Source organism: Urocampus carinirostris, chromosome 10 (assembly GCF_059441175.1).
Source record: "Urocampus carinirostris isolate Australia breed hairy pipefish chromosome 10, RoL_Ucar_1.0, whole genome shotgun sequence".
Lineage (NCBI taxonomy): Eukaryota > Metazoa > Chordata > Actinopteri > Syngnathiformes > Syngnathidae > Urocampus > Urocampus carinirostris.
The window spans coordinates 28,069,904-28,141,992 of record NC_142358.1 but is presented as its reverse complement, the minus strand read 5'-3'; the positions used below and the strand labels follow the sequence as shown (position 1 = coordinate 28,141,992).

The 72,089-nt window shown below is 39.5% G+C and overlaps 1 protein-coding gene, 1 non-coding gene and 2 pseudogenes across 2 annotated transcripts in view; 2 read left to right on the top strand and 2 right to left on the bottom strand.

Moving 5' to 3' along the window:
• Positions 1-2,192, bottom strand: part of LOC148358591 (uncharacterized) — a 24,142-nt gene extending 21,950 nt beyond the window's left edge. The window contains exons 1-2 of the mRNA XM_088346165.1: positions 2,051-2,192; positions 826-947 (exon numbers count right to left, since the gene is read on the bottom strand). Coding sequence (XP_088202291.1) covers positions 826-947; positions 2,051-2,192 — 264 coding nt within the window. The remainder of the gene's footprint in view (positions 1-825; positions 948-2,050) is intronic.
• Positions 2,193-18,390: 16,198 nt separating this feature from the next.
• Positions 18,391-48,836, bottom strand: LOC148358590 (uncharacterized; annotated as a pseudogene).
• Positions 48,837-53,608: 4,772 nt separating this feature from the next.
• On the top strand, positions 53,609-53,742 carry LOC148358589 (U2 spliceosomal RNA; annotated as a pseudogene).
• A 1,269-nt stretch (positions 53,743-55,011) lies between these two features.
• Positions 55,012-55,200, top strand: LOC148358588 (U2 spliceosomal RNA). Its single transcript, XR_015851919.1, has one exon. It is a non-coding gene; the product is annotated as a U2 spliceosomal RNA (small nuclear RNA).
• The last annotated feature ends 16,889 nt before the right edge of the window (positions 55,201-72,089 follow it).

Sequence of the window (72,089 nt, the reverse complement as noted above, 5' to 3'; positions counted from 1 at the left end):
AGTACTGAGACTTCCCTTTTAAATATTTAAAATGATGTGAGGTATAATATGGATTTTAATCAACTTAATGTTCTGGTGTAACTGGATCTCAGGGCTGCCTATGACACAGTCGATAACCACGTTTTATTAAATAGACGAGAAAACCTGGTAGGTAGCTCTTGTACTCTTTAGAACTGGTTTTATTCCTACCTCACAGACTGACATTTCTTAGTAAGTGTGGAAGCATGTTCCTCCAGAACACATAAAGTTGAATGTGGGTTTCCCCAAATGTTCAGTTTAAGGCTTGTTGGGCGCCACCAGGTTGTACTTGCCCAAGACAGACCTAGAAAATATTACCCCCTTTGAACCTAGTGGTCAATGGATCAATATCACCTACCCGCCCACTGGACATCAGGTCCAAGGGGAACCTTGATATTTTTAAAAAGAGGCTCAAGACCCATTCTGTAGATATGGCTTTTAATTGATCATTTTTATTAAGTTTTATTTGATGTAACATACTTTACTTTTTATTTCACATTTTTCATTTTTTTTCTGCAGTTGTTTTTTCATTTTTATTTATATAATTTCATTGTTTCATAATTTGAGGGGTAGAATGGGGTAAATGGGGCTCGGGGGCACACACAGGTAGGGTGTGGCTCAATGGCTAACAATCCTGAGGCCATCTGCTGCCATCCCTAACAGTGTGGATAAGCCTCCCTCGGGTCCCTTTCCTCACATGGTTAGTCTAAACCTTGACAATATCATAATTTATTACCAATTACCAATTATTTTGCTTTTAATAACAAGCTATAAACTCTTGAAATACAAGAATGTGGTGAATGTTACCTGAAGATGGTGAGGGTCTCTGCCCTGGGCTATGCGGATGTTTCGAAGCAAATCTTTAACAGGCATTTTAACGCGCACTCCGAGGTAGACCTTCTTGCTGTCTTCATCGCAGTGTTTCAGATCTAAATTGATGAGGGAAGAATGGTTTCAGAACACATCAAAACAAACACATTAAATCTATGTAAAGGAAGAAACGACTCTATTATCTGCACTATAAGGTGACTACTGGGCACATGATATTGAGACTACAGTAAAAGCTACCTTTTTTGTGTATAACTGTCGGGCTATCATTGATAACCGATGGGCTCTTTAAACACTTGCAACAGTGCAACAATTGATCGGTCGGTGTCACTTATAGAAATTGCGAAATAATGTGAGGGCGCCGACATTTTACCACTAAACTACCAGTGGTATAGAAGATATCATGAAAAGGCATTAGAGCCTATGCCAGGATCACACTATTTTTACTCTGTGCCGGAAACACTGATTTGCATAGTGCATTTTGTTCTTCATTCTGATAAGTGAAACAGTCTCTCCACTTCTTCACCTGCGCCTCAATAAGAGCGTGGACAATATTTTGTCGACAGACTTTCTGTTTTGGTCTTTCGCTCCTTGTTATAAATGTCGGAGAATGTCCAAAAACGAAGCAAGTCTCCAGGTCATTTCTATCAAAAGTTATGATCAATGCAAATCAAATGCTCTTTCTGGCCACAAGAGCAAAGTAAATGCGACGTCCAGCGTGCAAACTGAGTCAGTACCAGGAAATATACATTCGCATTTCGCAACGTGATGTTTCCATCTAGAAATATGGCACAAACTTTAAACCCTGGTGTTGCACAAGCGGAGACTGGGTTCGATTCTTGTTGCATACAATATATTGTGATTTGGGCCAGTGATAATTATGAATTTGTGGCTCTGGTACTATAACGCGAAGCACCACACATTCATGCTACTATATTCTGTTTTATATAAGGAGCACTGGGTTATAAGGCGCACTTTCAAGTTACTGGCCAATTTAGGGTCTCTAGGTGCGCCTTATAGTTCGTAAAATACAGTAAATCAAATGCTCAAATGCTACATCTATTAGCATCTCTGTTACGATGTACTCTATATGTTAGTTGTGTCTGGAGGGTGTTAAAACTGGAAAAATTGTTGTGCCTTGGGACTCATAAAACCCAGTCATGAAAAACTTCAATTGTTTGGAAAACGATCCAAGTGAGCGTACCTGTTTTCCAGTCGCTCAACCCGGAGGCAGGCGCATCCGAGTCGGCGGTGTTCCCCTGCGGCTCAAGAACTGGAGGAATTCCGCTGTTTGGTCTTCCGTGCTCAAGCTCCTTGCCCTCCAGTGGTTTGTAACATCCTCTCATCTTGATGAACTTGAGAATAAAATGTCAACAATCATACACCATGCGTTAGGAATCTAAGTAAAATATACTCTTTCCTTCAAATACATACATAAACTCCGAGAGCGTAGACGTTATTAGTCTACTTCTGGCAATCCAACTCTTCTTGACATGACAGTTAGTTCACGAGTACTTCAGGTAATCTGGTAATCTGACACCAACCCCGCCCACCCATCACGCAGGTTAGGCACGCGTTTACGTAAACCAACCACAAAATGTTCAAATTATTTCCACTTATACAACAAACAAGTCTCAGACATGTAGGACAGCATTCAAATGAAAACATCAGCAAACATTAACAATAAAACATTTCTTTGTTACATTTTTGATTCAATTTAATGACAACAGATATGACTCAGTCTGTTTATTTGTCTGTCTGTCATCGTTTTAGCTACGATTAAAATGGCACATACTGTACACCGAACAAGAAAATAATGTAAACTCCAATTTACTAACTTCTAATCCTATGGTTCTTCACTTGTCTGACTTCAGGAACCACCATCCTACCCAAATGACAAGCTGCGACCCAAATCAAGAAAACATGTGCACTTCTCAAATGTATGGAATAAAATGATAATGCAGTTTAAACAGAGATAGTACAATATATTCCCTTTTTTTTCTAAGAAAAAACAAAAATTTCTTCAAGTACCCTACATATTACCCCACATTGTTTATAGGCAACCCCCTAAAACAGCTTTAAAATAGACGCATACTAAAAGAAAGCCATACCCCAAACAATAATACTACATATGACTAAACCGTGATACTATAAAAACACAGTATTTTTAAACCATTTACTTACCTTACCGCTGTGCTTCAATGGCAGAAACACCATTTTTATATTTTGCAATTGTTTTCTTCTTTGACTCAATCATTGTTGTCACTGTTTTCTACTTTTTTCACCCTGATCACTGGCTTACTCTGGACATATTATGGGACGAAGAAGGAAATAAAACAAACCAAATGACATTAAAATGAGATGTGGTCCCTCTCAAACACTATCGGGATGGCGCAGATTGACTGGACAGGAAGAAGAGATGGAGCAGGTGATTATCGCCATCTACTGTTAAGGATTGTAATCGACCCTCAGTTTTTTTTATTCTTCTCAGCATTATTTTACCAAAGTAAAGACCTGCGGCCCACTGAAAATGGGTCTGAGACCCATTTTTGAGTCCCGACCCATCAGTTTCTCATTACCTAGCTGAATAAAAAAATATATATACTAGGTTAATGTAGGAAGGTGATGTGAGACTCACGTCTTGTGAGGCACAGTCAGATAAATAAATGAGCCTACTTTACAGCATATTCATCATTTGACTAACAACATTTAACATGTAAAAAAAAATTAATTTTTCTATAATAATATACATATCGTAGCGTAGTAAAATTATTCTTTAAAATGTTGTTTTCTTAACCTTTACTTTGAAATGGAGTCCATGTCATTTTTAGACAAAAAGGCTCATAGTCAAGTCAAGTCAAATTTATTTACATAGCCCTTAATCACAAAAATTTCTCAAAGGACTGCACAGGATTACAATGATACAATTACCTGATCTTAGGCCAACATGCGGGCAAGGAACAACTCAAAACCTCAGCGTGAGGAAAAAGAGAAACCTTGAGAAGGGACCTCACAAGTCGTATCCCCCTTTCAGGATGACCAGGGTGAATTACATTTAGACTTACAGTACACAAACATAGTAATCACTAGGTGACATGTTGAAAATTTGTCCGGAAAGTGCATGACAGCAGCGACGCCCCCAGCCCTTAAACTAGTCCAGAAAGTCTATGACGGCCACGACGCAGCTTCCCATCTCTGCCAGCTGGTCCATGCAGGCGTTCACATGCTTCAGGTCAAACGCTGGGCCGCTGACTCATGTACAATGCCTTTCTCCTTTGTATCACCACTAGGCAGGCAGTCGGAAAAAGACAGGACAATACAGAACAGATATGACTCAGTCTGTTTATTTGTGGGCATCAATCATAAGCTTTGGAATAGAAGTGTGTCTTAAGCCTTGATTTAAAAACTTCCATTGTGGTTGCAGATCTTATCTCCGGAGGCAGGACATTCCATAGCACTGGGGCCCGGATGGAGAACGCTCTCAAGCCTGCAGACTTCTTGGCTCCCGGAGTCACCAGTAGACCGGCATTTTCCGAGCACAGACTCCGTGCAGGAACATACAATATAATACTGTTAAGAAATCCTTTAAAGACACAAAACACAATTGTGAAGTTGAGAAATAATTGTAGCATTGATCAAACAAACCATTTGATATGCTTAAAATGTTACATTTCTATGTTGATAGGTGAGGCACAGCCTCTCGTGCCTCCCCTGCCTGTACCTCAGTGGTTTAATGCTACCTAATAGCGTGTGGGAGTCTGTATCGTTTACAGAACTACTAAGACTATACTCTTAATGGTATATGTGGTCAAAAACACTACAAACTTTGTCTATCAAATGCAACCATAACCCAAATAAGTAGTTCAAGGGACAGTGTGTAGTATATAGCACCGCCATGTGGTAGACAAACGTTATTAATTAAAAGAACACTAATTATTTGAATGATAAAAATACATTAACTATTAAATAACCATGCATTTTAGGTGAATACATTTGCATTTATTTCTCATAACATAAGCGAACTAGAGGGAGCTGGCACGATTGCCAGCCACCTTGCTGCTACGGGTACCTGCCACACCAAAAACCCTTCAAAAGGCTGGGAAAACAATTGTAGGAAAAATGGTGAGATTTGGTCACTTTGAGTCTACATAGTTTGTAGTCTTCCTTGTTCATTGTAACACTTGTTTAAGTCGCAGTACAAAACACAGCGACAACTAATGGTCAAATAACACACACCGTTGCTTTAAGTGAGGCTTCAACACACAACTAGATATTTTGAAATTAAAATCCTTCCATTATGAACAACAAATTGCAATTTTCATATGAATTACATCATTTTATTTTTGTAAAGTTGTGCAATACAATAAATCAACAAATCCCGGGTTTTGTTTTGTGCCCAAGGCAAGCATAAGAACCCAGTCGGAACAACTGTTGCCGAATAATATTTATCTGCTACCAAGGCTGTTTCCCCAAATTGTCTGATGTGGGTTTATTGCGATGAATTTTAGATTCCTCCTCAAAACATGTTATAAAGTGCACCCAAGACTCTAATAGTCTAATGGTTTAATTTTCCAAAATTGTGGATAATTACCTTTAATTAATGTGGTTCCACCTATGTTCGGGGCAGCTCTTACACACACCCGTCTCAAAAAGGTTTGTTTTGTTTTCTTCCCCCTAGTCTAGGCACCGGCTTATGTCATCTGAAGACCACAAACTAAAGGTAAGATCTTGGGCCCAGGTCCGAACCCGGCCCGGAAATCAGGTCAGGCTTCTCTGTTTCTCTTTCTCTCTCCCTGGTTATTTTTTTTCTCCTTTGTGGAAAATCCACAAAGCATGCATTTACTCTTATTCAAGTAATTCTTAAGATATAGAAATTGCTTACCATACTTACAGTTTAACTCCAAATCGCTAAAACCATACACATTTTCATCCTTTGTATTTGGGTAAAAGATGCGCAGCTTCCTCCTTCCACCTCCCTTATGTCATTTCTGATTATTACCAAAAGCTTACAAGCTTTACAAACGTTCTCTCTCCTTTTTTGCAAAATCTTTCACTATTTGCAGCTTGTAATCTGCATAATTTGATTTTCTTTTCTGGGACATTTTGTCCAGTTTCACTTTCGTTCCCTACACATCGCCGAGATGCACAATTTGGCGCCAAACTGAATCATTTAGACGCTGCACACAAGATTTGAGGGACTCCTCTCCAAGTAAACCCGAAGCTATGTAGTTCAGTCGAAACGCACAGTTCTGTCCTGTAGTATGCACGGCCTAAATAAAGCTTCATGTTTACTTTGGCGGCAAATTAAAGCTTTAAGTTTATTTTGGGCTCGTTTATCAAATGGAGTTAATCCGGCGGGTTTGGGCGGGTTCGCGTTAATATACCCGCAACTCAGGTCAGGGGTCGGGATGAATTTTTCAGGCCCGATCCTTTTGTTGTTTTCTTATTCAAAATCCATGCAAATAATCAAAGAACCATATACAGAGACCTCTAACTACTTTGCGCTTTGGTTATCGCTGGTAACTTCCTTCGTAGGTTTGGAATTTAACAATTTTGTCTTTATTGTCATTGACATAAAATGTATCATGCATTGTGTTCTGATGGACTGCAGAGAGCAAGTGTTTATTAGGGTGTGACTGTGTGCGTGACTAATAGGCTGGTGTATGATGTCAGTCAAACAGCCGAGGTGGGCATGCACAATCCATGGATACAACAAACTGGGAAGGCTGCCGGCCGCTAGCTTTGAGCTCATTACATTAAATAGAAATGCATCAGGTAAAGTGGACTCCGAGGAAAGTCAGAAGAGCGCAAGGGAATGGTGATCACCTGCAGGTGTTCTGTGGAGAGGCAACTCGGGCGGCGACGGGGAGAAGGCAAGAATAATGCTGCTGGCCCGGCCTACTGCTCTGGCAAAGCTAAAAGTTTTCTTAAGCCACCGCTGCAGAACCTGTATCTTGCCAACGCCAGGTCCATTAGCCATGATACGGATGACCTGGAGCTTCAACTCTTCGGTAACTACTACTTTCCAGACGGTTTTATTTCAATGATCGCGTAGATCTAGTGCAATTTGCGGACACCTGATGCTAGCGTGCAGCTAGGCGGACACTCTCTAAATTGTTTTCCTACACTAAAAGGAGAAGCCCTCCATTTTTGTTTTACTTTTGTAAAATTACAATAAAAACAATCATTCACCTGCAATTATGTGTTTTGTGTGATTATATGTTGTTCTGTTATTTTGTCACAATCATATACTCTCAGTCGGTAATGACTTAATCCCGAGGTAAATCATACACTTTTACGAAGGTGCAGTCCTTTTAGCAGATTTTCATTTTTCGTGAGTGGTTCTGGTTCCCATTGCAGAGTACTCTTAGGGTCTGATGCGCCTCCTGGCACCAGGGGGCGCCGAGCAGGTTTGGAACTGGGTACAGGTGTGTCCCTTATGGTAACCCTTTGCAAGGATTTTTTGGACAGCACATGTCGTCGGGCCTTTTTCACCTGGTTTATTTAAGGACATTTTGTTACTAGTTTAGTGCCTACTTGTTGGTTACTTTGTTCATTGCATTTACAATTTATGGTTGAACATTGTCAGTTTAAGTTTTGTTAGGATATTTTGTTGTTTTGTGTACCTTCTTTTATACCATTCCTCTTTTGAGCACTCCTGCATCTCAGTTCTTGCTTCCCCTTGGGTCCATTACCCCCAAAATATTGTAATTTATTTTTTATTAATTATCAATACTTCAAAAAGCCGTAGCAATAACATTTCAGGGATTTTTGTTGACTTTCTGGTTATTCCCCAGTGCTGAAACCACCATGCCACCTTTCAGAAAACAAGTCATGTTTTTCATTGTCCGCAAATATGTTCTTAAGAACTGTCGATGAATTGGAATCTAACAGGTTCCTCTTCGCCAAGAAGAGTTTAATAATAATAGGCGTGAGATTCAAAATTTAATTATCTGGGAGAATGTAGGGATTATTGTGAATTACCGAGGAGCTGCATATATAAGGATGACTTGACTCGAGTGGACAATTGCTCATAATAAAAAGGGCGATCACGTAAAATAAAATATATATATATTCACTTATTTGATTTGTGGAATAATTGCTAGGTGCAACCAGACGAGTGTAAACAAGAGCTGACAATAACATTTGCTATGTAGCAGAGATCCAAGCTAGGCAGGATATCAACACGTAATTACTTTATTGAGGTCATTAATACCACACAGCATTTTTACGTCTTACTGGAAACTGTTTGGGCAGATCGATCAAAATATATATATATATATATCATTGATACTAAGCTAGTACTTGGATCGGATTGAAACCGTGTTTCCATTACAACTATCACTACGATAGGCTTGGTAGTGGATCATGAAGTTATGCATACATTATGAGTGTCATGAACCGGAACAGGAGGAGGACCCAGATGCGTAACGTTTCTCACACAAGCTTTATTTTATGAGAAATGGGGCAGTCATGCACTTTAACACAAATGCCTGTGATTCGGCGATTGCTGTTCGGAAAAAGAAAGGCAGAGGTCTGGTGTGGATCAACAGGAAGCAAGAGACCGACGAGATTGATTCCAGTTACAAGAGCAGGAGTCCGAGATCACACAGGACGAGATGGATGGGGACGATACACTGGAGAATGGAGTCCGATAACAAGCAGGACAAGATAGACGGGAACAATACCAGACAGGATACATAAGCAGGAAACGATATCACACAGGACAAGATAGACGGGGATGATACCCGATACCGGAGATTTTAGCAAGGTAACAGACAGGGCAAGACAGACTTGATCGATACCAGACACTGAAGACTGGAGTCCGATAACAAGCAGGACGAGATAGACGGGAACGATACCAGACAGGATACATAAGCAAGATACCGGAGAGAGTCAAAACACATGTCTTTCAAATCCAGAGGTTCGTTTAAGGACTGACCGAAGGTGAGTGAGAGCAGTGAGCTTAAATAGGAGGAAAGCCAATCAGTCAACGAGCCGCAACTGGCGCCAAACGGGCAGGGCCAATTGGAATGATTTGTGTTCACAGTTTATTCACACGACTGATTTTTTTTAGAACATTGTGCAATAAAAGGCATTCCTGTTGACATTAATGTACAGTATTTGAGTTTTCGTTATATTGCTGCTTTTTTGTTCGGTTCTCTTGAATTTTGATTTGAAAAAGTTCATGTAGTAGAACTATCTTTTTTTGCAGATTGTAAAAAGTTTTTCATATGGTATGGTTCACACTTTTTCGGCTTCGTTATCAAAATAGTATTAAAGTTGTCCCGTTGACACAGTTATACTTGTGTATTGAACTGTATCGACTTTTGTTCTGAAGCAGTTGTAATAGAAATGTTTATATTTATTTGTATACTGTTAAAGATTTCACTTTAGTTATTTAGTAAAACAATTAACAACGAATAATCTGTTGCTGTAACGGGAATTCCGTCTTTTTTTATAAAACGGGCACTTTCGGCTACCACGCGGCTCTTCAGTTTTTTTTGCTTATTCCACATATTACCAGTTATGATATAACATTATGCGCACAGTAACTTAAAAAGCAGAACAATTCATCAATTTTTTTTTTAACAGAAACAAAAGAAGGAAAATGTTGAATGGGAAAATGAGAAAAAGAGAGAACATAGACAAAAATGAAAGCGTGAAAGATGAGTAAAGAAAGAAAAAGAGAAAGAGAAAAGAGGAAACAAGTATAAAGCTAAGGGGAAAATAAACAGAAGAAATAAAAGCAAGAAGGAAGTGGTAAAAATGAAAAAGAAGGGGAAAAAGAAAGAAAAAGAAGTGGAAAAAAAACAAAAAAGGAAGAAAAAAGGCAGAAAACAGAAGGGAAAAAAAGAAAAGATTAAGAAAACCAAAGAAAAATGACAGGTTTTGGGGGGTCTCTGATCCAGTACAATATTACTAATACTATTGTTGTATTATGAGCAAAATGAATTAATACCTTTTTATTTTTTTAAATCTATTGTTTTACTAAATAATAATATGATTGATTATCAAACCATTCAGTACACTTTGAACCTTTTCATAGTAAAGAACTTTAAAGTCAGGCAACTAGAATCACTGCACCATACAATCTCAACTCAAAATATTTGACTTTTCAGTGCAAAAACCAATAAACAACAAAACAAAATAACACATCATACCTGAAAAACACATAACACATAAATTAGAAAAGTAAGAGGTGAAACAGCATCTGGAGGGGGCAGCTTTCTAATTTTTTAAAGACAAAAGTCTGTTGTAAGCTGTTCTTTAATATGCTGTTGGTTATGATTAACATGAATCTGTGCTTTTGGGGGTAATAATAGTTTTTCGCACACCCCTTCACCCCCTCATGCATTTGATATGCCCCCCAGACACGTGTCTGGTCACCAGGCTTGGGTAGGGTTACTTTAACTTGATTACTTTCAATTACTTTTGGATTACTCCAATACTAAATATGCTAATAAAAGACAAAAGAAACTAAATATGAATAAAGTTATGACTCACAACATGGTAAGCTTTCTCTCCTGGCTTTGATCAATTTGATCTCCAGCAAAACTAATATAAAATGCGACAGAAACCAAATATGTCCAATAGCAACTCGGGCAATTGGTATTGATCTCTTTGGCCTCTGGCCTCCTATCATTTCACGCCAGACTGCTGCCTACCGTGCATGACTCCCCATTTCCCATGAAATAAAAGGCTTGTGTGAGGAACGTCACGCGTTTGGGTCCTGATCTGGTTCTGGTTCATGACAGATTGATACTCCTTTCTTTAAGGTGTGTAGGACTGATTTGGACCCCTTATTTTATTGATGATAAACATTATTTTGTATCACATTTTTCAACACATATTTTTCCATTGGGCACAACTTGTTGCTAGATAAACAACTATGCTTAATAGAAAAAAACAAAATGTAGATATAGGGCTTCCTGTTATTATTTGTCACGAGGCGTGGTGGGGGGAAGGGAGTGACCAGACAGGAGGCAGGAGGCAGGAAGGGAGAACTCAATTGCGTAACGATCCAAAAGTTTTATTTAACAAAATAAAAGTTGTCCAAAACTCTGGGACATGACGAAACAAACAGTTGATTCTTCCAACTCAACTAAAACAGGACAAGGCATAACAGACCGGGAGTGTGTATATGTAATGAGCCCGCACCCGCAAAGCCCACAATCCAGCCTTAAATAGCAGACACTCGATTAGTTGAACTGCTTCAGCTGGGCCCAGGGGGCGGGGCAGACCGGTCGCCAAGGCGACCATGACAATTATTATATACAATATATTTTTACCATGAATATTGTAATTATGACTGTGTTTTACAAAGTTTTAACAAAGCAAAATATTATTTTATATTTTTCTCTTCTCATTCTTTTGATACAAATTTGCCAGTTTGTAGTGTATCTTTATTTATTATTCAAGCATTCTTTTCATAAATATTTGCCATTTTTATGTAAAGTGTATTTCTATCTATTATTTAAGCATTTTTTTGATAAAAAATTGCATTTTTTTTAATATACTGTATTTGTATATATTACTTAATCGTTTTTTAATATAGTGTATTTGTATTCATTATCTAAGTATTTGTGTCTTTTATTCGTGTGAAATATGTGTCTTGGCAAGTTTTTGGGTTGGGGGCAGGGGTGGGGATCCCGTGGCATGTTGGGCTCTTGGAGGTGGTCTTGCCCAGGGAGTAATTTCGTGTAGAACCGCCACAGGTCTTGGGCAAATAGAGCCTGGTGGCGCCCATCCAGACATCAAACATACCCAAGCTTAATTATGCCTTTGATAGAGTCCGATCATTCCAAAGGAACAAAAGGCATGTTACCTGATGTGCTCTTCAACCTGATTTCATGTTTTGGCATTTTCCACAGCGTCATTTCTTCTTCTCCTTTTGAAGTGAACCTTCAAGTTGTCAGGTGAAGCCTTTTTGTTCGAATTAAATCAGAGACAGTATGTCTCACATGTCAGCGTGTCCAAATTCAAGACAGAATGGGGTTGAAGAAATAGGGAGGGAACTTTATAGCAACATTTCTTTTAAAATAATGTACTGTCTTGTAATTATTTTGGAACATTTTCTCTGAATTATAGAGATAAATCCGTCGAAATGGATTCACCAGCTTACGTCGGTATGGCGCTCAACTGTTTCCAGGGCGGATCGATCCAAATATCAATAGTATCCATACTGATTGAGTACTCGGATCGAATCGATATTATTATCCTGGGATCAATTCTGTCTTACCATTTTAACTATCACTATGATAAATTTGCTAGTGGGTCTTAACATTCTACATCCAATTGTGTTTAAACTTTTTTTGCACTTCTTCCTTTTCAAAACAGTGTTTAGGAAGGTGTTTTAGTAGACTTTTTGACATTGTTTTACAGCAGTGGTGTGACCAGCAGAGTTGGGTAGGGTTACTTTAACTTGATTACTTTCAATTACTTTTGGATTACTCCAATACCAAAGATGCTAATAAAAGACAAAATAAACTAAATATGAATAAAATTACTAAATTTTGTGCAGGCTTGGGGAGTAACGGAATACATGGAACGGCAAAAATGATGTTGGCAAGCTGTTTGGATTTAATTTCATTTTGTTTCTGTCGCATTTTATGTTAGTTGTGCCGGATATCAAAGAGATCAAAGCCAGGAGAGAGAGCTTACCACGTGTTGTGAGTCATAATTTCACTCATATTTAGTTTTTCTTGCTTTGTTTCGTTTTGTTTTTATCGGTTCTGAAATAAAGTTGTATTCATTCATTTATTCTGTTACTGTATTCCTCGCATACACACCATCAATCAAACATGATATTGGAATAAGACAAACAGCATTTAATGCCAAAAACATAATATGGTCATTTATATTTGTGTTGGATAAATTACAATATAATACCATTGGTATTATACCAAAGGACTTTACTGCAAAGCCGAGGGTGAGAAATTTGGACAGTAATTTTTTGTTATTATTATTTTTCAATGACTTTTCGTCTATAGAATACAGAAATACATTTTTCAGGCATAAGCAATCACAAACATTGTTATCTGTGCCTGTGCCAGCCTTATTTTGAGGCCTCGGTACCCGGAATGGAGACCAATGCCGTTATCTACTGCTCTCTAGTGGTTCTTTTATCTCATCTCATCTCATCTCATTAGCCGTACCGCTTTTCCTCATTAGGGTCGCGGGGGGGCTGGAGCCCATCTCAGCCATCTCCGGGCAGTGGGCAGGGGACACCCTGAACTGGTTGCCAGCCAATCGCAGGGCACACAGGGACAGACAACTCATTCGCTCATTCACACCTAGGGACAATTTGGACCGACCAATTCACCTGAAATGCATGTTTTTGGAGTGTGGGAGGAAACCGGAGTGCCCGGAGGAAACCCACGCAAGCACGGGGAGAACATACAAACTCCGCACAGGAAGTCTGGAGCTGGATTTGAACCCACGACAGGCTCCCATGACATGAACTGTGCCGCACAAGCGCTAACCACTGCGCTACCGTGCTGCCCTTGGTTCTTTTATATATTTTAAAAAATGAGTATGTATCATATTCGTGTTATATCACCATCACATAATTTCATGCATATTTGAGCAAAAATACGAGATTTATTTTATTTAAAAAGAGTCCCTTTTTACGTTCTATCCACTAGGTTCAATATCTGGTGTCAGTGACAGTATAGCACTTATCAAAAGTGTTACAGTCAAGTCAAGTCCTTTTTATTTGTATAGCCCTTAAAAACAAGGAGTCTCAAATGGCTGCACAGACCACAGATTATTCCAAATTACAAACTATTATTACACGATCCCCTGATCTAAAACCTTCATGAGAGCAAGGAAAAACTAAAAAACCCTCAACATGAGGAAAATAAAGAAACCTTCGGAAGGGATCGTACATTTTATTCATCCTGGATCATTTGAAAGTCACACACTATACGAAAATAATTATAGTTGGAGTGTGGTATATAAGAAAAAAAACCAAATAAATACATCATAATTATATGCTATTTTGTTTTCCTGCTATATTGATTTGAAGGAAAGGAAGCGAGTAAGACAATAAAACCCAAACTTCCACCTCATGACAGACTTACATCAAACACAAATTCTGTAAAGTCTGAATTAATAATAATATAATTGTTTCGTCTTATGTTTTAATAGTATTTGTTCACGTGTTTAAAAAAAATCTAAAACTGTATGGCTTGTCACCCTGCTATTTTTAAACCATACCTACATTATTTTACGTTAAAATATATCAATAAAACATCGTAAATGCATCGTTTACTCGAAACCCAACAGTAGAAAAAAAATATGAGAAAAAATAAAATTAAAATATGAGAAATGTTCCTACTGAATTCACACGGAATATAAACAAAAACACTACACATAATAAGATCCCTTCTTTCTTTGGCAACGTAAGAAAAACGAACAATGTTAAGGGAAATCATCAGTTTTTAAAAAAAAATCTCGTTTTGACCTTCTTTGACCGTCAAAGGAGCATTTTTAAGGATGATATTAAAACATTATCGAAAAAGAAACATTGCTACAAAGCTCCAATTCATGTCTACTACGTACCAGATAGTTTAGTGCGACATTTTTCATTAAATTAATTCATCATCATAATTTAATTAAAATATGACATCGATACAAAAAATACGTTTTCTTTATGTCGTTCTAGAGCCATCTATTGGTGACAACGGTAATAACAATAATGTTGCATTTGGTTTAAAAAAAAATTCTGTGTTTTGCTTTAATTATGTTAATACGTTATCACAGCAAGAAAATGAACATGTCCACAAAAACAAAATCCAACATTGTATATATTTTTTCAAATATAGGGATATATACATGTAATTTCTGCTGTAAATATTAATAAACGAAAAATGATCAAATCTATATAAAATATAGCGAGTTGGTGTGTTCAAGAGTACAGACAAAAAACACAAACACACACAAAAAAATAGACAATACTGGACTTAATTACTAATGCCTCAAAAAATAATAATATTTGATTGTTTTGGAAATAATATGTAAATTGTAAATGGTTTGAATTTATAGAGCACTTTTCAAGTCACTGAATACCTCCCAAAGCGCTTTACACTGTACTTCACACTTACTCACTCACGCACACACTTACACACCGATAGCGGCGATGGCAAAGCAAGGCGCCTACCTGCTTATTCGTGGCATTAGGGGTTTAGTGTCTTGCCCAGGGAAACGTTTAACTCAGAGGAGCTGAGAATAGAACCTGCAACCTAAAATGATTAGTAGCAAGATGGCGGCCATTTATGTTAGCTTCATCAAGTTCTATCATACAAATACACATTTCTAAACTTGAAATGATGCGTTTGTTGGTTAATAATTGGATCAAAAAAGTTTTAATTAAACAAATATGAATTACACCAAAGATAGTGGTGGAAAAAAAAAGCAAATACTTTGAATGACTCCTCAAATTGTATGCTATTGTAATTATAATATATTATTATAATAAATATTTATAAAAAATAAATATAAATATTATAATATAATTATAATGTAATTATAATATTCTAAATCAAATCGAATACTAAATGTTGTCTAACCACTGTGAAAATAAAAATCCCTTTGAGTGTCAAACGCACACGGAAATTTTAAATTGGTACAAAAGTAGCCTAAAGTATCGAAAGTATCAAGTTTATTAATAAAAGTCGAAATTTCCAATCACTAAAAGCCGGCTTCAAATATTTTGATTTTATTTAAGGATTTTCTGTTCATATTTGAAGTTCCCCAAACGTCCAGTAGATGTCAGAACAGTGCAGTGAGAAAACATTAAAACTCAAGGAGGTTAGATATTTTTGTTTTTTTAATCCTTTGTAGCCTATTTGGGTGGACTATAAGAAGGTTTGGGGATTAATTAGTTTGACTAAAAGATTTTTTAAATTTTCATTTTGAATGCAGTATCACTTGCTGTGCTGGTATTAGATAAAGCAGGTGACTCCAAACGTGGTGCACGATGTAGTAATCTAGGAAAACCCGAGTATTCCGCAGACAGGTTTAGAAATCGGTTACCCAGGATGGGTGAAAGGGATTTTTCAGGAAATTTAAAGTTTTAGTGGTGGATTGAGCCTATTGTAACTCAACTTTTAATAATTACAACATGGTAAATTACAGTAACAACATAACAATATTGGGTCGTCAGGGCCTGCAAGGCCTTCTCTGCTAGCCTAAAAATCATGAATCACATATACCATGTGATGTCAATTATGTTTTGTCCATGAATACTTATCAAATAGTTCCAAAACATCTATCAGCTAGTTTACATTACTTTTCCCCTGGTTGCGCTACTTCCAGATATGTGTTTTTACAATAATGTTGTTTGAGGGGTCTTTAAAAAGTTGAAAGTTAAATATTTGTCTATCAAGAATGTGTTAACAACACCCAACTGAGTTTAAAGAGCCATATGTGTTATTTCCCACTGTGCCCTATCTGCTTTTATCTTTCTTAAGCAAAGCTGTTTGGGACGGGACAAATTAGGTTTGAGGAATGAGCGCTGCAAGGATGGAGCGGGCGTGCTAGAGAGTGATGCCACGCTTGTAACCCCAGGTTTAATTTAAACATTTCTATTTGTCAGTGTAACATGAAAACGGTGAAAGTAAGAAAGGCATGTTTCAAGAAGAGTCTAAACGCCAACCCAAACCTTAAGACAAAAAAATAGTTTATTTGAATAACCAAACCCGACCAGACCCGGCCGAAATTCCAGCTTAAATGTCAATCATTAAGTCGGGCCAAGCAGGTTTCTGTCTCGCGTGTTTTTTTTCCAGACATTTTTTCCCTTGGTGGAGGACCTACACAGCATGCACTTAATTTTACTCAAGTATTTTTTTTAGATAAAGAAAATGCTCACCATACGATCAGTCTAACTCAAAATCAATGAATCCCCAAAAAAATTCATCCTCGGTGATGGGGTTACAGCTTCCACTTCCCTCACGTCGGACCTCAGGAGGTAGAGTGCTCGTCTTGGAATCAAGAGATCGCAGTTCGCATACCCGGCTCCTCCGTGTTACATGTCGAAGTGTCCTTGGGTAAGACACTGAACCCCTAATACCCCCAATAAGCAGGTTAGCGCCTTACATGGCTGCACGGCCGCTATTGGGAAAAGTGAAGCACACTGTAAAGCGCTTTGGGAAGTCTTGACTTGAAAAGCGCTATATAAACCTCTAATTCTGATGTACCACTCCTGAAGGCCTATGTGTGCAATGCACAGCCTGCCACAGTAACATAATAACGTAATAGGTTTTCATTTTAAAAATGCTTATCAAACTGGTTGCCCCTCTGTGCTGATAGTAACAAAAAGTAGATTTCAGATTCAACAAGGTTGGCGACCCCTGAAACAGAGGAGTCATGCCCCCTGTTGGTGAAAAAAAAAACAATGTATGTATGAATTCCAATGTATGTGTTTGCAAATGAATGGGTGCGTTTGTTCAGCCTTACCAAATCCCTGTAGAAGCTGCATAAAGCAATTACACCTAGCAGAGTAATGACAAAAGTAATGAAATGGACATATTCAATAGTCTTTGGACTCAAAAAGAAAAACAAAGCAGACCAAAAAAATAATAGATAAAAACTACAACAAATGCCCTAATCTCTTGGTTGTTTCGGCCTTTTTCCTAAAGGGTAAACGGTTGAAACTTGTCTTGTCTTTGACATAAGTGTCACATGGATTTGGAAGATTTCAACAGATCTGGCCCTCCCCCTGCCATGACATCGGCCAGTTACTGACAGACAAGACGAGAACCTTTTGGCGAGTGCTTTGCATGTTCTGAAAATGTAGTCTGAGAAGGACACTAAATGAGGCACTTAAACGTGTTTCGGTTTGTGCTGAGTGAGCAAGTGTACTTTTTATAGCCTTTGCCTTCAACATCACCTTGAGATTGAGGTCATAGCCCCTGGATTGTCAGTGGTGCTCGAGATAAGGCTCAGTCAGGAAGTCGAATCCTGCATTCAGGAGAAGCAGAGTGTTGATTTATTCTGGTTGTGGAACTGTGAATCGGTTCAGATTATTGACAAAGTTCTTGATCAAATTATATGAGTTTTGAATAATTTGTGAACACACTCAACCCCTGCAGAAACTTAGGTAGGAAGCCCTGTGGGGTTGTTTGAGGTACTTGTTAGTATGATCTGGACTATCAAGTCCCGGTATGACTTAAATTAGTTTGTTTCACCAATGCCAATAACATATCGGACTAATTTTCATTGATAAAGTTCTCCCTTTGTCACCAGATTTCCCTTTTTGCAGGTGGAAAAAAATGCAGGACCAGAGGTAGGTATGATGGTATTTAATAACCATAACAAGGTAAAAAACGGCCAAACAATAAAATAAAACAACGATCCATACCAGAAAACAAAAAACAGACCATGCCTGGCATGAAACTAAAAGACAGAATGGAAATGAAAAACAATAAGACAACAGCCTTTGTTGTTGGCACAGTCCTTACATTTGGTTTTCTGAGTACAGTCAGGTACAAGTAATGAGAAACAGGTGTGTGGGCCATTTCGTCTGCCTGATGTCCTCTTTTAGATGACAGTGGTGTGCCAGATTCTTACATCCCAAAGGGCCAGATGCCAGACGGCCTGGAAAAAAAAGGTACAAAAGAAAAAACTTTCACAGAGGCTGTAGCACAGTTTCTGCAGGAGCAGGGGCTAGAAACAGCTAAGGGTCCTCCTCCTCTCTGGTGAGAAAGGGACCAGAAGTGGTGGAAGGACATCCTAACTACCAAGAAAGGGACAAGAAACGACCGAGGGACCCTTGCCGTGTTCGTTGAAAAAGTGACCAGAAGTGGCAAATGGACCTTTTCATCTGCATCAGGAAATTAACTAGAAGCAGCCAAGGGGACCTTTATCGTCACAATAAGTAAAGCGAACAGAAGGGAGTAGGGACGTTCTCCTAGCCATCACTAAAGCATGGTGGTGGTTGTGCGATGGTCTGGGGATGCTTTTCTGTTTCAGGACCAGGACAAGACAAGACAACTTGCTGTGCTTGACGGAATAATGAATTCTGGTGATTACCAGAAGATCATCAAGGAGAACGTCCGACCATCACTCCGTGCCCTCAAACTCAAGTGCTCTCAAATCATGCAGCAGGGCAAGGATATGAATCACACGAACCAGTCCACTTCTGAATGTCTCAAACAAAATGAAAGTTCTGGGGTGGCCAAGTCAAAGTCTGCATTTAAATCCAATTAAGATGCTGTGGTTTGACCATCAACAGGCAGTTCATACTAGAAAACCCTCCAATATGGCTGGTTTAAAACTTTTTGGCAAAGGAGAGTGGGCCAAAATTTCTCCACAGCGTTGTGAAATACTCACACTTAATAATGGTAAATGTATGATTTCAGTTTACACTGCCAAAGGTGGCCCAACTTTTTATTAGATTCAGAATTGGCCAATGCAAGCGTCTTTGCACATTGCTTTCAACGGGGATGTGGAGAAGCCACCATCAGCTGCTAGAGCTACTTCACCTGACCAGCTAGCAACAGCAAAGGACTGGAAAATGAAAATTGACCTGGAGAAGCAACATAAATTACCAGAATGAATTGCCATTGGAACACTGCGGCCTGACATGCTTTTTATCTCCAAGGCCTCCAGGCAGATTGTTCTCCTGGAACTCACTGTACCTTAAGAGGACCGTATTGAGTAGGCCAATGAGAAAAATACAGCAAAATATGCTAAGCTAGTGGAGGTGTGGCAGAGCGACAGGTGGGAAGCACAATGTGAGCCTATCGAGGTGGAATGCAGAGGGTTCACTGACCAGCCTCTCTGCAGGGCTTACAACATCTTGGGCATCACAGGGGTCAACAAGCGAAGAGCCTTTAAGGAGGTCAAAGAGGCAGGAGAGGTTGCTTCAAGGTGGCTAGGGTTAAGGAGAGGTGAACCTTAGGTGAGGTAACGCTACCTGGACACAAGTTAGTGTCTGATCAACCCCAGTTGGGTTGCCTGGGTGAGACTGTATGATGTTTGAAAGACCTGAAATATTCTGTAACCCCAGAAAACATCACTGATCTTGTGTCCAGGTTGCATGAGTCAATTTATGTTAAAATAACAAATTTACACATTTTAATGAAATGAAATGAAATGAAATGAAATGATCTGCATTTATATAGCGCTTTTCAAGTCAATGACTTCCCAAAGCGCTTTACATTGTGCTTCACATTTCCCAATAACGGCCGTGATCTGTGCAGCCATGTAAGGCGCTAACCTGCTTATTGGGGGTAATTGGGGGTTCAATGTCTTACCCAAGGACACTTCGACATGTAACACGGACAAGCCGGGATTCAAACTGGGATCCCTTAATCCTAAAACGATCGCTCTACCTCCTGAGCTACTGACATTTTGTAGTTCCTTGGGTTGTGTCTATGTCATATTAAAATTAGTTGGAAAATGTAAAACCTTTGTGTGTTATGAATGTGCAAAAAACACAGAATTCAGGAAACGGGCAAATCATTTTTCACGGCACTCTATGTCTCCGTTAATATGGTATATATTTCTAGGTATTTGTTTATCCATACATTTATTTCTACACATGGAGGATTGGTCCTCCATGGTCTAGCATAACTTTACAACCCCCAATATGAAATATTTGTGTTTTTTCTCATTTACACAGCTTAATTTATACCAAGTGTTCCCTCTAAGCTGCGCACGTGCGCAATTGCGTACTGCTCGCACATTCTCAGCTCACAAGAAAATCTAGCCAGCGCACAAAAACGAGGGCTCAAAATTACTAATTAAGAAGCGTCTTAAGTCAAAGTTACAGTGCATGAAGGTAAAAATGCACGGGTTCCCCTGACGTTGTGTCCTAAATGCGGTATTTTGAAGTCGAGTCGAAGTAGAACAAAGTTGAGTAAAGTTAGTAGAGTTTGTCGAGAACCGGCTTCTTCAGCTCGGCTTACTAAAAGGAACCGGCTCTTTCGGGTCCTAAACGGCTCTTCAGGTTATTTTTGCTTCTTTAATTCCAACATGACCAAATATTATGTAAAACTATGCACAGAATGACTTAAAAGAAGGGGGGAATAGAACAAAAAATAAAAAAATACCAAAATGAAAAAGTAGTGAAAAGCTGAGAAAAAAAGAAACAAAAGGAAGAGAAAAAAAGAAGGAAACATTTAGAAAAAAAAGCCAGAAAAAAAGAAAAGAAAGAAACGTAGGAAAAAGGTAAATAGAGAACAAAAAGAAAAAAGTAACAGCTCGGAAAAAATAAACACAATGAGATTTTTTTTAAAGGAATTTAAAACAATTTCGAAAAAAACACGGAAAAAAGAAGAAAAAGTTTGTGTTGCATTCAAATAATTTCCAATTATATCAAGTGAATCATGTTGCCAACATTGTACTTAAACTAAAAAATGTGATTAAGTACAGTTCTGTATCTTGCAACCGACTAAATAAGCCCCCAAAATGTTAATATTATGCGACAAAATATATCAGGAAAAAAAAAAGAAATGGATATCTTGTGAAAGAATTGTAAGAAAAAACGACGTTTGTAGGCCGTACAACCTTTGCAATAGTACATGAGTCAATTCATTCAAAAGAGAAAAATCATTTTGCATTGCCGGAAACTCAGCAAAATGTCACGTTTTGGACATGTTTGATAATTAATTATCTTGCCACACTTGGGATTATGGTTGCTCACTGTTGTTTCAAGCGTTGCTCACCGACTTTGTGTGAACGCTCAGACTCGTGGAAAATTAGAGGAAACATTGCTTATACCCACAAAAAAGTCGTCCGACTTCATCAAACCTATTAACTGAACCGAGCTCCGCATTCCAGTGCAACTTAATGCGTGTCCTGTATGTGTGTACGTAACCACAAAGAAAGATAATGCAAGGGGTGGATACATGGGGCAGTGTACATAATCCAAGTGTGTATTTCGCAAGCTTGCCTTTCACTTTTTTGTGATCGTACATCAGAGGGACTTTCCTCTGACTCAGTTCAATGTGATTTGCCGTAATTCTTTTATAAAGTTGTGTACCAAGCCCAGACACACACCCAGGCCTGATAACACAAAGTCCCAGTTGGCAAGTCAAACAGCGCAGCTGCACGGAGAAAGTGACAGGAACTTATTATTTACACATCCAATATCATAACGTGTGTGTGTGTGTGTGTGTGCACAAGTGAGTACTTGATGTTTTCCGTAATTGTATGTGCACACTCGCCTGCAGTGATGTGTCATACGTGAACAAAACGGCACTGTGAGCCGGCTCTCTGAGGTGAACGGCAGAATCTGGCTCACCACCAATTTCCATTTTTTCTATGGATTCTTAGTTGCTAACTGTAAATTTGGTGATTATATAAAGGATTCAAATGGTCTTGTATTTCAACAATAATCTGTAGATATGAAATGTTTCCCATGTATTTCAGGGATCATGTGGTTCATGATTAGCTTTTCAAAAAAAATGTAGAGTTAGCCTAACCCTAACCCTAACCATAACCCTAACCCTAACTTCAATCAGATGTAGATTAGCACAACACATTTATAGCATCAGAAACAGCAGGGAAACTAACACACACTTAGTAGCCCACTTCATACACCATGGGCTACAGGCACTAGAAATATGGGGCCTACAAACAAACAGCAATTGGACGCAAGAAGAAAGACGCAAGGCAGAAAAACACTGGATAATACTGTAAAACTCAACACTCTCTTTCCAGATGGACTAAACAAACGCAGGTAAAACAAGAAAAGCTCCAGTTTCCTGAATGGCCAGTGCAAAAACTTACTTTCCCAAGGGCCTCAGATTTAGGGGACCTTGGGAAAGAAAGATTGCTTCCTAACCTAACCCTAACTCTAACCCCAACCCTAACCCTAACCCTAACCTTTGTATTTTACAGTTTATTTGTAGTCACACTGAAAACTACATATTTCTAATTCATATTTTGTTGTTTTTCAAGGATTCTGTTTTGCTTCACTTTATAGTTCTTTCTTCCCCCAAGCTCTTTTCTTTCTTTTGTTCCTTCTTTGTATCTTTATCCTAACTTTTCATTTCTTTTTTCTTCCTTTTGTCTTTATCTCTTGTTTTTTTCCTTTTGTTTTTTTTGTTTCTTTTTTTCCTTGCCTCTTACTCTTACTTTTTCTTCTTCTTTTCTTCTATTCTCTAATTTTTCCTTTTTTTTCTTTTTTTGTTTTCTTTTCTTGTTTCCTTTTTACTTTTGCCTTTTTTTGACTTTCTCCCCCCGCCATATTTTTCAAACTCATAATGTTACATAGTAGGGCAGCACGGCAGTGCAGTGGTTAGCGCGTGTGTGGCACAGTTCTAAGGTCATGGGTTAAAATCCAGCTACCAGCCTTCCTGTGTGGAGTTTGCATGTTCTCCCCGTGCTTGCGTGGGTTTCCTCCGGGCACTCCGGTTTCCTCCCACATTCCAAAAACATGCATTATCAGGTTAATTGGCCAGTTCAAATTGTCCCTAAGTGTGGTTGAGCGAGCGAATTGTCTGTCCCTATGTGCCCTGCGACTGGGTGGCAACCAGTTCAAGGTGTCCCCTGCCCACCCCGAGATAGCTGGGATTGGCTCCAGCACCCCCGCGACCCTACTGAGGATAAGCAGTGCAGATAATGGATGGATGCATGGATGTTACACAGTATTTGGTCATATATGGTTTAATGCAACAACAACAATCTGAAGAGCCGTATTAGAGCCAAAATAGATGCTCCTTTTATTGAGCTGAGTCAAAAGAGCCGGTTCACAAAAAATAATCACAATTCCCTTCACTACTTGCTTGGTCCCTGATTTTGACTTTTACATGACACACAAAACAATACCTGTACAATATTTTAACGTACATTTGATGAGATTTGTATTCTAATATTACATGCAATCGTGCAGTAGTACTGTTGTAAATGCTGGATGTCATTTTGAATAATTTTCATAAAAATTTAAGATGTCATTATCACTAACATCGATTCCTTGGATTTATAGATTGACATTCCCAAGGTCTCAAATATGTAATTTAAATGTTCTCCTTTTTTATATGTTTTTTCAATTTCTTGGGGTTAGTTGTTACTGTTCCACAGAGTAAGAATTAGCAGAAATAACAGGCTTCAACAGGACCCATCCTGAAATTTGAGACGATCCCAAAGCGCCAGCACTCGTGGCCCCCGGGCTTCTTGGAAGGCGTTATTTTTTGACTTTGTCATTTACGAGCCATTTTCCAGCAATTTCCTATGTGTTGAACACAGTCATGTCAGGATAATGGTGTCATATTGGGGATGTTCTTTGTGTTTCAGATCGACGGTTCCATGGTTATGACTGATCTTACTGGTAACTGCACGACAGCTGACTAGCAGTGTTGGGACTAACACATAACAAAGGAACGTGTTCCTTCCCTGTAACGAGTACTGCAACGTGTTATTAATCGAATTTTGTAATTCTATTACCAATACTGCATGGTGCACATTCAGTTACTACATATTGAATGAAGAACTCCCGAAACGCTCCACACTTACCCATCACACACTCACAAACCGATAGCAGCTTCAGCCATGCAAGGCATCTACCAGCTTATCATAGTCATCAGGGATTCCGTGTCTTGCCCAATATTATATGCCAATCATCATTTACTGCATATTTCACGTTTTCACCTACAGTATAACCCCTGTTCCGCAATGAGCTTTATCTGAAGGTTAGGTATGTACGTGTATCCTTACCTATAAAGTACAACTAAATACAGTTGTGATGGCGCCATTTTAAGCACAGAGTAGGAGAGTGCTGAATTCCTCCTCATGGAGATATTCTCCTCACCTCATACTTGCATCCGAAGTCAAATTCAAAAATATAAAATGAAAAACTGAAATCAAGGGGTTAGCTTACATGCGCATATTTGGTTATGTGTCGACAGCAGAAAAGAGTAGGCAGCGCATGGGGAGGGGGCGTGACTTACATAAAAAACTAAAAGGCGCAAATTTTGGTCTTTTTAGCTGTAAAATTACTTTTTTAATACACCATGCCTGGAAAAAATAATTAAAAAAATGTACCATGAAATAGAGAAGGAGCTCTTCAAGTAGTTTGAGGCCTAGAGACAAAATGGATATGGAGTGTCCGTTTGCAAGCTCCTAAGATTGCACAAGCCAACAAATACAAAGGGTTCAGTGCTTACACAGGGTGTCGCGTTCGATATTCAAAACCTCCAAAGTAAAAAACGTTATTTATTTATTTAATTTTATTATTTATCACTCAAGGGCAAACCCAGGTTACAGGTTCAAGTGTTTGTCCAGCAAATACAAGTACTGCATTTTACAAACTTAAAAAAAAAAAACTAAAATTCGCCGCACCTGACCATAAGCCGCGGGTGCCCACATTGAAACACGCGATATTCACAAAGAAAGACCTGAAAACTATAAAGCCGGCGTGACTCACTATTACGTCCTCTGGCCGCAAAAATGGCTTAGTTCCATAAAGAAAATCTATAAAATCCGACCGTGTAAAATATTTACTGCAAAACGCATGATAATACCGATAAATAAATAGGAATCCACCTGAACTATTTCTACCTCGTTGGACGTTGCTTCTTGTAACCCGTTCTTTTCGCCACATTATTTCCGTTTACAAATAGACAGACTCGTAAAATGATTCCCAATATGGTAGTTATCCCTCCCATTTCGATTGAGAACATTTCATGATGAGGGTCTGTTCATGCTAATTTGATTCATGCACAAAGCGCAAAGTTACAGTAAACTTGCGTCTTTTTCATGTATTCTACCTCTCTGACTCCTACCTTTACTTCTTCCTGATTTATTGCACAACTGTATAGACTAAGTAAACGGTCAACTTTACATCATACTTTTCAGCCATCATATGGACTTTATAGAAAAATGCATTTCTCTCCTGGTTCTGCGTTATAGAAACCATACAGGAAGCCACTAGGGAGCGCCAAAGGCCAGCATATGGCCCCAGAACAGGTTTAGCGGGTCAGGAAGTCCAACTTTGTTGGTGATAGAAAGCATCTTCCTCTGTTTAGCCAATCACAATGTAAAATACAATACATGATGAAAATCCATGAAGTAGGAAAACTGCAAGGAATTAACCGCAATACAGCAAGGGATTATTGCATATTTACTTTTCAAACGAGATATTAAAACATCAATGTAAAGTTTTTGTTCTTAACGTATATTATTTTTCAAAAATCATATTCCGTGCGGTCCAAATAGCAGCCAGATGCCTTAACTCAAGTATTTTCTGAAAATTAGCCATAAAAAGCTCTCGAACCAAATGCTGGGGTCTGATGAGACCAAGGGCAACTATTTTGGCTCAGATGGATCCAAGTATGTGTAAAGGTGAGGAGTTCAAAGCCAAGTGTTTCTTTACGGTAGTTAACTTATCTGGAAGAAGCATTGCCTTGCCTTAGGCTGCCGCTGATAGACTGACCAAGCAAGTCCCCAGACCTAAACCCTACTGGGCATGTGTGTTAGCCTCAAAGGGAATGTGGAGTAGCACAAAGCTTTGCTATTTTATTAGAGGAATAGACTACAGCTGCTACATGTGAAGCACTTGTAAACTCAAGCTATTCATGTTTAAAAAAACAACATCATTAAAAATCTATTTATTATATTTGAAACATATTTTGACTCTTAAGTGGGGATTGTTGCTCCATTCTTGATTTGCTGTTGAAACTTTTAGCACAATGCCTTTGAAAACAATTGTGTTATAATCTACTTCAAAGTAATGATGTTTATTTATTGTAATTTACCCTATTTTCCAGACTATAAGAAACACTTAAAAGCCCTAAACTTTTCAGACATTTTGAAAGTATTATATATAAAGAATTATATATTATAATTAGGTGTAAATGTAAATGGTCTGCATACATATTGCGGTTTTCGAGTAAATGAAGCATTCACACACACTCACAAACAGAAAGCAGTGTCAGCCATGCAAGGCATCTACCTGCTTATCAGGGGAATTAGGGATTCCATGTCTTGCCCAAGGACACTTTGACATATAACACAGAGGAGCTGGGAATCGAACCTGAGACCTTTTGATCCCAGGACAAGTGCTTTACTTCCTGAGTGACTGCCGAGGTGTCCCCTGTATAAAAAAAAACGTAGATGTAATTGGAAATGCATATTTACAATGAAATTACACTGCATTCAGTGACTGTTTTGCCTTTGAGAAACATATTGTGTAATCGTCCAGTGCCCTCTTGTGGTTGAAACGTTAACTGTTTGTTGCTAAAGGAAACAAAAGAAAAGCGCAGAACTTCCGAGCGATTTTTGTTAAAGGTAACGTTTTGTACAAAGTTATCTATTCTTGTTTGAACCGTTGCTCCATGATACTGCATGCGGAAATTGTTCTGCCTTTGCGAAACATAGAGTGGTCTATGAGTGTCCTCTTGTGGTTAACATGTTTATTGTTTCTTGCGAAAATTAACCCTAGTGATGAAACCAAAGGGCATCATGTTATCATAATTCAAATGCACTCACTTATTTTTATGTGGTTTTAATTCCCTGCGATTTCATGAAAATGATATCAAAAGACTCCACTTGCTCAATAAATAAATACAATAAAATAAATAAAAATAAAGACTCAATAAATCCCCTCAGACTGGGCACCAGAGGTTTCCTTGGAGGTTTTCCCTGGGGGGAAACTGACATTGTGAAAAAAGAGTTGAAACTCAGTTGTCAGTATTACACCTGGACACCTGGACACCTGGACACCTGGACAGCGAAGATGCTATCGTCTCATGTGCTGCGGCCCCCTTTTTTTAAGAATTTTAAAGATTTTTTTCCCAGACACTCAAGTATTTTGAATCCTTGGTTTGTTTAAAAAAATTGATTATTATTATAAAAGTCAATGACGGGCCATTCATTTCACAAGTAGGCCTTCAGTAGGCTGAATCAGTCCAACACTCTAATTATGTTATGGCTATTAAACATTTACTGCATTTACAGCTGTGATACATAAGAATATCAATAACAATCTCATAAAATTGCAATATTAGCCACATTTTACTTACCATAAATACTTTTTCCGTGCATATTGGCTTTCTCAAGATGTTCTTTTGAATCGAATTGAATTTGAATTGAATTGTCTTCATTGGCATTGTTTAGCAATGTAGAGAATGTTTCGACAAGATTAGACATGGGGCTCCAGGGTAAAATTGTTTTAAAGAGAAAAAAATGGATTAAAGATGATCAGGATAAAAGGCAGGAGTAAATATTTACAACGTCGGTTTCGCTTAGGTACTGGCTTAAGTTATAATAATAGTTCAATGTTTGTAAATAAAAAAGAATAGTCCATCGTAACAAGATCCAAGATGGCGGCGCCCTGTCCGGCTGCGGCTACATCAGCTCGCTACAGTTTTTTACACTTTGGTCATAAAACCCAGTCTTCGACTCAGTTTTGACGGCGAACAAAGTCAATTCAAACCGCAGATTAATATTCAATCGCAGTTTTTTGCTGGATATGCGATCATCCAGAAATCAAGCGCTCGGTGCTACGACCACTCGGGAGTGTTTACTTAGCTTCGGACTGCTACGTCAACAAGACCCAGCGGCCTACAAAGCAGAGAAGCAGAGTGGCAAGAGAGCGGTGTGACCGGAGGAGGAAGCGAGGTTGTCGGGCCGGGCTAACCGCTTGGCTAAAGGCTAAACCCTTCAAAACGCCTCTCCCATGCATTTTCCTCTCCAACGTTCGCTCTCTGGACAATAAACTGGACCATTTACAACTGGAACTAACATTGAACCGCGAGATGACGAACTGCTGCGCTATAATTCTGACGAAGACATGGTTAAACTTATCTATCCCGGCTGACGCTCAAGGAAACTGTGCGGGTCGGATGTATCGACATTTCTTTCTGTATACACGTTTACACGAATGACAATAAAGTATATCTGAATCTGAATGTGAATCTGAATAGTGCCACGAGGCTAATGCTAAGAGTCAAGCATGTCCTATCTTATTTGAGATGTATGTTTTATTTTATTCATGGCTAAAAATATCAATTTGACGGAGGCAGAAGCTCCCCTACCTACGACCATTTGGCTTACGAAAAACGGTAGATACGAACGCTTTTTTCGGGATGTCGAAAAATATCCAGATATTGCTGTAAGTGAGATTTTGTACTGTTTTTTCAGAGTAAAGGACATTACTGTTGTGCTTTTTTCCGCTGTGTGCCGCTGTAAGAGCTCACTCAGCATCCACCCTGAAGAAGAAATTCGGCTTCCTCTTCCTAGTTCGTATGTAAACATTCTATTCTGTATCTCCAGCACGCTAAGAACTTTGACATTTTTATTGTTTGATATCTCGTGCATCCATTTGATATGGTTGTGTAAAGTGTAAAGAAGAGGCGAGCCGTTTCTTTTGAAATAGAAGTGGAATAAGAAAGCTTGATGCGGTTGCCAATTGGGAACACCTGCGGCGGCTTGATTGGCACCAACAACTCGGACAAGCTGATTGGTGGCCACACCCTTCTTACGCCCCCGGCTTCTGTTCAGACTTTGTCAGATCGTTGCGAGTTGTTGTGTTTCACTCAGTGAGCGTTTCCGTACGACTCCGTCCCTGTTAAAACCTGTCTCCTGCCTGATCTCCGTTTTTGACCCGTTTCTGGACCTGACTACGCCTGTTCTGCCTGCCTCCTGCCTACGACCCCGATTACGAGCTTGACATCGCCTCTGATCTCCAGCCCCGGCCAAACGACTTACCATTCCCGCCTGCCTTCGTCCAACACGGAAGTGTCACTCCCACCTCACTCGCTCCCGTTTTCCATCAGTCCTCGGATCAAGCAAGCAAGCCTTACTCTCACTCTCTTTTCAATAAAAACTGAGAAACGTATGCACTTGAGTCCTGTGTCCGTTCTGGTATGTGAAAATGGTTGGAGCGCTTTTTTTTCGTCCACTCTCTACCACGGAGGAGGACCTCTTGAAACGCATCTCCCAAAAGTAAGTTAAACCTTTATAGAGCATATTATTTTAACATTTATTTTTCAGTACAAAATAATACAGGTTACTTATACATGCATTAAACAAACGTATATAAACCTTAAACATACAAAATATAGCACTTAAGCAACTTACGAACAAATTCACCTTGCAAACAATCGTCCGGAACGTTTGTAAGTAGGGAAGCGTCTGTACACAGTTACTGCCCTCTAGCTAATCATAGTTTGTGAAACCGGTGACATATCTCAAAGCCCGCCAGCAGACTCTCAGACGCCAACACAGAATCTAATTGGCTAAACCAACAGCTTTATTGAACACTGATTTTACGTCTCACGTCCTTCAGAAGTTTTTGTGAAGGCCTCCAAGCAGTTTCTGACCCCGGCTACAAGTAATGGCTGAAATGTGATTGGATAAATGCTTCAATATGAAAGATCACATCTGCAAGGAAGTTTTCAGACAATAGAGAATTATTTCTTATACATTTTTCGACAAAATATAATAACATCACATGGTTATGATATTTCTTTAGGTCAGGCACCAATAAAGTAATAAAACGGGAGCATTTATTTTTATCCATAGGTCCACTGTTTCTTTATTTCTAGAAGAACAGAACACCGTCAATTTAAACCAAGAATGCTTCGATTTCCTTTCCCTGAAGCTGGAAAGATTGACAGCACTAAACAAAATGTTCCTAGAAGTTTTTTAATTACTACTGTTTATCCTTGTGCTAGGCTTCAGTGCCTTAGGGGCAAACGGTGTACCGATGCCAACGAGTAAGCATCCAGTGCAACCGAAGTTTCGTTAAGTAGCAGCTGCCCTTAAAGATTTTGCATTAAAACATACATCAACGGAAATGTGAACAGACAACTGACTGCCCCAGGAGGTGGAACTATCCAGACAGTGACAGTTTTTGGCAGCTAACGTTGTTTTATTTTATCTATTTTCTTATTTTCAACATTTTTGCATAAAGTAACACAATAATAGGTTGTCTCACACGTTCAAGTTTCTCAATTAAGTGTGTCGGAAATCCAGTTTCTAGGAGAGTTGGACCTTTATCCAGATGTTTAAATACAATGAACAATTCCAGGTTCTTCTATCTGAAACAGAGGTGGGCAAATTACGGCCTGGGGGCCGCATACTCCGTTTCAATGCAGCCAGCCAAACAAAAATGGTAAAAATTATATCTTAAAATATGTATGTTTAAGAAAAAGTACTACTAATAATGGGATGTTGTTTTGATGTATTTTGTGTCCTTAGTGTCCCTTCAAAAAGTTTTTGGGGGGGGCACTAAGCCGAACATTCAAATTCCGGGCTACATTTTACTGTACTTGCTATCTTTAAGAATTATTCACACTTTTTTTAATCAAGATATTTATTAAATTCCATCCATCCAGCCATTATCTGCACCGCTTATCCTCCGTAGGGTCGTGTGGGTGCTGGAGCCCATTCCAGCTATCTTCGGGCAGTGGGCAGGGGACACCCTGAACTGGTTGCCAGCCAGTTGCAGGGCACACAGGAACAGACAACTCACTCTAGGGAGAATATGGACCCGCCAATAAACCTGACATGCATGTTTTTGGAATGTGGGAGGAAACCGGAGTGCCCGGAGGAAACCCTCGCAAGCATAGGGATAACATGCAAACTCCACACAGGAGATTCGATCCCATAACCTCAGAACTGTGCCGCGGACGCACTTACCACTCAACCGCCGTGTCGCCCTTATTAAATTCCATAGTATCCAAAAATACTTCAACTCAATTGCATTAGATAGATAGATAGATAGATAGATAGATAGATAGATAGATAGATAGATAGATAGATAGATAGATAGATAGATAGATAGATAGATAGATAGATAGATAGATAGATAGATAGATAGATAGATAGATAGATAGATACAGTAGATACTTTATTCATCCTCGCAGGGAAATTCACACTCCCAGCAGCATTCCTACGCTGGAGTACAAAACAATAATAAAGCAAAAAGAATACAATACACAAATACCCAATGTGACGTGTTAATACCCAATGCAGCGTGTTATATAGAGTATCTAGATAGTGCTACACAGAATACACACTGCAATAAAAATATGGTGATATGCAATGTGGGGGGTGTGGTTTAATGTGGGCCTTTACTCCGCTGGGTGGAGTTAAAGAGCCTCATGGCATGAGGAAGAAAACATCTCCTCAGTCTGTCCGTGGTACAAGGCTGTGACAGCTGAAGCTGCTCTTCTGTCTGGAGATCATGCTGTTTTAGTGGATGTGTTGAATTGTCGATGATTGACCGCAGCTTTTCCAGTGCCCGTCTCTCAGCTGATGTTGTCAGGCTGTCCAGCTCTGTGCCCACAACAGAACTCGCTTTCCTCACCAGCTTATTGAGACGAGAGGCATTCTTCTTGACGCTGCCTCCCCAACACGCTGCCGCATAGAATAGGGCGCTTGCCACAACAGTCTCATAAAATATTTTGAGGAGCTTTTCGCAGATGTTGAAGGACGCCAGCCTTCTGAGGAAGTAAAGTCGGCTTTGACCTTTCCTACATAGAGCTTCTGTGTTGGCAGTCCAGTCCAGTTTATTGTCCAACTGCACACCCAGGTATTTGTAGGTCTGGACACACATTAGTAGATTAAAATAGCTTATTGTCATTTGTGTTTAAAAATGTTTGGCGTCAAAAATTTGGTGCACTCTTGGTAAGTAAAAGAGTAAAAATGTAAAGCAGTATCCACACAAAAACTGTACATTGAAGTATGTTATCTAAGCTGAAAGGGGGTTTATAACAAATAAGCTTTTCCTCAGTTTACTTAACATGTTAATGCTGTAACAGGGCTTCTAATACCTTCCCGTTGTTGTGTATTGCATGCCACATAGCCTAGCATTAAAGTGTTTGATTGTGAATAATATGATTCATTCTCAGATGTGCATGACATGTGTGCAATGCGATGCTCCAATTCCATGAAAAAAAATCTTCCACACAATTGTTGCTGTTCTAGTCAACGCCCTAACACTTACACTTACAAGTATAAAACAGAAGACGGTACAATAACTTCCGAACGTAAATAGTCATATATCTCTCACCACTTAGTTTGTTGTATCTTCTTTATTAGTTTTGCCAAATCGTTTCAGAGGTGACTCAAACCCAACGCTTGTGTTTATTGAAGCTTCTGCGGGATTCCTCCTGATGAGTTAGCATAATCCTAAAGATGATCCAGGTGTTTCAAGACAAAGAATTACCTGTTGAAAGGAAAGATCGCTTCTGGCATTAAAAATAATTACTGTTTATCTGTTCTATTATTTTAGATTATGATTTTACATTGGCAGGGGAGGCGATCCAGGTACAGCTGCCAAACTTTGACTCACATTTTTTTTTTTTTTTAAATGTCAAATAGCTTCCTTTGAACCACAAAAGTTAAGACATTTTTAAGCAGGATAAGCAGAGATGCTAGACCAGTTGTACAATTCAAAGACGAAAATGTGTTAAATAAGTTAAGTTTCATGTGTTTTCAGTGAGGTTTGTTGTTTTTCAAAGGTGCTGTACAGAATTAGAAACGTTGTTCCTCACTGCAGCAATCCCCTGACTTAAAGTCATGATCACAGCCTCAGTCAGCTCATTCATAATGCACAAGCAAATACGTTCATTTCTTAGACGTGATCGGATAAACTTATTTTTTTCATCATGTTTGGGTTAGTACTAAGGACTCTATTTACAACTGGCCTTTCCTGGCCTAAAATCCCAATCCAAGACATACCCAAAGCAAATGAACCATGTGTAGAGTCACTTATGAAAATTATCACTCTGAAGTTTTGTTCCAAACTCAAATAATCACTGCGAGTCCTACTAAAATTGAGCAATCCGAGTTGGAGCACATATAAATACAAGGTTTTTACTTTCACCTGTATTTTTTACGTAATCAAATGCCGGCAAGAGCATCTTAGCCGGAAAACAGGTGAGGCAATAGCTTTAAGCCTTACATTCAGATTCAGATTCAGATCTACTTTATTGTCATTCTAGTACACGTGTATACAGAACGAAATGTCGATACATCTGACCCGCACAGTTTCCTTGAATGTACAGATATAAGTAAAAGTTGTATTGTATTATGGCTACATATAGTATTTTACCATAGTGCCGATAGTGCAAGAGGAGTAGCTAACCAGATGTGCAAAATGGGCAGTCAGGTTAACAAGTCAGGTAAACAGTAACATTAACACTGTAACAATAACGCTGTAAGTACAATAGTGCAGAGAGCAAATGTGCAAGGAGTGGCAAGCTATAAAGAACTGCCAGTAGTGCAAAAAGTCAGATTAGCAGCCGTTTAGATTTAGGTTAACTATATGTTAGATTGACCATTTAACAGTCTAATGGCCAGGGGGACTAGACTACTGCGGAACCTGGTGGTCCTGCACCGCACACTGCAGTACCTCTTCCCAGAGGCTAGCAGAGTGAACAGTCCATGATGGGGGTGAGAGGGGTCCCCGATAATGTTCTTAGCATGGGATAGGCAGCGCTTCTGGCCAATGTCCTGAATGGAGGGAAGTGTAGTCCCGATTATTTTCTCTGCTGTCCTCGTTACCCTCCTCACACTACCCCAGTCGGTAGCGCTCAGAGAATAGCGGAGACTGACGAACTGTTTTACACACCTGTACTTGTGCAAGATGGCCCCACTTTCAGAGCGCTGTTAGACAGCGGGTCGATGGCTTGTACAGTAAGTGAGGACACTGCTAAGTCCCTGCTGCAGCAATTCCCTGATATGATGAGTTACACGGCCGATAACTATGTCATTGTAGGCTGCGGTGGACACCAAGTTTCTCCCAGAGACATGTACGACATTCACGTCACAGTTTACGGATGCCAAATGATTATGCCAGTAATGGTTGTGCCAGGCCAGACAGAACAGATGATCCTTGGCAGCAATGCCATCAAACATATTTTGACTCAATTGAAAAGCACTGACGGCTATTGGGGATTAGTTTCCACTCCTGACAACGGTCTGTCCGATAACCACAGTCAATTCCTGTCAATGCTTTCTAACACAGAGAGATGGAGAGGTGATTGCATTCCAGACAAGGTAGGGACAGTAAAAATCAAGAGTTGCGTGACCCTGAATCCACGGACCGAGTACGTTATTTGGGGCAAGTTACCTGAGTTGGCATGGACGTCAGCGGGCAGCACAGTGGTCGTTGAGCCAACCCAATCTAAGGCTGGGCCCAGACAAGTCCTTGTCGGGCGAGTTGTTACTCCACTCTGGGGAGATGGATGGGTGCCTGTTAAAGTCTTTAATCCCACGGACAGAGTTGTGGTGCTGAGAAGAAACAGGAAAATTGCAGATGTGTCTCCTTGTATCGCAGCGGAAGACCTGCCCAGTGCAGAGGAGGTCAAGTGCAACGTGCAGAGTGTACAGAGCAAAGAGGTCCGACCCAGGTCAGAAGAGGACATGATGCGTACATTGGAAGCTCTGGGACTGCAAGACATTGACCTGAAGTCATGCGAGGTTTCGCTGCAGTGTAAAGACAAGCTCCTTCATATCATCGAACAATTCGAGTCAATCTTTTCTCGCAATAAGATGGACTGTGGAGAGGCCAAAGAGTTTGTACATCGTATCCACCTTGTTGATGATAAGCCGTTCCGTCTACCCTACAGACGTATACCACCAAGTCAGTATGAAAAACTGAGGACGACTCTGAACGAGATGGAAGAGAAAGGAATTATTCAGAAGTCGACTAGCGACTATGCATCTGCGCTTGTTCTCATATGGAAGCGGAATGGAGAACTAAGGGTATGTACTGATTTCAGAAGGCTTAATGCGAGAACCATAAAGGATGCCTACCCACTACCGCATCAAGCTGATGCTTTGGCCGCACTTGGGGGAAATGCCTTTTTCTCCACGATGGACCTGACGTCAGGCTACTACAATGTCCCCTTGCACCCTGATGACAAAAAGTACACGGCATTCTCATCACCTTTCGGGCTTCACGAGTACAACCAGCTCCCTCAGGGACTTTGCAACAGCCCAGCAACATTTATGAGGATGATGATGTCGATATTCGGTGATCAGAATTTCATGAGCCTATTATGTTACCTAGACGAACTGATAGTGTTTGCCCCCACAGAGGAAGTTGCACTCCAACGCCTGCAGATGGTGTTTACTCGCCTCAAGGAACACAACCTCAAGCTCGCACCCAAAAAGTGTTTTTTCCTCAGACGGACTGTGAAATTTCTTGGGCATGTCATCAGTGAGGATGGAATTCGGACTGACCCCGAGAAGGTGAGAGCGATAAATGACGTACAAGTCGCTGACGAATGGAGTCTGATGGCAAGACGCCATGCCCTAGTAAAATCAGATCTTTTCTAGGCATGGTGATGTATTACCAAAGCTTCATTGAAGCATGTTCTGCGAAGGCAAAACCTCTGTTCAGGCTCACGTCTGAATCTGGTGCCCAGCATAAGTGCAAGAAAGGCCGCAAACTAGTTAGGAAAAGTCAAGTGAAGCTGACGCCTGCTGATGGTACCTTGTCAAACTTGATCACAATGCGGACAACTAAATATTCATCTCATCTCATCTCATTAGCCGTACCGCTTATCCTCATTGGGGTCACGGGGGGGCTGGAGCCCATCCCAGCCATTTCCGGGCAGTAGGCAGGGGACACCCTGAACTGGTTGCCAGCCAATCGCAGGGCACACGGGGACAGACAACTCACTCGCCCATTCACACCTAGGGACAATTTGGATCGGGCAATTCACCTGAAATGCATGTTTTTGGAATGTAGGAGGAAACCGGAGTGCCCGGAGGAAACCCACGCAAGCACAGGGAGAACATACAAACTCCGCACAGGAAGTCTGGAGCTGGATTTGAACCCACGCAGGAGGTTCCCATGACATGAACTGTGCCGCACAAGCGCTAACCACTGCGCCGCCGTGCTGCCCCAACTAAATATTGATTTTACACATTTTTTAATGGTACATCTAGGCGTTTCCAAAAGTGGCCAATTGAAGACGACCAGTTTATGAACCTAAAAATCTTGCCATTTAAATTTGGCCAATTTTTAGACATTGTTAAAAAGTAGTAAATATTTGACTTCTCTTTCAGAAGTCAATCTGTGATTGTGCACACAAGATAATCGCGCATAAAATTGGATACCATGTTGCAATTAGGCAGATTCATTTTCAACTCGGATTTCAATGCAGCTTGTACAATTGCATCAAATTGCGTTGGCAATTTCAATCGCTGAGCAATGTGTCAAACGACATTTGAATCAGTACTAAATGGCTAAAGATTTTCAAAGCCGAATTAGGTCCTGCTGTTTTTTTCAATACATGCCCTAATAGGTTATCACATGCTAAGGACCGTAAAAAAGCTTGAAGTTAGCCAAGAGTTAAAGGTTAGAGGGAAATGGCCTTATTGGAAATCATCTGATGATGGAATTGCTTTAGTCTGATTTTTTTTTTTCTTAGTCGACATTATCTTGTGTTTTAGAGTAAATGTACAATACAATTTTACAGCACTTTTAGGTGAGTTATTCATCATATTTCAGTGAATGGTGACATCGTAAAGACCGTACTTCGCTTATCAACAGTGTGACCGCCCGCCGGTGGGCTGTAGAAACCGTAATGCGTTACCTATAAAAATGGTTCTCTAGAAGTTCTCTATTATCACGTTAATGGTCTAATTGTTATTGCAATTTATATTCCACATGCTTTTTGACATAATGTGTCTATCCTTTTTTGTGGTAATTGTACTAAAAAAATCGAACAAAATGACTCCACACTAAAAAGGAGAAGTCAATAAGCACTCCGAAAAAAAACCAAATACTGTACAACTCATTGCCTTCGGAAGCTTCATCTTTTCCCAAAGCCTCTCAAATTGTATTTAGTAGGTTTAGTGTCTCCAATTCCACTTGAACCAAATCCAGAAACTCCTCATGTTGCCTGCGATTTGCCCCGTCTATATATTTTATATACTTCAGTGGCCCTGAGATTTGTGGCCAGTAATCTATACATAGGCTGCCCAAATCCTTGGCAAATTAACATGGAACACTAGACACATGGCTAGAGTTGTAGCCCCAAAGGAGACCTGGACCCCTGAAATCATGGTGGACAAGTTGGATTCAGTGTATGTAAGCACACCTCAGGGTGTGCATTTGTGGAAGTTTGCAAGTTCCCAGTACCAAAGGGTTGGTCTAGAGAACGAAAATGAACCTGGAAGTGGTACGAGTTTTGTCATCCATTTCCAACCTCTTACACAAACATTTTTAAACAGTACAGTTCGTGTGTAGACCCACATTGTATATATAGGGCACACAATTTTCATTAAGACATCAGCTGACAAATTGTGGCAGTTTCTTGGGACAGATTCAGAGCTGGGACCACCTCCTGGCCTTAGAAAGGTAAAGCTTAAGCAATCACTTCCAACTGGAGTCCTGTCCAGCTAGGTGTGAAGTTGTCATTTTTTGGCATCTGTTCATCTATGAAGCCTAAAGATTCCTGGATTGAATAAAAGCATATTGTAGTTTAAAAGTTATAACGAACAATACCAAGGGATCACCACAAGCATCACCATCAACCACCAAGAGCTTCAACCTGTCACTTAATTTAAGCAGTCATATCAGTAGAGGGGTCGGGACCAGAAATCCTGGCCAGAATAGTTCAAACCACAACCACATTTGCCGGACTAAAATACACCTTAAGAGACAAGATCTCATCTCATGTCATTAGCTGCACCACTTCTTCTCAGTAGGGTCGCTGGAGTGCTGGAGCCCATCCCAGCAATCATCAGGCAGTGGGCAGGGGACACCCTGAACTGGTTGCCAGCCAATCGCAGTGCACACAGGGACAGACAACTCGCTCGCTCATTCACACCTAGGGACAATTTGGACCGGCCAATCCACCTGAAATGCATGTCTTTGGAATGTGGGAGGAAACCGGAGTGCCCGGAGGAAACCCACGCAAGCACGGAGAGAACATACAAACTCCGCACAGGAAGTCCAGTAGCTGGATTTGAACCCACACAGGAGGTTTCCAAGACCTGTGCTGCACACGCACCACTGCCCCACCGTGCTGCCCAAGAGACAAGATCATTGCAGTGAATTAAGAAATCCGTCTCATGTATGCGCTTGTTACTTCAACGTTCCCTTAAGCTTGTGAGTCGTGGACTCTCACTGCAAAGATCTAAAGGAAAATCCAGGTCATGAAGATGCTACAGGAAACTCCCAAGCATCAGCAAAAAGCCGGTGAGATAAATTAAACAGTGAGCAAGTGCAAACAAACTTCACATTGGACCCTACGAAGGACTGTTGTCTACTGTGCGCGGACAAAAACTACTCTGATATGGTCACAATATCATCAGGACTGTCCAAGGGCACAGTCGAAGGGGCAGAAGAAGAGGAAGTATGAAAAACAACTGAGCCGACAGCATCAATGAACAGACAGGTGCCAACTTGGCTACGACCCAAACTCAGTGGAGAGAGCTGTTCAGAGTCGACGACCCAGGTGTTAAAGAGTTCCGTGAACTCGATAATGCGTTTTGTTGCAAGTTGGCAAGGCACACATGCAGGTGTTTTACTTGGAGGCAGCTGATTAATGAATACCTTGTTCAAACAATGCCTGTTTGTTATGTGTAATCATCCTAAAACGAAAAAAAAAAAAAAAAAAAAGGAAAACGTTTCCCCAGTGGTTTGTAAGCCCCACGCCACCTGACTTTAGTTGTTTCATTAAATAGTAATTGCCAAGCAATATCTAAACTCCTTTCTTCTATTGACAACTCCACCCTTTTTTTTTCCAGCCAAAAATCAAGTTAGAAGCTGTTGCACCATTGGTAGGACACCGAGTTAAACCAGCAAAGAAGGACAGGGCAACTCGGGACTTCTTAGGGAGGATTTAATTGCCCTTTTTATATAGTGAAAACTGAAACAATTTCAAAAAAGTGCATGCATAATATGAGAAAATATACTCGTGAGAAGGAAAGGCATAAACTTTGCATCTCTCAGCACTAATTCAGAATATACCTGCTTAAACATTGAATTAACAGATTTCACAACGTATAGCATTGCCTTGTTAATAATTCAACAGCATTGGAGACAGCAATAGTCTGCGTTTTGTTTATCAGCAACTAAAGATCTTAACCCAACCCAAACGTAATGACTGACATTTCAGGCCCAACCAAGCTCAAAATTTGGGTCGGGCCTGATTCGGATTCAGGCTTGGGTTTAAGATCTTATATCTGCACAGAAGCTAACTACTGAATAACAAATAGAAATAACATATGCTGTTCACTGATAACTAGTCAAGTCATGTTTATTTGTGACGCCCTTAATCACAAGGAGTCTCAAAGGGCTGCACAGACCACAGATCATTGCAAACCACAGACTAATATTACACCATCCCCTGATCTAAGACCTACATGAGGGCAAGGAAAAACTCAAAAACCTCAACATGAGGAAAATAAAAAAAAACTGGGGTCTATTCAGCACCGGGCCTGAATAGAGAACGCTTTTGAACCTGCGGTTCGCTTCTTGGCTCTTGGGATCACTAGTAGACCAGCATTTTCAGAGCAAAGGCTCCGGACCGGAACATAGGCGGAAAGTAAATCTGAAAGACATGAGGGAGCAAGTCCATGCATGATTTTGTAGAATACTAACACCTTAAAATCACATCTTAAGTTAGCAGGGAGCCAATGCAGGTTAGCTAAAATCGAGGTTATGTGATAAACTTTCTTTTCTTTTTTAAAAGCCTCGGTGCAGCATTTTGTACCAGCTCCAGGCTTTTGATTTTGGACTTGGGGAGACCTGAGAGCAGTGTTCCCTCTAAGCTGCACGCGTGCGCAATTGCGGACTGCTCGCACTTTCTCAGCGCACAAAAAAATCTAGCCAGCGCACAAGAATGAGGGCTCAAAGTTAAATAGCGACTTAAGTCAAAGTTACAGTGCATAAAGGGAAAAATACACGGGGTCCCCTGACGTTGTGTCCTAAATGCGGTATTTTGGAGTCAATGTCGAACGGAGTTGAAAAGTAAAGTCAGTAGAGTTTGTCGAGAACCGGCTTCTTCGGCTCGGCTCACTTAAAGGAACCGGCTCTTTCGGGTCCTAAACGGCTCTTCAGGTTGTTTTTGCTTCTTTAATCCCAACATGACCCAATATTATGTAAAATTATGCACAAAATGACTTAAATGAATCGGGGAACAGAACAAAAAAGAAAAAAATACCAAAATGAAAAAGTAATGAAAAGCTGAGAAAAAAAAACAACAAAAGGAAGAGATAAAAAGAAGGAAACATTTAGAAAAAATCCAGAAAAACGAAAAGAAAGAAATGTAGGAAAAAAGTAAATAGAGAACAAAAAGAAAAAAGTAACAGCTCGAAAATATAAACACAATGAGATTTTTTTAAAGGAATTTAAAAAAATGTAGAAAAAAACACGGAAAAAAGAAGAAAAAGTTTGTGTTGCATTCAAATAATTTCCAATTATATCAAGTGAATCTTGTTGCCAACATTGTACTTCCACTAAAAAATGTGATTATGTACAGTTCTGTATCTTACAACTGACTAAATAAGCCCCCAAAAATGTTAATATTATGCGACAAAATATGTCAGGAAATAAAAAGAAATGGATATCTTGTGAAAGAATTGTAAGAACAAATGACGTTTGTAGGCCGTACAACCTTTGCAATAGTACATGAGTCAATTCATTCAAAAGAGAAAAATAATTTTGCATTGCCGGAAACTCAGAAAAATGTAACTTGATGTCAAGTTTTGGACATGTTTGATAATTAATTATCTTGCCACACTTGGGATTATGGTGGCTCACTGTTGTTTCAAGCGTTGCTCACTGACTTTGTGTGAATGCTCAGACCCGTGGAAAATTACAGGGAACATTGCCTGTGAGTATTGCATTACAATAATCGAGACGGGAGGTAACAAACGCATGAATTATGGTCCCCGCATCAAACTGGGACAGCATAGGGCGAATTTTAGCATAGCGATTTTCGCAACTGTCAAATTACATTGCCTTCCGGTGGAAACACAAAATATGATCTTTATTTTAAATGTTCAAGATTTCTATAGCACTAAATAAAATATGTTATTTTTAAATTCCGCATGTCATGTTCTTGTCAAGTCCCAAGCGTTTCAAATGAGATACCTCTGAAATTTTCAAAAACAGGTGCCTCTTGAGCATTCCCCTCAAAAGTGTCTTACCAATTGAATACGTTTGGAAGGATTTGGGAGTGTCCACGGGTCTGCGTGAGTGTGTTATCTGTGGGTGGTTGCAATAAAAAGGAAGGGGGCTGGACTTTTGGCAAGCCTGCCAGTGATTTTGCATAGGGCGCTGTGCCCTGTCCTGGAGCCATGCAGCAAATGGCTGCAACTGTCATGGAAAAACACCTGCATTATGTCATTAGAAAATCCCCTCATGTGAAGGAAAAGGTACCGGCTCACGCAGGGTTTGTCTTGTAGCACGTTTGTATGAGTGCATTCCTGGATTTTGGGGATTATAGTTAAAATGCCATACAATCTCCTTTGTTTCACCTATAAAATTAAAATGTATGGCTAGGCATTCAGACCAAATTTTAAAAATAGTGCAGCGAAACTTACATAGGTGAACACAATATTTACCATTTCAGTTATAATTAGTTCAATGAAGAAAAAAGTAGCACCATTCAAAATGAAAGTTATATATCACGTATTGTGAGGGCTACATCTGTGATACACACATATTCTCAAAGGACCTTCATGATAATTAGAATTAAGTCAGTTTTTATTGTACCGTATTTTCCGCACTATAAGGCGCACCGGATTATAGGGTGCACCCCAAAAAAATAGTTTTTGGTCCTATATTTGACATACATAAAACGCACCGGATTATAAGGCGCTACAATGGGAACGTCGACAAAACAGTCAGATAGTTCAGTCAAACGTATTACCCCCTTAACATTCCGAAAGCTTGCAAAGAAGCAAATACGTGTCGTAGACACGTGCGGATGCGGTGTCGGTACGATGTCACTCAAATGCATCGTTCCAAATATCATTCGGAAGGTTAAAGTCTTGGGATTCAAGAAATGCCAACCATTCCTTAGTTTCTATTTTCTTTTTCGCTCGCAACTTTACTGTGCATATGACCATAAACACTTGGAATAGAGTTTAATTTAAAAATAGACACTCCATTCCATCCATTATCTGCACCGCTTATCACAGAAACATCGAGTTCAGTCTGAAACAAGATACAGGGAAAATATATAGCCGGAGTAGCTCACCGAAGTCGTTGTGTTCAATAATAATGTGCAACCATGGTCCTCCTATATCCGTGAGTGTAGTAAATCCAGGTGAATAAAATATTTACAAATACAGAATAGTAAAACATACTTTCTCTATGCCGTCAACCCAACGTGCTATTCACATTCATCTTTTTCGGCAAATTGCAGGCTTTGTTTTGCCGCTTTAGCCTATGCCAGCCTGTAAATTATAAAAAGGATCCGCCCCCTTTACCTCTGAATAACCTTAGCCAATAGTAATTGATTCAACTGATGATTGACACATTTTTTTCAGCCAATTGCAGGCTTTGTCTTGCCGGTTTAGCCTATGCCAGCCTGTAAATGATAAAAAGGATCCGCCCCCTTTACCTTTGAATAACTTTAGCCAATAGTGATCGATTCACATGATGATTGACACATTGGTTAGCCAATGAAACGCCGGTAAATAAATCCCAGCATACACCGCGGACTACTTGGCTTTCGGGGGAAAATCTAGTCGGCGGCTGCTTGCTTTAGTTGCAAGACTTTGCGACTTAATATTGATCCATAAATAAGGCGCACTGTATTATAAGGCGCATGGTCAGCTTTTGAAAAAAATAAAGGCTTTTAGGTGCGCCTTATAGTGCGGAAAATACGGTAATCATTTCACACAGTATTTAGGAAACAGTCATCACTCACAATATTGGACACACAGACGCTCCCCTACTTGCAACCATTCGACTTACGTGAAACGGTAGATACAACAAAAAATTTGGGATGTTGAAAAATATATGGACATTGCTGTGAGTCAGATTTTTCTTCTTCTAAATAGAGGACATTACTGTAGTGCTTCTTTCCGCCGCTACCGGCGTTTGGCGCTGTGAGAGGTCACCCAGCATCAACCCGTAAGAAAAATAATCTAGCTTTCCAGTTTATGTGTAAACATTCTATACTGTATCTCCGGCGCACTAAAAACTTTGACATTTTTATCGTTTAACATCTCGTGCATCCATTCAATATGGTCGGTGTAAAGTGTTAAGAAGAGACGAGCCGTTTTTGGGGAAATAAAAGTGGAATAAGAAAGCTAGATGCGGTTGACCAAATGGTCGGAACGCTTTTTTTCTCCCACTTTTTACCACGAAGGAGGACCTTTTAAAGCCAATCTCCCAAAAGTAAGTTAAACCTCACTTTATTTATCTTTATAGAACACATTTTATGAAATGTTTCTTTTTTAGCACAAAGGAATACAGGTTAATTATAAAAGCCTTAAACATACTTATATAAATCTTAAACATACAAATTCAACTTAAGAACAACCGTCCGGAACATAACTCCTTTGTAAGTCGGACAGCATGTTGCCAATGTTAACGTTAACAAAAGGGCAGGGTGGGGCTGGGAACTTTAGTATTGATCCGAACCAAGTAAATAAATAGTAGTATCAATCGATAATGATCTGATGCTGATACTATTTAAAATGTCCTGATCATTTAATGAATGAACCCTCACCATTGAGTTAGTTTACATTCACGATGAATACAGCACAAGTGTTTTCAAAATATTATGTTTATTGTTGAATAACTACAATTCAAACTTTAACGGTAGAAACCAATGAATAGAAACACTTCTATTGCAACTGTTTCAGAATAATAACCAAAGGAGTTAAACAAAAAAGCTGCAATAAAACAAAAATACAATTATTGTATAACAATGGTCAGTAATGCAAATAAAATGCCAAATATCTCTCATTGGCTCTGTTGGCACAGTGGCAACACATTTAGAGTTTTTTGCTCAGGAATACCATCATGTTTATGTTCTAGGTTGCACCTCATTCCTCTCTGCAAGGTTAGCCCCATCCGCCACCCAGACCCCCACCTCTCTTCACGCCCATGTGTTTTGGTAAATTTGTGGTGTTGCCACAAAGGCAGACCACTTTAGCATACACGGGTGTAACCGCGGTGTACCTGTCCCACCAAAGATCCACATTCACGCTGGACTGGATTATGAGGGTTTTTATTACAGTTGCTGCAAATGAATGAGTCACAACACAACATGTGGTAAGCTTCTCTGCTGGCTTTGATCTCGCTGACAGCACGCTGTTAGACTCCCCTAAACATATCAAAGAGCTGTCTTTTCAGTTTACATAAAATACATATTAGAATATCAATCATCAAAATACTTTTTTACATCCATTTTAACAAGATACTTTTAACAAGAGATCGTAAGGTGGTTTTTTAAGTTTACAATAAATTCAACATATTTTTTTTTAAACTGAATTTTAACCAACATCATCCTTTTTATATATATGAGAAAATAGAAATAATAACAATAACGAGTATAAAGAACGGGTACAATTTACCTGCAAATGAATGAGTCACAACACAACACGTGCTAAGTTTCTTTGCTGGCTTTGATCTCTATAAGGGGAATTAGCATTTTAGCACAACATGCAACGTCCGGCAAAACTAACATAAAAGGCAACAGAAACAAAATGAAAATAAATCCAAACAGCTTGCCAACATCAATCACATTACTGTGCATGTTGAGAGATTTGTCAGCTGTGGTTTTACCGTTGACAGCACGCTGCCAACAAACCCCGCATTACGGTCACATGTCTAAAGCCAAACCAAACCTTACCCCATACCAGCAGGTGGCACTGTTGGATTCATCATTGCAGGACACTTACACAAAAACCATACAACATATTTCAGCAGGAATTTCAATAAAACAAAAGTTATTATTACACCCGTTACACGTGGATTTGGCCCTCTCTTCTCCCTGGCAGGCAGAATCCAGCAGGAGGCCAGGCAAGGTGAAGGGCCAAAATAGGCCTACCAGTCCTACAGTCATAAATTTAAAGCGTAACCAAGGGTGCTAGGTGAAAGAGAGAAAGGCTGAGCTCTCTACAAAGAGAAGTTTTGTATCCCCAGGCACTCCCATAAACCAATCATTAACCTTGACCATTTAGTTAAGTAGCATTAGCGTTTAGCTCACTATTATAGCAGAATTTGCACATTGACCTGGCAAATATTGAATAGGAATCACCTCTTGTGTCTGTAGTAGACGCTGGGGATGAATCTTAATACGGGTTGGGTGTTACTAGTAACTCAACTTAAAAAAGAGTTTTGTTACCATCCGAATTACTGACAATCAAAAGTAGGACATTACTCTGAAAGTAAAGTAAAGTTAAAAATTACTTTACCAAGAACCTCCACATTCAGTTTGTCTCTAAGCTTACAGCCACTCTAATGTTTCCTTCTCCATTTCTAGGTGCTGTCCAAGGTGGTTCCTTTATTTGTTCAGGTATTATGTACATCAAAAATAATTTTACAAATAAAAATAAAAAAATTTAGCACGCTTTTACCATAGATTCTGTGATCACATTAGGTCCATTGATTTTGTTGTTCCTGTATAAGACACGCCTCTCACCACTCACTGCCTACCATTCTTAACACATAACCAGACACGCGCATATAAACTGACCCCCTGACCAGAAAAAAAATTTAAAGTGGTAAATACCGCTTGGATGCGAATAGATACAGTAGGGAGAATATCTCCATGAGGAGAAATCAAGCTATCCTCGTAGTCTGTGCTTGATAAGGCATCACTATAACTGTATCTAGTTGTTATTTGTTGTTTAATATAAACACGCCCACTCTTCTTGGGCATTGCTAGGAAATGAAGATTGTGTCTTCCATTGGGAGTGAAGGAAGAACAGCTAGAAATAAAAGATTGATGTAATTCATGATCTGCTTTTAATAAGGAAGTAATGCACGACACTGCAACGACAGTGTAGGGACAAATTTGTATGTATAAGGCGTTACTGTACTCCTTTTTAACGGTTAGTCGCAACACATCTTGAGTGAATTTAATGGTTTACTTGAGCAAGCAAAGTAAAAACAAGATGACAAAACATGTTTTAAGGCATAAAGAGGAGGACACATCAGGTGAATTATGGTTGTTTTGAGAGAAGACTTGCAAAAATCCCCAGTTATAGCAAAACACAGCAAGGACAGCAGAGTTGAGGCTGATTTGTGGTGACCTCTGGACAGGGTTAAGGGTTGAGGGTTGGAACGGGAGGTTTAGTCCTACAAATGATTCTTGAGTGTGGCAATACCCAATCCCCTGAGGGTTGGGTCAAATGCAGAGAGCTCATTTTTCATACGTTTAGGTGTGATTGACAGTCTGTGGTTCTTAAACCTCCAATATAAAGGGCTTAGTGAAGTATGTGGAGTTGTCTTGGTGCTAAGCATCTCTACACTTTTTTTTTTCGTTGCAGCTCCTTGACTGGATTGTTGACCCAAATACCCTGGTACAGTATGGATGTTCTCCCACACAATGAACAGGCTGGAAAGCTTCAATTTTCTGGGTCTTGGATACAGCTATCAATAAGCTTTGGGGGGTCTCATTGTGTTCAGTTCTTTTAAATACACAGGTGTCACAAGAACAGGGAAGTATATTTTCGAAATTGATATTACTTCAAATTTTGAATGTCCATTACTTGTATTCCACTATCCATAGTCTTTAGAAAAATTCAATATTACGTGACTGAATGGTGCCAATGTACATGTCAGCCTATCCTGGGTCAACCGTTTTCCATTACGGTGACTCAAACCAATGCCACCGATAGCAATACGTTTTTATTAATAGTATATTTTTTCCACAAAACGATTGACCATGGAAAACATCTATGCCTTTGAGTACTACTAAAATAAAATAACCAAGGAAGACTTCTGAGCCTCAAGATACAGTTTCTGTGACCAAAGATAAAACAACCGAATGTAAGGATAGATTATAATTATTTCCAAGCAAGAAAGTGTACCAACATTTTCTTGTACTATTTTTCTGCAATATTGCAAGACTATATTTTATTAGCAGCAACCAAAAGTTAAAACTGTAGGAAAAGTGTGTGAAAATAACTGATAAGTCAACTAAGTATGGCCCAATTTATGGCTGCACAATTAACTGAAATCGAACCGATATCGCGATGTGACATAATGCGATTGTGCTATCGCAGCCTTGTGTGAGCGGACAGAACCCCCAACAAAGCATCCCCATAATAGGGTGCTGTTTTATGTATAAAGCATGTCAATATGATAAACCCTTGTTTTGTCTTAATTTTAGGGACCATTTATGTGTTTTTGTTTTATTTATACTGCTTACATGGAAATGTAATTCAAAACACAATTTAATCTCTTTAGAGTAAATCAAATGTAATTGTAGGGGGATTTTCACAGTGGCAGGTCATTTTTGACCCAAAGACAACAGGAGGGTTAAGTAACTAAAACAAAACAAGCACAAAAATAACACTTTAAAAAATGTAATAATCAATAATCCCATTCAAAATGCAGTGCTGGTCTGGAAAATCGCAGTTTTTTTTTTTACTAGCACAATACCTCTTTTTCCTATGCGATACTAATGATAATACTAGAGACCTGTCAATACAATACCTTTCCTGTTAAGCTTCTTTTTGTCAAACAAAAATATTAAGAATTAAGAAGTATTGGACTGAATAACAATTCAGTGGATAAGATGAGGACAACCTACGAGTCAACCATTTTATTTTGTACTAGATTGATATTTTGGAATGACAGACCATTAATCATATAGAATTGGAATATAATTTACTTTTATTGTCATTCTTTGTAACCATGCACACCAAACCAAATGTAGATACACCTGACCTGTACAGTTAAACTGTAGCGCCGCCATTTTAGACCCAACTGCTGTGTTGGGAGTCATTAAGTGACCAGACCCCCCAATTCCAACCCTTAATGCCGAGCACCAAGCAGGGAGGCAATGGGTACCAATGTTGTAAGTCTTAGGTATGACTTGGCCGAGGCTTGAACCAGCGAAATCCCAGTCTCGGTACGGGCGCACTACCATCTAGGCTACCGGGCTAAAGTCACAGTGCGTGCTAACATGCTTGTTTCTAGCTCTTTTTAGAGACCACATTAAGCTGGTCTTAAAATGACCAAACAGGCATCAATCAATGCTTTTAACTGCATATACTCACGAGGGTCATAGTTGGGTGCTTGATCCTATCCAAGCTATTTTTAGTTAGCCAGTGGATAGGGAAATTACTGAAATAGTTGCCAGACAATCAGAAACACAGATATAGACAACCGTTAGCTAAAGCTGATAGAGGTGTGCCTCCCGGTGCTTTCCCATCGCCACTCTGACCACCACCATATACTCACACAGTTCATGAACTATGGTGAGGGCAGTTTGTTGTCCAAAGACTCAACAAAGACATCCTTTTTTACCTCCAAAGTACCTGTAAACAATTTGCATTGTCCAAGAAATGAGGTACATGAAATCAATACGTGATTAAAACCGGTCCACGATCAGAGGTGTGCGGTATCAGTTTAATATTCTTGACGTCAAATTGCAGCAGGTTCAACTCAAGGCAAACATAGACATAGAGATAGATCGTCATATTCGTATACACCAAGGACAATTTCAAGTCTTGAATGAACTTGACGTGAACATTTTTGGAATGTGGGTGAAAGTTTCCCAGAACAGGCAGACTCTGCACGGAAAGGTCAGAGCTAAGCTACTTAAAACCTTTGACTTTAGGGCAGGCCAAGATGCCGCCAGCTGAGACACCACACTGGGAAGTTACTACTTTAATCCCACTGTTTTTTTTTTCTTACGAGAGAAAAAATATCTCATCTCACCTTATTTATCCGTGGTAAAATGTGATGTACACACTCAGGGTTTAATGAACTGGGCGTTTCAACTTGGCAGCAGGTACCCCACAACCACTTATGTCTTGCATTTTAAACCAAAATTTTCTTCAGATTAAAATAACAAAGAGTCGTACAAACCTTAAAAAAGTGCATTAGGATGATCTAGGTGTGGGCTTGACTGCATTTTTACATGGTTGAAATAATATTATGTTATGCACCGTTATGTCAGCAGGGAAAGCTCAAACCATTTTTAATTCTACTCTAACATTCATTTTGAGTCAGATGGCTGACTTATCGGGCTGAACTCTACAGGTGGTGGTCCATGGTTGTGAAAGAATTCATCACTATTGAAGTTATCATGTTTAAAGCATGTGATATTCACTCAATAGTCAGATGGCCGGTTGAAACAAGAGGTTGTCTGTCTACTTTAGCTGAAATGATACTAGACTGACAGTTGATGCAGCTGCGTCTGCAAACTCGGTAAAACTCCATTGTGACTTATTTTCGCTTTGGCTGCAATAAAAGGCTTACGAGGGGGACAGCACTTTGGGTAGTTTTGGAGAGCGCTCACTTGAGTAGGTTGCTCGGCTGCCTTCAGTTCATTCAAAAATGGTATGTCTATAAGACCCAGAGGCGTAAAAGATGATCCCGCTCACCCAGGATGCAACATGTTCGACCTTCACTTCCATACAGACCACAACCTCACGCTACATGATGAACTTCTTCCACTTGGAGGAAGGATAATGACCAAATAAATTTGTCTCGCTTGAAATTTCATACCAACACTGCCTACTGGACATTTTTGATTCACTTAAATTCAGTGTTAGGCACATTACTGAAAAACAGTAATTAGTTACAGTTACTTTGTACTTAATTTACTTACCACTCTGACTACTGACGCCAAAAAATAGCGCGTTCTCTAATTGTATCTTGTTTTTAAATTACCATATAAACTCATATTGAAACCATCTACCTAAAACGGCTTTTAAATAGCAACACAGTTTGATAAATAGAAGAAAACGCCCACACCAAACCAGAGAAGCAGTGAACCCCTTATATTTCTTGGCTTGTCCAATCTACAGTTTCTTCCCCACAGCCATTACCACCCTAAACAGACACCGCACAAAAAAACTGAAAACTGTTGCAAAAAACTACCTCACACGAATGTAAAATGGTACTCACGTACATGCTGTCTGCACTATGTTTGTTCACTGCTCAAAACAGACACCGCACAAAAAAACTGAAAACTTGTGCCAACACTACCTCATACGAATATAATGGTACTCATGTCTATGTTCTTGCACATGTCGACTGCACTACGTTTACTGCTCACCTTGCACAATGTCTGACCATTTCCTTTTTTCTGCACTATGATGTCTATGTTTGCACCAATGCATATGCTGACTATTTTTTGCACTATGATGACTTTGCACCAAATGCAATATTGCACAACCCTTACGATACCAACGGTATCACGACAACACTGTATGTAACATCCCACATGCCGACATTTCTTGTGTAAATACCATATAAATTATAACTACAGCCTTATCCCCCTTGTTTTATAACCTTATCCTCTCTGTTCCTTTATCTTCTTGGCTCATACCTCACTGTGAATGTGTAAAACTGGAGTGTCATGCCCAATTTCGTTGTCACAATATGTTAACCCATTTTGTAACAATGACAATAAAGGTATATTCTATTCTATTCTATTCTATTCTATTCTATTCTATTCTATTCTATTCTATCTTGAGAGCCACTCGTTATCCATTTTGTCACTGGGCTTCAGACCACTCAAAGATCTCCTTCTCCTTTTCTGGGTACTGTGCAAGACATTTTCGTTTCTTCTGGCATAGTGCAAAAATATTTTCACAGAAAGACCAACATTAAGCACACTTCTGTTCTCACATTTGCACCGTTGATTTCCCATTAGTTTTTTTGTTCTGTATAAGTCATCACTCCTCCCTACGCGCTGCCTACCATTCACAACAAAAAATGCACATGTAAGCTGAGCCACTTGTTTTATTATATTGTTTTATTATTCTAAATTTGGCTTAGACTCGGGTATATAGCATAGGGAGAACAGCTCCATGAGGAGAAATTCAGTTTACCTGCACTCTCTGCTTGAAACGATGCCCCCATAACTGTATTCCCTTGCAAATTGCAGGTTATTATATACATGCCGACTTATTAAGGGTGCTGTTGGCGGATTGAGGGTTGTGTGTGACAAGGTGAGTGATGCAGTAGTTTTCAGCAATCAGACGACGCTGTAATTCAAGTTCTTCATTTAATGAAGAGCGAAATAACGCAGTAACGTACCATGCAGTAACGGCTGTAGGATTACGGAATATTATGAAAAACCCATCACAGTACTCGCTACTGAGAAAAGGAATTTACATTCCAGTAATATTTTCCTTTGTAATGTATTAGTCCCAAACTTCTGTTCTTTATTCATATTGCCATCATTTACGATAAAGTCTGTACCACCAGATGAAGACAAAATCCCTCCAAAAAGAATTCCAATATGTAACAACCACAAGTTGGCCATAGACCTAAACAAAAATCACCACCGATGGTACTTGTGATTTTCCAGGAAATTCGAAAATGTACACCATGGAATAGTTTTATACAAATATATTTCTGTGTTAGAATAAACTGAACCGTCAGACAAAAATAAGACATAAAACACATAATGATATGAGTTTTAATTATAATTATGACGATAGCGCTCAATTCCAAAAAGGTTGGTTACCCGTGACACCGACATATCAGTCTGCAGTTTGGGTGAGGAAGCAAAACTAATGCAAAAAAAACAGGGACTACAAAATTAGAAGATTAGTAGTTATAAATCATTGTTTTTCCACATTCATGAAGGAATTTAGCACTGCTCATTTGTGAAAATGATAAGAAACATTATTTTTTGATGCAAGGCCAAAAACCAATCAACATCATTTTTTATTCAACCCAAAATAAATACTTGTATGCATTATATCGTAATTGATTTGTGGAAATCTAACATCTATCTAAGTATAACAAAAACAATATAAATTGCATTTCATCTAAGAATTCTCATTTCTTATGTCAAACTAAACTATTAGATTTACTGCTCTCTACATATATATAAAAAAAAAGAAATACAGAAGAATGACGGATCATAAAACAATAAAACCATGTCAATTTCCCATTATTTTCACCTGAGTGACAGTTGAGAACAGGAACTGCCTCATTGTCACTCTGATTTCAATGATTGATCTTGAACTTCTAGAAAAAAGTCGGTAACCTATGGCTCGCGAGCATATGTGGCTTTTTCATGAGTATATATGGGTCGGATATAAAATAAAACTTATTCAATTACTTACTATACTAATCCATGACAATATTATTAGCGTAAATTCCGGACTATAAGCCGCTAGCAGCGCTCGAGTGTTGCTACCATTAACTGCCCTGTCAAAGCTATATTATTATTATTAAAGCTTTGAAAACTCTCTCGGTGTACCATCTTTCTTTGTAAATGTGTGCAACCCATGTATAATATGCATTTGCAACTGTATATTTTTGTAATGTATTTATTTGTATTTATTTTAGACAATTATTCTGATATGTTTTGCACGGGTGAACGAAAAATGAGAGGCGGAACAAACTCAGGGTGCCGAGTTTAAGTGGGGGCCGCTAAAGGTGAGGGACAGACAAGGAAAGAAGAGGGGGTAAATAGTTGGTTAAAGAAAAAGCAGTTGCGTGGGTAAATGTGTTCATCTGAATTATTTTTCACACCTTTACCTTCGGAAATATACACTTTTTTCCTTGGATTACTTTCAACGGAACCTGGACTCTGCAGGTCTGCATCAAACCTTAAGTACCGGTATCATTTTCCGTTCATTTTGCCGGCTGTGATTTTTGGACTTTAACGAAGGACATTTGGGTTGATTAGCACCCGGCGTGGTGGTCTAGTGAAAACATGCTAGATCCTTAGCTTGGCCTTGTGTACTTCTATGAAGTCACTATCTTTGATTTTTGCATTTCGGAGATGGAATATGAGCTTGCTCTGTCCACTCCACGCATCGGCCCGGTATAGCAGTACCTCCGGGAACGGTGCATTCGCAATGATCGCAGCAAGGCTTTAGGGCTAGGACCTTAGCTTGGCCTTTTGGCTGAGAGTAAGTGTCCCGGCTCCTAGGCTTTGTAGCGTATTATGAACTGACCGATAACGGATAATGGATAATGAATAACGAAGATAGATCAATAACCCTTAAAAACCCCAAACCCCATTTGGGGAGCCGGAGCTACACTGTGGGAGTCCCGGCAGCAACGGCCTGGGTTGTGGAACCCAGAAGGGAGAGGACCCACGCAGAATGGAAAGGACCCACACAGAGGACTGGAAGAATGCTGCTTGGGAGGGTGGGATGGCAGAGCTATGCCCTTGCACAATAGTATTGCCTTTTACACGCTGGTTAACTACTGTTAAAAGAAAATAACTCTGAAATTGTTTAATTGATGTTGAAAATGTCAGGAAAAAATGTTAAAACGTCATATCGTCACGTCATATTGTCAAATATAAAAAAAAATGTGAATATGCTTGATGGCTGTGTTTTGCTGCTGTTGGTGTCGGTGGATTTGTTCAGACCGAGGACAATCGACTTTGGCCTGGACGGATCTATTGACACTAACAAAGATGTTGTATAATGAGATTGTGAATATGTTTGATTTTCGAGAAGGTTTGTTCAAACCTCACTTTGTGTTTGCTGTTAAAAACGTAATATTGGAATATAATATTGTGAATGTGCTTAATTGCTGTTGAGATTGTCATGATTGTTTTCTGTTTTTAGTGTCAATAAATTTGTTCAAACCAAAAAATTTGCTGTTGGTGTCGGTGGATTTGTTCAGACCGAGGACAATCGACTTTGGCCTGGACGGATCTATTGACACTAACAAAGATGTTATATAATGAAATTGTGAATATGTTTGATTTTCGAGAAGGTTTGTTCAAACCTCACTTTGTGTTTGCTGTTAAAAACGTAATATTGGAATATAATATTGTGAATGTGCTTAATTGCTGTTGAGATTGTCATGATTGTTTTCTGTTTTTAGTGTCAATAAATTTGTTCAAACCAAAAAAAAAAAAATTAAAACTAGTATCAAAGGAAGAGCTGATATAATGATAAGTCAATGATCAGACCAAAAATAATCGACTTTGGCCTGGACGGATCTATTGACACTAACAAAGATGTTATATAATGAAATTGTGAATATGCTTGATTGCTATTAAGATTTTCGAGAAGGGTTGTTCAAACCTCACACTGTGCTTGCTGTTAAAAAAGTCATATTGAAATATAATATTGTGAATGTGCTTAATTGCTGTTGAGATTGTCATGATTGTTTTTCTGTTATTAGTGTCAATAAATTTGTTCAAACCAAAAATTTAGTTTACTTACCTGGCAGGGGAGATACCATGATCAGTTTTTGACTTGATTTTTGCAATCCGGAGATGGAATAAGAACTTGCTCTGTCCACTCCACGCATCGGCCCGGTATTGCAGTACCTCCGGGAACGGTGCATTCGCAATGATCGCAGCAAGGCTTTAAGGCCTTAGCTTGGCCTTTTGGCTGAGAGTAAGTGTCCCGGCTCCTAGGCTTTGTAGCGTATTATGAACTGACCGATAACGGATAATGGATAATGAATAACGAAGATAGAACAATAACCCTTAAAAACCCCAAAACCCCGTTTAGTTTCAATCGCGGGACTTGAAGTCGGGTTTGGGTTAATTTTTTGTTTCTGTTACATGTTTAAATGTGGGCGCATGCGGCTCATATACAGGTGCGGCTTGTGTATGTACAAAATCGGTTTTCCTCTTAAAATGTGGTGGGTGCGGTTTATAATCAGGTGCGCTCTATAGTCCGGAATTTACGGTACTCAGAGTGTTTGGGCCGATATACAGTCTTAATTTCAACTGCAGTTTACAGTCAAAGTGTCACACCAGCATACTTCGTTGTGGCTGTAAATCGCTAAATAATCCTTTATATGGAAGCTCATTTAACAATCTGTGTTCATTGTTGAGATACTTAATGATTAAAAACCACAAAACAGAGTTTAACCAAAAACAAACACCCAGAAGCTCTAGCAAAGCACATTGAATGGGTGAGCGGTAGGAATGGGCAGAGCTATACACAGGACAGGACTCTTTATTGCTCATCACCGTCTGCACTGAGGGTAAATACTTTGGTATACTCGTTTGCAGTGTTTTGTGATATTTTTACAAAATAACTCTTAACTTGTTTTGAAACCACTTTTAGGACAAAATGAGGTTCAATGCTCTTAAATTACTGTGGGAGAGAGTACAATTTTAAGTGGTATACCGTAAATTCCGGACTATAAGCCGCTACTTTTTTCCCAAATGTTCAACCCTGCGGCTTATTCAGTGAAGCGGCCAATTTATCGAATTTTTCTAACCGCCATTAGCGGCGCCAGAGTATAAAAGGTAAGATTAAGACCAGTAAAACATGGGCGCCAAGATAGACTGCTGCCTTTAAGTCTAAGCATACATTGTCTGTAAAGTTAAGGTACGTTCCGATAATGAGGAAGACGCCCTAGATGGCGATGGTTATGAGGAGGAAGTTGAGTACGGTCTTCTGTGAAGGGGGTTTTGGGGTTTTTAAGGGTTATTGTTCTATCTTCGTTATTCATTATCCATTATCCGTTATCGGTCAGTTCATAATACGCTACAAAGCCTAGGGGCCGGGTCACTTACTCTCAGCCAAATGGCCAAGCTAAGGTCCTACGAGATGCTTTTTATTAGCAGGCACGTTTGATACATAGCGAGTGTGATCCTACTAGCGTGTTGGTACCTTTCAAAGGCACGGTTTGGGATGAAAGTTATATTATTATTATTATTATTAAAGCTTTGAAAACTCTCTCGGTGTACCGTCTTTCTTCGTAAATATGTGTAACCATGTATAATATGTATTTGCAACTGTATATTTTCGTAATGTATTTATTTTAGAGATTTATTCTGTTATGTGTTCTACGGACGAATCAAAAAGAAGGGGCGGAGCACACGGGGGCTGATGGGAATTGGGGTAAAGCTGAGTTACCGGTAGATCTGTCTGTTGTCGCAGCGGACAATAGTGGATATATATTTTTCCCACCCTTAACTTTGGAAATATACATTTTGTTTCCTTGGATTACTTTCAACAGGACCCGTACTTTACAAGTCTGCATCATACGATAATTACGGGTATCATTTTCCACTTATGATGCCATCTGTGATTCTAGAATTGTGTACTATTTATGCAGTTGCAGCCATGAAGAAGACTCGTCTGTACCCACCCGGAGGGGGGAGCCGGAGCTACACTGTGGGAGTCCCGGCAGCAACGGCCTGGGTTGTGGAACCCAGAAGGGAGAGGACCCACGCAGAATGGAAAGGACCCACACAGAGGACTGGAAGAATGCTGCTTGGGAGGGTGGGATGGCAGAGCTATGCCCTTGCACAATAGTATTGCCTTTTACACGCTGGTTTACTACTGTTAAAAGAAAATAACTCTGAAATTGTTTAATTGATGTTGAAAATGTCAGGAAAAAATTTTAAAACGTCATATCGTCACGTCATATTGTCAAATATAAAAAAAATGTGAATATGCTTGATGGATGTGTTTTGCTGCTGTTGGTGTCGGTGGATTTGTTCAGACCGAGGACAATCGACTTTGGCCTGGACGGATCTATTGACACTAACAAAGATGTTATATAATGAAATTGTGAATATGTTTGATTTTCGAGAAGGTTTGTTCAAACCTCACTTTGTGTTTGCTGTTAAAAACGTAATATTGGAATATAATATTGTGAATGTGCTTAATTGCTGTTGAGATTGTCATGATTGTTTTCTGTTCTTAGTGTCAATAAATTTGTTCAAACCAAAAAAAAAAAAAAAAGTTGCAGCTGTGGAGCTTGTAGCCTGGTCTGGGTTAAACTTCTGATTATGTCACAAGTTTAAGTGCGGGCGCACGCGGCTTATATATGGGTGCGGCTTGTGTAGGGACAAAAGTAGCAGATCACCTAAAAATGATGGGTGCGGCCTATAATCAGGTGCGCTCTATTATAATCAGGTGCGCTCTATTATAATCAGGTGCGCTCTATAGTCCGGAATTTACGGTATTTATATTAATACAGGACATAGGCCCTGGCATCATCATTATCAGATAGATATCATCAAACCATCAGACATCTGACAGTAGAATAAAATGTGCTAAATAATTCGTTTTTTATGGATAGCGGGTTTTGTGATTTTTATTGAATTCTGTCTAAAAATATACAGTGTGGCTCTGTAAAGAAAAATATTTTTTCTTTGATGGCTCTTTGGGTCATATACCTGCAGACACTCAACAAGTTAGACCTCCACTTTTGGCCCCTTTAAAAGTTTTAATGCCAGAATATTCTGGACAACATTGTGCAGAAGTCTCGGGCAATAATTACATAAGTTCACTACAGCCCCTTTTTATCCTCCAAAAACGTGCAATTCACAAGGTAGGATATCGGGATCGTACTCATATTTTATTCCTGCAGTCCAAATTATTAAAATTGGATGATTTTGTAATTTTTTCACTTCACAACTGCTATTTAAGGTCAACAAAAACATAGTGCCAGAAAACATCCAAAAATAATTTACTCGAAAAGAGGGAAATTATAACTTAAGGGGCTGTAGTAGATTCAAAATCCCAAATGTGAGAACTACCAGGAAAAGTATGTGTGTGTCTGTGTGTGGAGTCAAACTTTGGAACAATTTAAAAGACGAGATCAAAAAATGTCCAACTATTCACGTGAAGTGAATTAAAATGCCTTCTTCAATATGCCTTCCCAAAGGGCTTTTCAAATTATTTGTAGCTTTAATCCATATATTACCAATAATAACACAAAATGAAATGATTGATTTAAAAAATGTATTATTGTAGAAAAAAACCTTTATTTTTTTTTTACTGAACCTTAAACTATTATTAACTATTATCAATATTTGAACTTTTTATACTAAACAAATTTAACACAGAATCCCTGAAAAAAATGTGAATTTTTAACACCTCTGTGCTATAAACTCATACAGTAAAAAAGAACAACTATCTACCTTTCAACTTTTAACCATTTTAGACTTAAACTACGAAGAACCCCTGGAAAAACACGCAAAGAAATATACATTAAAATGTGTAATATCATTCAAATGATTCAAATTTGGCTCCTTTTTCTTCTTTTGACTAATTTCTTTTTTGTCCTCTCTATTCTACTTGCTCTCTTCTAGATACAGAGACACCACGCATATCGACCACTCACATGCGCATTCTGTAGAGAAAAAGCAATAGAAAGAAAAAAATCTTGGGGGAAACCGGGTCCAATAGTCGGGGAACCGGCTCCTGGCATTCAATTCAAACGAAAAAGTACTAATCCTGAAAGTACTGTATTCAGTTTCAATCAAATGATTGTCACTTCCAAATTGTTTGGTTATGTGCTCCTTGCCTCCTCCTTGGATGATTGACATTATCACAGTTCATGTGTTTTTCCTGTGGGATAGCAGTTTGGGTTCAGTTCACACTCAGTGACATTGTGAATACGGTAGTTGTCTGACTTGAGTCCTTAACAGTCGGACACTCCAATTGAAATTCGAGATTTTGCCTGTTAGCTGACATCAGTTGGACCCTCGTGACCCTGAACAGGATAAAGGACATAGAAATTAGAATAATGGAATTTTTGGATACTCTGTGTTTAGATGGTAAACACAATATCCAAATCAAATCAATTTAATGTATAAAGCCGCATTCAGCCAATGAATTGAGACTCAAAAACATTAAGTGTACAACTAGACAATAAAATCCTCCTTTTTACCACCCAAAAACCTGGAACACCTACTCCACAAACACACAAAATAACAATCTAATAATCTAATAATCTAATAATCTAATAATCTAATAATCTAATAATCTAATAATCTAATAATATAATAATATAATAATATAATAATATAATTATATAACAATTTATCATATAATCATATAATCATATAATCATTTAATCACATAATCATATAATCATAAAAATATAAGATGGGCAGCACGGCGGCACAGTGGTTAGCGCGTGTGCGGCACAGTTCTGAGGTCATGAAATCGAACCTCCTGTGTGGAGTTTGCATGTTCTCCCCGTGCTTGCGTGGGTTTCCTCCAGGCACTCCGTTTTCCTCCCACATTCCTAAAACATGCAGGTAAGATTAATTGGCTGGTCCAAATTGTTCCTAGGTGTGACTGAGCGAGTGAGTTGTCTGTCTCTGTGTGACCTGCGACTGGCTGGCAACCAGTTCAGGGTGTCCCCTGCCCACTGCCCAAAGATAGCTGGGATGGGCTCCAGCACCCCGCGACCCTACAGAGGATAAACGGTGCAGATAATGGATGGATGGATGGATGGATGGATGGATGGATGGATGGATGGATGGATGGATGGATGGATGGATGGATGGATGGATGGATGGAAATATAATATAATTATGGCTTTGCACGGACTGACCATTTGAGGAAAGGGACCTGATGGAGGCTTATCCATCCTCAAAGGGATCGTAAGAGATGGCCTCAGGAAAGCATTTTCAACCATTGAACCACACCCTACCACCTGAAATAATAAAAATTGAAAATGAAAACAACTGCAGCATAAAAACATAAAAATATGAAATAAAAAGATCTACAGTGTCAAATGCAGCACTGAGGTCCAATAGCACCAGAACTGTACGTTTTTAAGAATCCATTATTTACCTGATATAATTTTACTGTACTGTGGTTGATCTTAAAAACGGACTGAGATTTCTCTGAAATTCAGTTTTTTTCTAAAAATAAAAATAAACCTGAATAAAACCCAAATTTCCTGAAACTGTGCTTGAAAACTGTAAGCTGGACCCTGGACTGCTCAAGTCTAAGATGCTCTTCTTTAGATGGGGCCTCACCACAGCCATTTTAAGGTGGCAGGGAAAACGCCCATCTGGAGAGGTTAAATGACGATATATTTTAAAACCTTTTCATCTAAGAAGCCATAAAATGTTGTGAAAAGAAATGTGAGAATTGGGTATAAAAGAAGAGTTGTTGGTTTGACTTGAAAGGAAACTCAACTAACTGTCCTTGCATCAACCAAGGCAAAACCTTCCAGTGTTTCCTCATTTGTCCAGCTATTATAGATCTTTCAGGCTGAACCTGATATTAATCATTTTACTTCTGATGAGGTCTTCAAAGTTCTAACAAAGAGCATTTGTTGGGTCCAGTGAGGAGGAAGAGTATGCTCCAAACTGCTGCATTTTTCACAGGGATTTTCCCAATATAAACCGTTCCGATCTTCAAATATGCGTAGCCAGACTGATAACATCAGCAACGAGCGAAAGGAATGTACTGTCAACAGAGATTTGATATTGGCCCTTCTCATGTCTAAGATCCCAGCAGTGATATCATATAATCCATGCGCTGTTTAAAAAGCACAATCAGAACATTCTCCATGGACGAATTCAGTAGAATTTCTGGGAAGTCTTACTTGATCACCTATTTATATTTTGATACGTTAACATATCCCAAGGTTAAATTAAATCATAGGCACGATTGTAAAGAGTTTAACGACACACTGAAATATTTGATAGGTGGATTGCGTCATGCGAACAGAAGCGAAGAATGCAAACCGTGGAGACTCAAAGTGAATAAAACTATCTTTTCATCTCATTTATTTGCCCAGCCTTTCACAAGGTTTCTGGGGGGGGCACTTAGCAAAATAATGGCGAACAATCATGACAGCTCAATAAAGGTTAGGCTCATGTTATGCAAAGCACTGAATCCCTGATAAGCAGAGAGGGGTCTTGCATGGCTGTTGCCGCTATCGGTGTGTGAGCGTGTGTCTGAATGGGTAAGCGTGCGTATGAATGGGTAAGTCTGAAGCACATTGTGAAGCGCTTTGTGAGGTCTTCAGTGACTTGAAAAGTGCTATATAAATGCAGGTCATTTATCATTTACCATTTGACCAATAATTTGTCTTGATTACTGATGTGACTCACCTGTGCCCGCTCATTTGGCGCCAACCACCGCGGGTTCTGATTGGCTCCCTGTCACTATTTGAACCCGGTACTGTCAGTCCCCTGTTGTCAGTCCGTCTGCGAACCTCAGTGTATACTAGGCAAGCCTTTTTCGACCCTGACTCCCACCGGTCCCGTTTTTGGTCCCGTCTGTCTCCGGCGACGACCTGTTTCGATCCTGACAACGTCTGCTCTCCTGTCCGGACTTACGACCTCCTTTAGTCCCCGACTACGTCTACTCTCCCGTTCTGGCTAACGACTCGTTTCCGACCCCGGACACGCTTTGCTCTCCCAGTCCCAGCTACCGACCCGTTTTTCCGTCCCTGACACCGCCATCACTCGCTACAGAAGATCCACTTCCGTGTTCGTATCACAGTCCGAATCCGAGAGCGACTTGCGTCTGGCGCCCAGCGAACACCGGATCGTGGGCGCAGCCCTTTCTCTTTCTTTCAATAAAACTTGTGGTAAACGTCACGCAATTGAGTCCTGTTTCCGTTCTGGTCCTGACATAATTATTTGAAAACAAATGCACGTTTATATGAATATTCATGTATTTTGCTAATGATTCAAATTTTGATATTTTTCTAATGACTTAACGTTTTTTTTTCACCAATAGGACGCGGTAAATAATACACACAGTCCCTTTAAAACAGAAGTCAATCCACAGGCTTTCCTAAAAAAAATCATCCATGAACCCCCACAAGAAATACAATCATTTGTTATTCAGCTCTTTTGAGAAATAGGTGCATCAACACGAACATTAAAAATAATGTGTTTTTTTCAGCGCGATATTGATTTAACATCTCATCTCATCTCATTAGCTGTACCGCTTATCCTCATTAGGGTCGCGGGGGGGCTGGAGCCCATCCCAGCTATCTCCGGGCAGTGGGCAGGGGACACCCTGAACTGGTTGCCAGCCAATCGCAGGGCACACGGGGACAGACAACTCACTCGCGCATTCACACCTAGGGACAACTTGGACCGGCCAATTCACCTGAAATGCATGTTTTTGGAACGTGGGAGGAAACCGGAGTGCCCGGAGGAAGTCCACGCAAGCACGGGAGGAACATACAAACTCCGCACAGGAAGTCTGGAGCTGGATTTGAACCCATGCAGGAGGGTCCCATGAGATGAACTGTGCCACACATGCGCTAACCACTGCCCCTGATTTAACATATAAGCAAAAATGCGTGAACCATCATACAAACTTACATTTTTAAATATACCAGTTTACATAAAATGAGCCTCACCAAGGGGGCGCTTACATGCTTACTGCTACCCTGAAGCTGAGGGTAACCCCCCAAAAACAAAAATGATTGAAAAGCTGAGCAAATAATGAGAAAAAAGTGGTGTGGTTTGGTCACTTTGAGTCTCCGTAATATGTATTCTTTTTTGTGCTTTTAGCACTCATTTTTTCATTGCACTCTGTAATACAGTGACATCTAATGGTCAAATAATAAACGCTGCCCCTTTTAAGAGAGGCAAGACAAAAGAGGAACTGTCACAGGTGCAGTCATCAACAATGATGGAGGATTACTCCGTTTTTGCATATCAAGATTACAGTCCACATTTACTGCATCGCCAACTCAAATAATCACCTTTGTCAGAGAGCCCCACAAATGATGTTGTTGTAATATTAAAATGCGTCACTCTGAATATTTAGTCATGATTGTATAATTTCTTTATCTATTACTTCCTCATTTTTTTTCGTCATAATTATGTAGCTTCATTCGTGCTTCACTTTAAAGTCAGAAGTGGCCTAAATGGGATTCCCAAAATTGGAAAAATACCAGATTTGCCAAAATAGTACGTGTTTTTTGCATATTATCTTTATAGCATTGGTATATTCCAATTATTTTCTGAGATAATGCATTTTGACTCACTGAGCTCTGACGTCACGTGCAGCATGTGAACCCAGTCACCTTATTGGTTTATGTGTTAACTAGTTGAAAAGGTTTTGAGTGTTTTAAGTAAAGTTTTCGTAGTTTTTGAGGAGAATGGTTAGGCGTGTCGCAGCCAAAATGAGGCGAACTGGCAAAAATAACACTCGCAGAGCTAACATGGGCTAAACCAGCCAGGACACGTCACGCTAGCCGGCTGCTATAGAGGACAAACGCGGACCAATCGGCGAAAAAAACAGGTGGTTGGCTGACAGAGGACACGCAGTAAGCAGCCAGGATAACCATGAGCCACGGCATCAACAAACACGAACTCAGCCGGGAGAAAAAACAATGAGCACAGCAGGCTGACCAGCGAGGCTGCTAAGCTGGCTAACCTAGACCGAACAAAACTGGAAACCTTCAACAGCACGTTAACGGGTAGCTAACTGGACAATATTATATTAATTGCCAGACAAGTGGCAAAAAAATGGAGAGGAAAAGTCACAATCACACACCTAAAATAAGGCGAAGTCGAAAAAGGAACGCACGCTGTTCACGAGGGTGAACTTACCCTTTCATAATCAACTTGGACAAAACAGTCAGAAGTCCCCTATCAACACGATAAGCTAAGTTCCAATTACTCCAAGCAGAAACGAGCGCAATGCATTCGCTGATTACTATATTTGCATCCTGTTTTTCAACGGGACGCGTCATTTGTTTTGCTTCTCGTAGTTATCCGGTAACGTCACAGGGGATATGAAGTCCAAGTCTCTACTTGTATTTTTTTTTTTTTTTCGGGATCCATGGTGGGGAGGAACACTACATCTTCTGTGCATATTTTTAAAAAAGGCTCCTTCGTAGCCGCTTTAAATGCCATTCTTAGGTCTTTCAGCGTACTTCTTCATATGGAATACACAATGAGAGAATGGAAGCATCGTTTTCTGTTCATGAAATGCAGCGCTGAAAATTAAATGAAATACAATCCAGCTTTTGTTCCTGTAAACAAAATGCAACTGATTTCCTCAAGATAATGTTGTGCGGTTTGAGCAAGACACCACTGCAGATTACAAGGCTTTCATCAGTTGAACAGTGCTCTATTCAATTGTGGGACCGTTATAATAAATATTGTTGATTTTGTAATAGATCTACAAGCTTATGGACCGCCCTTTTGTATAAGAATGTTGGTAAACCACCATAGCCTTTGCATTTTGGAATTTCTACAGCCATTGCCTGTTGCTCATAATTTTCTGTAAATAAACTGATCAATTCCAGCTGTATTTTGACCGACCTGTCATTTTATAACCCGGGTATTAAAGCAAACACAAGGAGGAAGAAAAGCTACAGTTCTCCTTAACAACGCCTTACTTAGTTCTTAAGGCTCTCCTCACAAAACAAAGCCCTGAAATCATATTTTATTGTTAATAAGGGACGCTAAGATCCCTGTTGTAATACGTATAGCATAATAAGACACAAGTCCCTGAAATAATTTTTTGCATATATATCGGATGTATTCTAATAAAGTTGGACATTTTAAGATCACACAAGAAAAGCCTTATGTCACGACCAGAACACAGGGTAGACCCAACTGCATAACGTTTTCTCACAATTTTATTGAAAGCAAGTCGCTCTCGGAATCAGATTGTGATCCGAATACGGAAGTGGATCTTCCATAGCGGGCGGTGTCAGGAACGGAAAAACAGGTCGACAGCCGGGACAGGGGAGCAAAAACGTGGTCGAGGTCAGAAACGGATCATGAGCCGGGACGGGAGAGTAGACGTGGTCGGGATCAGAACAGGTCGTAGCCGGAGACAAACGGGATCAAAAACGGGACAGGCGGGAGTCAGGGTTGAAAAAGGTTTGCCTTGTATAAACAGAGGTTTGCAGACGGACTGATTGACAGGACTGGGCTTTAGTAGTGACAGGGAGCCAATCAGAACCCGCGGCTGTTGGCGCCAAATGAGCGGGCACAGGTGAATCACATCAGTTATCATGATACCTTCAGTATTATAAATGCCAATAATGTCTAATATGGTTACAATATAAGCCGTTTATCAATCTACTAAAGTTGACATACATTAAGAGTGATGAGTGTAAATATAAATTCTGTGAAAATTTGAATGTACAGGGAGTTTTAAAATAATTGATATCTTTTGAACATGAATAATCATTATGGTAAATATATGTATTTCTCTGTACTAACACACAAGCTGATAATTTGTATATAAAAAGACAAAAAATAGTATTCTGCTGAAGACTGTTACACTAGATCACAGGTGTCAAACAGGCGGCCCGCGGGCCAGATCAGGCCCGCTAAGGGATTGAATCTGGCCCGCCAGACAACACTCAGAGAAGCGCAAGAGAAAAACAAACTGCAGGTTGAAATATCAACTCGATGTTGCCAAAGCCAGGTGCCTCTCACAAAGACACTGGACTTGCATTTATTTCTCTCTCTCTCTCTCTCTCTCTCTCTCTCTTTCTCTCTCTCTCTCTCTCTCTCTCTCTCTCTCTCTCTCTCTCTCTCTCTCTCTCTCTCTCTCTTTCTCGTTCTCCCTCTCTCTCGCTTTCTTTTCTACCCCCTTTCCACCCACTCTTTGTTGCTCTTTGTCTCTTTCTCTCTCTGTGTCTTTTAACATCTTTTGCTCTAACTTCATTTTTTCCTTTTCTCTCTTTTCTCTTTCTCTCTTCCTACCCTTTGCGCTTTCTTTACTCTTTTCTCTCCTTCTGTCTTTCTATCTCTCTTTGGATTTCTTTCTTCCTCTCCCTTTCTCTTCCCCCTCTCTCACGACTTTTTATCTTTTGTTTTTCACGCTCTCTCTCTCTCTCTTTTTCTTTCTTTGTCCCGCCCTCTCTCCTTTTCCCTCCCTCTTTCTCTTGTTTCTTTATCTCTCTTTTTCTTTCTCTTTAATCTACTATTCCGGCCCCAACAGAATGTTTGTTCAATCGTGTGGCCCCTGAGTTAAAATGAGTTTGACACCCCTCCACTAGATAGATATTTACATCTCATAGCATATATAATATTTTGAAACACTGTGTATTATTGATATACAGTTAATATAATAGCTAAAATTTAGAAATACCACCGTCATTCTGCGTGTAAAATCATACATTTACCAATTCCTGATACATACAAACTCTTTTAAATACAATCTATTCATGTTTTATCGCTGAACTCAATAATCCGCAAAACCAATTACTAAGAGTTATCGACAGGATTCCTTTTATAACAAAAGCAGTTCCAACATCAAAATATTTCCCCCACTGGAAAAAACATGAAGAAGACACCTGTGATTAGTTAAGGCATGTTGAGCTTTTTTTTTTGTTTTTGATGAATGTTTCCCTTCTGCCAGATAAGCATATAAGTCATTCCCTGAGACAATATTCCTCATAATTTTATCAGTGCTAGCATGTTTGTGCTTGTCAGGAATTGCTTGAGCTTTCTTAAAAAAATAGTTTAGAATCTTATCATTTTTGCGGCATTACTCAGCAGCAAGCATCGTTTGATAGTACCTCTTACCTCGTAATTAGTGACTATGTGAGAGGCTATGATTATCTGTCTCCGAATTGTAGTTTTTCCGTTAGATGAACTCAGGTGAAGACAAGTGGTATGAAAAATGGTTGGTTGTCGTCAGTACATGCCTGATTATGTTAACATGCCAAAAAACAATTTATAAAACAGTTAAAAAAGGATAAAACGACATTTGATTAAAATCTTAAAATTGAATGTAGTCAATAATTGATCATACAGTGGAACCTCGGTTCTCGACCATAATCTGTTCCAGAACCCTGTTCGAGAACCGAATTGTTCAATCACCGAAATCATTTTTCCCATTAAAAATAATGTAAATTGTTTTAATCCGTTCCAACACCCTGAATGTTTACCATGAATGTTTAACGTAAACATGAAGCTAACCCAGGCTAATCGTACGTTCGCGTTATCGTAATCTTCCGTACGAAAGATTACGCTAACATGAACGTGTAAAAATAAAAAAAATCAGGTCGTTTACAAGTCATTTAGCACCACAAGTGGCTACCGCTTCATTGGAAAGGGGGCTCCGTTCCAACACCCTGAATTTTGGGCTCAGTTCCAACACCCTGAGTGTTTACCTGAATGTTCAACGTAATCATAAAGCTAACCCAGGCTAATCGTACGTTCGCGTTATCGTAATCTTCCGTAAGAAAGATTACGCTAACACGAACGTGTAAAAAAAAAAATTTTAAGAAAATAATTATGAATAAGATTTCTTACCTTTGTGGTGGTCAGCAGAAGGCGCATGCTGTATTCCCAAGCAAGATCGGAAACTCGCACACCTCTTCCATATTTAGCTATTATGTCTTTCTTAAAGGCAATAGTTGTACGAACAACTTTTCTTTTTTCACCTGTCCTGCTTGCACCGACCTTCTTCGGAGGCATAGTTAGGGGGTAAAACACTCCGTTCACCGATATTGAAGGCGAAAGCAAAAAGAGGCAAGTGCGCACGTGAGAACAGTTGGTCACAAGGGGTGGGGGCAATCTACACAATCTACACCCGTACGCCGCTCACCATCGCACTCTAGCGTACGCACTTACTGGCGTTCGAACTCCGAATTTTTGACCGAACAGTGAAGCAAGAATTTCTCGAAATTTTTGGTCGAACACCGATTTGTTCGAAATGAGAGGCGTTCGAAAACCGGGGTTCCACTGTATAAATAAATGATCAAATGACATAAATCATTTTAATTAGCAGACAATGATTTGTTATTCCCTGTTTCAACAAAAATAGAAGACCAAGAATCCAACAATAGTCCGATTCATCATAAAGGTTCGCGTCAAGGTTGCGGTAGGGATTGGATTATTTATTTGATCTTGACCGTGGACTGCTGAACTCTGAGAAACCAGTGATACCCACGGATTTGGGATTCCCTGGATTAGAGAATACTGGAATTGAGTTTCCTTTGCCTATGTGATGCACCTTCTTGTGATTCCTTTGAATTATCATCGAAATTGGAAGTTTATTATTATTCGTCCATCCATTATCTGCACCGCTTATCCTCACTATCTTCGGGAGTGGGCAGGATACACCCTGAACTGCTTTCCAAACAGTTGCAGGGCATACAGAGACAGACATCTCACTCGCTTATTCACACCTAGGGACAATTTAGACCTGCCAGTTAACCTGACATGCATGTTTTTGGAATGTGGGAGGAAACCGTAGTGCCCGGAATAAACCTATGCAAGCACAGGGGGAACATGCAAACTCCACACAGGAAGGTTTGATCCATGATGTCAGAACTGTGCCACTCACGCCGGACCACTGCGCTGCCGTGCTTGCCAATTTATTGTAATGTGACCTTAATTTCTGACACGAAAACCGATTTAGGCTGATTCAAAACCCCTATCAGTGCACATACTTATAAATTTAGCTACTAATAATAGAATATCAACCGGAATTTGAGAAGATGACTGGTTGTTACACTTGATTTAAAAAAAGATATTCAGCCAAAGAAAGAAATTTCTGTAAAAAATAAAATGTTATCACCGTTACTATCATTTTTTACGATGAATTCCAAATGTATTAACAGGGTTTGGTAGGGTTACTTTAACTTGATTACTTTCAATTACTTTTGGATTACTCCAATACCAAATATGCTAATAAAAGACAAAAGAAACTAAATATGAAAAAAATGATGACTCACAACACGTGGTAAGCTTTTTCTCCTGGCTTTGATCTCTTTGATCTCCGGCAAAACTAACATAAAATGCGACAGAAACAAAATGAAAATTAATCCAAACAGCTTGCCAACATCATTTTTGCCGTTCCATGTATTCTGTTACTCCCCAAGCCTGCACAAAATTTAGTAATTTTATTCATATTTAGTTTATTTTGTCTTTTATTAGCATATTTGGGATTGGAGTAATCCAAAAGTAGTTGAAAGTAATCAAGTTAAAGTAACCCTACCCAACCCTGTGTATTAATTAGATTTTCCTGAAAACAAAAAATAAACATTTGGAATATACACTGAATGGACATCTTGCATTTGCTTTCTTATTTTGGGCCCTCCAAATGAGTTTTCCCCGGATGCCCTTTGTAACAACTTTTTTTTTTTTTTTGTACTATTCTACACTAAACTTAAATAAAGCCTTAAGGATTCCGGGCTAATAACAGACAAAAAGGAAACAGGGTTTTTTTTTGTGCTGGGTAAAATCACAGTTAGAAACTAATAATTGTAATTATGATGATGATTCTTATTATTAATATTATAAAAACGGCCATTTTATTCCTCAATGATTTATCGTCATATGCAGGGTTGGGTAGGGTTACTTTAACTTGATTACTTTCAATTACTTTTGGATTACTCCAATACCAAATATACTAATAAAAGACAAAAGAAACTAAATATGAATAAAATGACTAAATTTTGTGCAGGCTTGAGGAGTAACGGAATATATCTAATATATCTGTCGCATTTTATGTTAGTTCAGCCGAAGATCAAAGAGATCAAAGCCAGGAGAGAAAGATTACCACGTGTTATGAGTCATAATTTTATTCATACTTGGTTTCTTTGGTCTTTTATTAGCATATTTGGTATTGGACTAATCCAAAAGTAATTAAAAGTAATCAAGTTAAAGTAACCCAACCCAACCCTGGTCATATGCACAGTAAAGAACCACGATTCCCTGCACAATGAAATTCTTACTTTGCGGTCCACACAGTTGCCAGCGTAATAGAACTAAGAAACCATATACATGTATACATAAAAGAATATCACGAATATTAAAAAAATTAACAAGATTAACTCAAGATGTGTGACTCTCAGGGGGAATGTTTGGAAAATTTTTCAGTAACATTATTATGAGGGGTTTCACGGGTTCACACGAGGACCATGAAGGAACAGCAAAAAAAAAAAAAAAAGAAAAAAAGAGGGTGATGAATATATTTACTGTATACTCAACTTACCACCACCATCCCCATCAACTGACAAGGGGAAAACATGAAACATGCGGGTTGTGGGTAACAGCACTCACAAACAGATAGGATTGCTTCTTAGCGGTTGCCGATAGGTTGGGTCAGTATCACCTACAACACCCCCATGAGGTGCAAACTGTAAAAAAATAAAATAAAGTGCCTCATCTAGAGCTAACATTTAAGTGTCACATTTGACCCCGATCTGTCCTTTCAAACACATGTGGAGAAAATTACTAGAACCGCTTTCTTCCATCTTCGTAACATTGCTAAAATTTGTCCTATACTGTCTCAGTCGGATGCGGAGATTATAATTCACGCGTTTGTTACCTCCCGTCTCGATTACTGTAATGCACTACTCTCCGGTCTTCCGATGACCAGACTCAAGAGTCTTCAGCTGGTGCAAAATGCCGCAGCGAGGCTTTTAACTAGGACAAAAAAGTCCGATCACATCACCCCAATTTTGTCTAACCTGCATTGGCTCCCCGTTAGCCTAAGATGTGATTTCAAGGTTCTCTTATTATTATACAAAATCATACATGGACTTTCCCCCTCATATCTTTCAGATCTGATTTCCCCCTATGTTCCGACCCGAAGCCTTCGTTCTGAGAGCGCCGGTCTTCTGGTGATCCCAAGAGCCAAGAAGTGTTCCGCAGGTTCGAGAGCGTTCTCCATCCGGGCACCGGTGTTGTGGAATGCTCTTCCCCCCTGAGATCCGATCTGCAACCTCAGTGGAAATGTTTAAATCTAAGCTTAAAACTCACTTCTACTCTATAGCATATGAATAACCTAAACTTCTCATGTGTAATAAGCTGTGAAGCCCTTTGAGACTCTTTGTGATTAAGGGCTATACAAATAAAAATGACGTGACTTGACTTGACTAACAGATGTCATTGTCTGTCATTCTGCTGCTACGGTTACCCAAAATAATTAAAAACCTCCCGAAAGGTGGGGAGAAACAATTCAAGAAAACTGGTGCAATTAGTCAAATTTGAGTCTCTGTAGTTCTTCCGTGTACTTCTAAACACCCATTTTCGGTTGCACTACATAATAGAGCGACGTCTAGTGGTCAAAGAAGATGAATCATTCCTCTAAAGCAGGGGTGTCAGAGTCATTTTCCCCGAGCTGTCCTTAATGGGTCTGATGTAACTTGGGGTGTATGTACTGTATTTTACGGACTATAAGGCGCTGTCAGGACCAGAACGGAAACGGAACCCAATTGCGCTACGTTTCTCACAAGTTTGTGATCCAAACACAGGAGTGGGGGCGGCAGTAGCTCAGGAGGTAGAGCGATCGTTTTAGGATTAAGGGATCCCAGTTCGAATCCCGGCTTGTCCGTGTTACATGTCGAAGTGTCCTTGGGTAAGACATTGAACCCCCAATTACCCCCAATAAGCAGGTTAGCGCCTTACATGGCTGCACAGATCACGGCCGCTATTGGGAAATGTGAAGCACACTGTAAAGCGCTTTGGGAAGTCATTGACTTGAAAAGCGCTATATAAATGCAGATCATTTCATTTCATTCCGTAGCGAGCGATGGCGGTGTCAAGGTCGGAAAAAAACAG